This window comes from Dromiciops gliroides, chromosome 4 (genome assembly GCF_019393635.1).
Source record: "Dromiciops gliroides isolate mDroGli1 chromosome 4, mDroGli1.pri, whole genome shotgun sequence".
Taxonomy (NCBI): domain Eukaryota; kingdom Metazoa; phylum Chordata; class Mammalia; order Microbiotheria; family Microbiotheriidae; genus Dromiciops; species Dromiciops gliroides.
This window is the reverse complement of record NC_057864.1, coordinates 477,655,580-477,720,163: the sequence shown is the minus strand read 5'-3', so window position 1 is coordinate 477,720,163 and position 64,584 is coordinate 477,655,580. Positions and strand designations below refer to the sequence as shown.

The 64,584-nt window shown below is 47.8% G+C and overlaps 1 protein-coding gene and 1 long non-coding RNA gene across 3 annotated transcripts; one reads left to right on the top strand and one right to left on the bottom strand.

Moving 5' to 3' along the window:
- Positions 1-3,997: 3,997 nt before the first annotated feature.
- SSC4D (scavenger receptor cysteine rich family member with 4 domains) lies at positions 3,998-34,445 on the top strand. Its single transcript, XM_043999785.1, has 12 exons — positions 3,998-4,051; positions 12,508-12,729; positions 15,750-15,752; positions 19,611-19,642; positions 20,217-20,522; positions 21,895-21,969; positions 23,070-23,384; positions 26,210-26,290; positions 29,130-29,195; positions 29,377-29,688; positions 30,980-31,069; positions 33,100-34,445. Exons 2-12 carry the CDS (start codon positions 12,617-12,619, stop codon positions 33,414-33,416), a joined length of 1,710 nt encoding a protein of 569 aa, XP_043855720.1. The 5' UTR covers positions 3,998-4,051; positions 12,508-12,616; the 3' UTR covers positions 33,417-34,445.
- Positions 29,569-45,384, bottom strand: LOC122752847. Of its 2 annotated transcripts, none has more exons than XR_006356213.1 (3): positions 45,129-45,384; positions 35,924-36,025; positions 29,569-29,680 (listed from the first exon to the last, which is right to left on the bottom strand). It is a non-coding gene; the product is annotated as an uncharacterized LOC122752847 (long non-coding RNA). The 2 variants fall into 2 exon arrangements; XR_006356212.1 differs by lacking the exon at positions 29,569-29,680 and adding an exon at positions 33,468-33,591.
- Positions 45,385-64,584: the final 19,200 nt, after the last annotated feature.

The following is a 64,584-nucleotide window of genomic DNA, read 5'->3' as shown; positions in this document are numbered from 1 at the left end:
AGTGGGGGCTTTTTTTTTTTAGTGGCTGCTGACCCAACACATATCTTGAACCAGAGTAAGGGACCCCACAAGTGAAGAGGCTTAGGCTATAATATCTCATAAGTGTATGTTTTAAAATTTTGGAATATATGTAAACACTGCATATTTATATACATATTAATAAAATATAAGTTCTAAAATGTTACTGAATTCAGATTAATGTTTTATGTTTGTATATTTTCTTAAGCAACTACTTGGCTTGAAATCAGGAGACCTGAGCAAGATATTGCACCTCTCTGCTTCTTCTTTTTTTTTTTTTTAGTGAGGCAATTGGGGTTAAGTGACTTGCCCAGGGTCACACAGCTCGTAAGTGTTAAGTCCCTGAGGCTGGATTTGACCTCAGGTTCTCCTGACTCCAGGGCCGGTGGTGCTCTATCCACTGCACCACCTAGCTGCCCGGCCTCTCTGCTTCTTACAAGCCACATGACATTGGTCAAGGCATTTTTACCTCTAGGCCAGTTTCTGCATATGTAAAATGGGAACAGTAAAACTTAGAGTACTCTCCTCATGAAGTTGGGGTGAGGATCCAATGAGATTGTTCAATTTATGAGAAATGGTCAAAGGATATGACCAGGCAGTTTTCAGACGATGAAATTAAAGTTATCTACAACCATATGAAAAAATGTTCTCAATCACTACTGATTAGAGAAATGTAAATTAAAACTACTCTGAGGTACTACCTCACACCTATCCAATTGGCTAATATGACAAAAAAGGAGAATGACAAATGTTGGAGAAGATGTGGGAAAACTGGAATATCAATGCACCGTTGGTGGAGCTGTGAACTGATCCAACCACTCTGGAGAGCAATTTGGAACCATGACCCAAAGGCTTTAAAACTGTGCATGCCCTGAGGTAGTTAGGTGGTGCAGTGGATAAAGCACCAGCCCCAAATTCAGGAGTACCTAAGTTGACACTTGACACTAGCTGTGTGACCCTGGGCAAGTCACTTAACCCCTCATTGTCCTGCAAAAACAAAACAAAACAAAAAACAAACAAACAAAAAACCACTGTGCATGCCCTTTGACCCAGCAATACCACTACTAGGTCTGTACCCCAAAAAGATCATGGAAAAGGGAAAAGGACCCACATGTACAAAAATATTTATAGCTGCTCTTTCTGTGGTAGCAAAGAATTGAAAATTGAGGGGTTGCCCATCAATCGGGGAATAGCTGAACAAGTTGTGGTATATGAATGTAATGGAATACTATTGTGCTATAAGAAATGATAAGCTAGGTGGTGCAGTGGATAGAGCACCGACCCTGGATTCAGGAGGACCTGAGTTCAAATTTGACCTCAGACACTTGACACTTACTAGCTGTGTGACCCTGGGCAAGGCACTTAACCCCAATTGCCTCACCAAAAATGAAAAATAAAAAAAAGAAAGAAATGATAAGCAGATGGATTTCAGAAAAACCTGGAAAGACTTACATGAATCAATGCTGAGTGAAATGAGCAGAACCAAGAGAATATTGTACACAGTATCAACAACATTTTGTGATGATCAACTGAGATGGACTTGGCTATTCCTAGCAATGCAATGATCCAAGACAATGCCAAAAGACATGGTGGAAAATGCTCTCCATGTTCACAAAAAGAATTATGGAGTCTGATTGCAGATGAAAGCATACTATTTCTACTTTTATTGCTTTTTTTGTTATTGTTCTTGTTTATTTTTTCTTGTGTTTTTTCTTTCCTTTTTTTCTGACTAATGAGGAAATATGTTTAACATGACTGTAATGTATAACTGATATAAAATTGTTTACTAGCTTTGGGAGCAGGGAGGGAAGGGAGGGGGTGGAATTTGGAACTCAAAAAATATCTTTACATGTAATTGAGAAAGGGCCAGTTAGGTGGCACAGTAGATAAAGCACCAGCCCTGGATTCAGGAGGACCTGAGTTCAAATCCAGCCTCCGACAATTGACACTTACTAGCTGTGTGACCTTGGGCAAGTCACTTAACCTTCATTGCCCTGCAAAACAAAAATAACTAAGCACTTTACATGTAATTGAGAAAAATAAAAGTAAATAAATAAATAAATGAAAACAAAACAAACAAAAGAGGAGATTGCTCAATTTAAATCGACAAATATTTATTTAATTCCTACTAAGGGTAACACATTATGCTAGATTCTGGATATACAAAGACCAGAACAAAACAACCCCTATCCTCAAGGAGCCCACATTCTCCTGATGGATGGAGCTACCAATAAGGATGGTTTTTTTTTTTAAAAAGGTCATTGTAATGTTTCTTTGAGTGCACAAAAGAAAGATTTTCAGAAAGAAGTGGACACAAAGAGGACAGCTTTGAAAGTAAATTTGTAGATTTTCTTATATTTATTTTGAAAGCAAGTAGTATGAAATAAATATTCACCATTTATATAAAAATATAGAATGCTTTTTTGGTGTTTTGCTGTATGGAAATATGTGCTCTGTCTCTTTTTCTCTCTCTGTCTCTTTCTTGCTTGATGTTTAAGATCAGAATTACACTTTTGAAAAAAGGCAAGAGAGGGGGCAGCTAGGTGGTGCAGTGGATAAAGCACTGGCCCTGGATTCAGGAGGAACTGAGTTCAAATCCAGCCTCAGACATTTGACACCAACTGTGTGACACTGGGCAAGTTACTTAGCCCTCATGGCCCTGCAAACGAAAAGAAAAGAAAAGAAAAAAGGCAAGAGGCCCAAGTGAATCTTTTTTCTTTCTTTTTTTAATGTTTATTGGCCATTGCCTCTTTTTTTGTGTGTGGGACAATGAGGGTTAAGTGACTTGCCCGGGGTCACACAGCTAGTAAGTGTCAAGTGTCTGAGGCCAGATTTGAACTCAGGTCCTCCTGAATCCAGGGTCAGTGCTTTATCCACTGTGCCACCTAACTGCCCCCTTTGGCCCAAATGTGTCTTACCAGAAGCAACCCAAGCACATGCTCAGTCTCCATCATGGGGACCAAGGGATTACCCAGGAGCCTCTGGTCCCTTTAGCAAGAGACTCAAGCGTGTGTCAGTCCCATGAAGTATGAGAGCAAGTTCCATGGGCTTGCCCCTGTTACATTGGGCATGATGAGGGCCATGAGGTCAGAGGGAAGAAAGATCATTGGGGGCTGGAATGACCTGGGAAAGATAAGAGGATTTCAAGGTGAAAGAGAGCTTAGGCATCATCTCTTTCTGTCTCCTTCCTTTATTGAAACCCGGAAAGGGAGGGGAGGCATTTGCCTTGGGTCACACAAGGAGGAAATGACTTTCTGGAGGAGATGAGACTTGAGCTGGACCTTGAAGGGAGGTTTGAACTTGGACAGAGGAGGAGGGAGAAGAAGTGGAATCAGAAATAAGCACGATGTGATTGGGGGCAGTGGGGAGCCTGACCCAACTGCAGCCAAAGGTCTGTTTTAGAGGAGAAGTGTGAGAGGAGGCTAGAAAGGTAAACAAAAGTGGACTTGAGGGCCTTGCATGCCAGAGCGAAGTTTGGGGCTGATGTGATGAGCCCCATCCTTCCTTCCTTTCACTACGCTGCAGGGGCCAGAGCCAGGGCAGGTCTGCCTCCCTGAAACCTGAGCTGCCTCCCGACCTCAGCCCTCCCGATCTGTTTGAGATGTGCTCCTGCCTTTTGTTATCTCCCTCTCCTCCTTCCCCTTCCGTGTGGGGTCCAGGGTGTCATCCTGGAAGTGAGTGGGGATTTCCAGTTGTTCCAACCCCCCAAACCCTGCTTCCCCCATCTGGAGAGGTGACCACTGGGCAGGGGCCAGATGAGTGATTTCCTTCTTCTCCTCCCTTCCTCTTTTTGTTTTTTTCCTTCCATTTATTTTTTGGGAAAAAAAAACTTTCTGTATCCCTCCCCCCCACGCCCCCCACCCCCAGTCTGGCCCCTCGGCAAAGAGGAAGCAATGACTCCGGTCTTGTATTGATTGATTTTTTAAATCACCAGCTGTTTCTAAGGGGGAGGAAGAGGAGGAGGAGGAGGAGGAGGGAAGAGGGGAAGAAGAAGAAGGCAGAAGACAAATATAACTGAAGAAATCCCAGCCAGGTATGTACACTCTTACTCTCTTTTGGCCAGGGGGAAGTGGGAAGCGGGAAGGTGGAAGGGCACTTACAAAGAGCTAGATTTGATTGAACTCTTGAGGGAACAGGGAAAAAAAACCCAACAAGTTTAAAGGTCTCTCCCCAGAGTTTGGGTGCTCAGGTGTCATTCAGAGCTGGTCTAGAAGGCTTCCACCAAAGTGATTATTTTAGACACTGCCTCAAGGTCCTCCCTGCCTAACTTTGTCCTAGATCAAGTTGTTTCTCAATAATGTCATGGGCACATTATTGCCCAATATGACCATGATGTTCCGAAGTCCCACTGTGGCACCATTGGGCTGGCTGCCCAGGGCATTCCTATAGAACTGTCCTCCCCTTGTGATCTTGTTATGCCTAGGGCTGTGGTTTCTGCCAGAGCCATTTAATAAAATGGGGTTGGAGTGTGCCTGCTTTGTTATCTTCAGGAAGCTGGGCCTGTTAGATCTGGAAACTGAGGCTGCTCTTGGATGAAAATGGTGGGAAGGAGGAGGTAATGTGGTGCTGAATTCAGAATTCCAAGGTCTGGGTTTGAATCTCAGCTCTTCTGCTTACTTTCCGCGTCACCTTAGGCAAGTCACTTCATCCCTCTCTGGGCCTCAGTTTTCTCATCTGTAAAGTGAGAGGGTTGGACTAAATGGCTTCAAATCCCTTCTAGTTCTACATCTAAAATGATAAAGGGAGAGGGGGAGGGGAGGATGAACCAACTTAGCATCCACAGTAAATAGACAAGGACAAGGAGAAGTTACTGACAGACTTTTACAAGGGGCCTCCCAGTCCTTCCTTCTCAAGCCAGTAATTGTCTACATCGCTGAGGTTAAAAGCAGGCGCTATGAGCTTTTAGAGAAGGGAGTTGGGACGGTATAAGGGAGAACAGGGCTAGACTATCTCCAACCAACTACACACACACAGACACACACATAAAGCGGTGGGGAAGGGGGCAGGAGTGAAACCCCTACAAGGCTCTCTGACAGTCTCTCCTCCTCCAAATGTACAGGGGGAAGCGGAGAAGACCTGGGCCAGTCCAAAGATTATCTTTTCCCCAGTGGCTTCTATTCCTATCCTAATTCCCAGCAGGGCCCAGACAACCAGAGGAGGGATGGGGAGGGGGAAGGGCAGGGAGAGAGACAGAGAGACAGAGACAGACAGAGACAGAGATAGAGACAGACAGACACAGACAGACAGACAGGCAGACAGAGGGGCAGAGGGGCAGGCTCACAGAGATGGGGATGCCATGTGGAAATGGGGGCTGGAGGATTCCTGCTCCACTGCTGGAGCTGTGTGCTGGAGAGGCTAGGTTCAGGCAGGAAGAGAATGAGTGGTCCCCACCCCCTCCTCCGGATCTCAGCTCCCATCTTTCAGCTATCCTCAGCTCCTCAGAAAAGAAGGGAGGGCTAACCCCAGAGGACAAAAGGCAATTATTCCAGTGGGTGGGCCTTTCCCTAGGCCAGATGAATGGAGTATTGAGAAACCAGGACTGTGGCTGGGATCCAGCTTTCGGGCTCCCCTGTAACCCAACCCTGTGTGGTATGGGGGGTTGATAATGCCCTGGTGGGATCCTGCCCAGCCTTGGCCTTAGAAACCCTTGTCCTCCCACCAAAATACCTGGGAGAGGTAACTTCCCAACTAGGCAGAGCCAGCCTAGAGTGTTTAGTTGCACTTCTTCCTCTACCTTGCTTTGGGGTGCAAGAGGGAGGGAGGAAGGGAGGGAGGGATTTAGAGAGTAGGTAGTGCCTTCCCAGGGCCCCTGAAATACTACCTAGTAGCCAACCATCCACTCTGTCTCAGGACAAAGCTGGCTATCAGCTGACCTGAGTAGAGGCTAGAGTGAGGAAGCCCACCTCTCTCCCAAGATCCTCTTTGATTGGCATGTAGATTTAAGTCCAGAACAAGAAAGCCAGGAGACAAATTCTCTCCTTTATTATACATTTCACCATCCTCAAAACCATCCAAGTGCTGCTTCTAAACATTCTCTACAACCCTAGGAGGTGTGTCTTTTTCTTCCCCTTTTACAAAGGAGTATATTAAGGCTCAGGGAAAGGAAGGGACTGGAACAAGGTCACAAGGTATTCATTCAAATTCAACCAACATTTATTAAGTGACCACTATGTTCAGGACATTGTATTACATATTGGAACACAAAGAAAAGCAAAAAACCGTGCCTGCCCTCAAGGAGCTTATAGTCAAATGGGGAAGACAACAGGCAAACTATTAACAAGATGGATACATGATAAGTTGGGGATAACCAATTGTGGGAAGGAACTACTAATAAAAGGGACTGGAGGAGACTTCCTATAGAAAGTAGAATTTTAGCTGAGACTAGAAGGAAGCCAGGGAGGCCAGGGAGGCCAGGAGGTGGAGAGGAGGAGGGGCAGAATTCCAGAAATGGGGGCAGCCAATGAAAATGCCTAGAACCGAGAGATGGAGCATCTTCTGTGAGGAACAGCTAAGAGATGGATGTCACTGCATCACAGAGTACTTGGGTGGCAGGAGTAAGGTATCAGAAGACTAGAGAGCTGGGAAGGGTCCAGGTTATTAAGGGTAGAGGCTTTAAAAGTCAAACAGAGGGGCAGCTAGGTGGTGCAGTGGATAAAGAACCAACCCTGGATTCAGGAGGACCTGAGTTCAAATCCGGCCTCAGACACTTGACATTTACTAGTTGTGTGACCCTGGGCAAGTCACTTAACCCTCATTACCCTGCAAAGAAAAATGTCAAACAGAAGATTTTATACTTGCTCCTAGAGGCAATAAGGAGCCACTGGGGTCTCTATGGAGGGGTGGTGATGTGGTTGTGACCTGTGCTTTACGAAGATGGCTTTGACATCTGAGTGGAGGATGGAGTGGAGTGAGGAGAGACTTGAGGCAGGGAGATCAGGCAGCAGCTACTGCAATAGTCCAGGTACAAAGTGTCCCATGCTGGAGTGGTGGTATTCTTGGAGGAGAGAAGGGGGTGTATGAGAGAGACGATTGAAGAGAGAATCAGTGGGACTTGGCAGCAGATTAGACATGGGGGTGAGAGAGATGGAGAAACTGAGGATGATACCTAGGTTGTGAGCCTAGTGACTGGAAGGACGATGGTGCCCTTCACAAGTAATAGGAAAGTTTGGAAGAGGGAAGGGCTTGGCCGGGAAGAGGATGAGTTCAGCTCTGCACATGTTGAATTTTTAAGAGGTCGTTTGCAGCCCATCTGCTTCAAGCCATCCAATAGATAATTGGAGATGTGAGGCTAAAGGTCAGGACAGAAGTTAGAGCTGAATAAGTACATCTGAGAATCCTAAGCATAGAGATGATCAATGAATCTGTGGGAGCTGATGAGGGCATACATCAACAGGTAAATACCAAATATATACAAAGCAATACAATCTAATTTCAAAATGTAGAGAATTCTAATATCTGGGAGAATCAGAAAAGGCTTCATGTAGACCTGAGGTGCTTAATCTGGGGCCCATGAATCCCTTTAGGGGATGCATGGATAGATTTCAGGGGGTCTGCAAACTTTTTGCTGTTGTGTAGTCATTTCAGCTGTGACTGCCTCTTCATGACCCCATTTGGGGTTTCCTTGGCAAAGATACCGAAGTGGTTTGCCATTTCCTTCTCCAGCTCATCTTACAGATGAGGAAACTGAGGCAAACAAGATTAAGTGACTTGCTCAGGGTCACACAGCCAGTAAGCGTCTGAAGCCAGATTTGAACTCAAAAAGAAGAGACTTCCTGACTCCAGTCCCAGCACTCTCTCCAATATGCCCCCTAGATGCCCTGCTCCATGAATTAGGATGGGGGGGAAACTGACCCTTTGTTTTTCCTAGCCTCCAAAATTTTGCACTTTCACACATTTTGATCTGAGGAGTGGTCCACAGGCTTTACCAGCCTGCTAAGGGGAACTAGGACACAAAAACACTTGACGGACCACTTTAAGGATTGCCCCTGATGTGCAAGCCCCCAGTGAACCTTAGGCTTCCTCTTGGGTATTGTCCCAAGGGCAGAAATAGGAAGTAGGATAAATCTGATCTTATTCCTATTCCATGACTTTTGCTTCTGTCTTAGTCCTGGCCATTGCTCTGTGTGGCACAGACTGAAGGTTTGGACACCCATAAAACTCTCTCAGCCTGGGAGGGGATGCCAGTGTTCAGATGGTAATGCAGCACAGACAAGTGGGAGGCACCGTGCGACAGTAGAGAAAGTATTGTCGTGGGGCCAAAGGAGATGGTTTGAAGGCCACCATTGATGCCTACTGCCTGTGTGACCTTGGATGAGTCATTTAATCTCCATCAGCACGTATATAAAATGATACAGGGCAGAGGTCCTGACGTCCCTTCTGCATCTAGGTCTATGATTTCAACCAATACAGCCTCATAGTGCTCAGGAGATGGGCTAAAAGGCTTGAGCTGTTTCTCACAGGGGTGGGGTCATTCATTCATTCATTCATTCATTCATATATATATTTGTATAGCTCATTCATTCCAGGTGGTGCAGTGCCTGGAAGTCCTGGAAGTTTAAATCTGACCTTAGACACTTACTTGCTGTGTGATCCTGGGCAAGTCACTTAACCTCTGTCTGCCTTAATTTCTTCAGCTATAGAATGGGTATATTGATAGTACCTCCCTCCCAGGGTTGTGAGAATCAAATGAGATAATATTTGTGAGAAGCAGTTAGCACAGTGCCTGGCACACAGTAGGCACTATAGAAACGCTTAGGATTCTCTTCCCAGCTTCATTCTTTTTCTTTTGTTTTTCCCTTTCTTTTCTTTCTTTTTCTTTTTTTTTTGAGGGGCAATGAGGGTTAAGTGACTTGCCCAGGGTCACACAGCTAATAAATGTCAAGTGTCTGAGGCCATATTTGAACTCAGGTCCTCCTGAATCCAGGGCCAGTGCTTTATCCACTGTGCCACCTAGCCGCCTCTCTAGCTTCATTCTTTCATCAAACACCTGTGTTACTTTAGGCAGAGCACTAGGGCTGGGCACCAGGGAAAACTTAAGAGGGATGGTCCATAGCCCTGACAGGATAATGCCATGTAACACACCTCTGACCCAAAGTTCAGTTAAGTGCTGTCCCTGTCCTCAGGGAGCTTGTAGTCTTGTAGGGCTCTAATATACAGCACGGCATGATGTGAGAAGTACCTCTGGGAGGTACAAAAACACATTGTGTAAAGGCTGGGGGGTGTTAAAAGATTTAAATCCACAGGAATGAGCATCAGGGAGGACTTCCTGGAGAAGGTGGCATTTAAGCCAGTATTTAAAGGGGTTCAACAGGAAGGGAGGGAGGCAGCATGTTACAGGGGAGATAGTTCTAGAGTAAGAAGAACAGGGTTAAAATCCTAGATCAGATGCTTACTACCCAGATCACTTTGGGCAAGTCATTTCTCTGGGCCTCAGTTTCCTTATCCATAAAATTAAAGGATGAAGGGTGTTTGACTCAGATGGCTTCTTAGAGAACTGTTTCAGCTTTAAATCTATTTTTCTATGAGGTCATCCCAGGCAAAGGTAAAGAGGTGAGTAGGCAGATTTAGGGGAGAAAGAACGGACCAGCTCAGTCGGAACATAAATTAGATGTAACAAGGATTTTCTGTCATTGTCATCCCGACTTTTATGAATGTAGGGAGTACTGAAGGAGGAATTCTCACCAATGGACACCTGCTCCATAGCCTTTAGTGACACAGAAAGGTTACATAATTTGCCCAAGATCACACAGCCAGGATGGGCCAAAGGCAGGACTTAAGAACCGAGGTCTTCCTGAGAGGTTGTTTAATCCAACCCCCTCATTCTATAGCTGGTAATGAGGTCACTAAGGTTGCTCAGGACATAATCAGGCAGCATCCTAGGTATAAAATTAGAAGGGTCCTCAAGGCCAGCTGGACTAACCCTCCCATTTTACAGATGAAGAAACTGAGGCACAGAGAGTCTGAATGACTTTTCCAGGATGGTAAAGGAGGCAAGTTTACAGAACCATACATAACTCTAGTACTTGGCAGGACCTCAGAAGGCATCCTCTCATCCCTTGGCAGGCATATCACTGCCCCCCAAGGACCAGCCACCAGAGATGTGCCTAGATCCACAAAACAAGTAATGTGGAAAGACAGTGAAGTTTCCTTACACACACACACACACACACACACACACACACACACACACACACACACACAAAGGGGCAGCTAGGTGGTGCAGTGGATAAAGCACCGGCCCTGGATTCAGGAGGACTTGAGTTCAAATCTGGCCTCAGACACTTGACACTTACTAGCTCTGTGACCCTGGGCAAGTCACTTAAACCCTCATTGCCCCCACCAAAAAAACCCCACGATCTAGAACACACACACACACACACACACACACACACTAAAAGCAGGTTATTCCAGCAGATAGTGGGAAGGGCCCAGATCAATTAATCAGTCATCCCTTGGGTATTTGCTTTGCTCAAATGATTTGCATGGACAACCAGCCATCTGAAAGAGGGAAGTTCTGAGATTACTGCAGTCAGGGAGGGCTGCATGGAGAAGGGAGAATCTGAACCGGGACTTGAAGGGTCAGTAGGATTTCAATAGGAACTGCTATATGGAATCTAGCTTCTTTCTACTGGCTTTAGGCCTCAATAGCTGAACAGGATTTATTTACCAGTTCTCATCTAGATGGTCCTGGGGGAGGGGGGAGGTAGGACTGGACTGTGCCAGGGGAAGTTGGGGGGGGGGGAGACTGCTCCATGGACTATTTCCCCAGGAGGAGGCAGCAGCAGGGACCTGAGGCAAAGGACACACATCCAGTCAGCTCTAGGAGAAAAATATCCTCTTTCCGGAAGAATAGGACACAATGGACCCTCCCTTTTCTGTTCCTGCCCAAGGGCCTGATGGCTCTAACAGTCAGTTAGTCCACAAACATTTATTAAGCACTTACTGTGTGCCAAGCACTGTGTTTCACCCTGGGAAGACAAACACAGATAGATAGTTCCTGCCCTCAAGGAACTTCCATTCCAATGAAGGGAGAGAAAACATTAAAGGAAGTTGGAGAAGCTTGAAGTAGGGAGGGGGAGATGAAGGAATCAGGGCGAGTCAGGAAAACAGACCAAAGAAGAATGAATGAGGCAGCAGCCATTTATTAAGTGCCTACTAGTATCAGGCAAGGTAAAGCTTAGGGGGCTCAGTGGATAGTGTGCAGGGTCTTGAGTCGGGAAGACCTGAGTTCAAATTTGATCTCAGACACTTAACTAGCCATATGATCCTGGGCAAGTCACTTCACTCTGTTGGCCTCAGTTTCCTCATCTGTTAAATGAGCTGGAGAGGGATATATATGGCAAAAAACCACTCCAGAATCTCTGCCAAGAAAACCCCAAATGGGGTCACAGAGAGTCAGACTTGACTGAACAACAAATGTACCAGGCACTGTCCTTGGTCCTGGGAATATACAGAGTACCTCTCAAGGTACTCACCATATAGTGAGGGGAGATGATACACAAACAACTACATAGCAACAAGATGGTAGCCAGTCATTTTTCAGTCATGTCTGACTCTCTCTCTCTCTCTCTCTCTCTCTCTCTCTCTCTCTCTCTCTCTCTCTCTCTCTCGTTCTCTCTCTGCAGGGCAATGAAGGTTAAGTGACTTGCCCAGGGTCACACAGCTAGTAAGTGTCAAGTGTCTGAGGACAGATTTGAACTCAGGTCCTCCCCAATCCAGGGCCAGTGCTTTATCCACTGTGCCACCTAGCTGCCCCATGTTTGACTCTTTATGACCCCTTTGGGGTCTTCTTGGTAGAGACACTGGAGGGGTTGGCCATTTCCTTCTCTGACTCATTTGAGAGATGAGGAAACTGAGGCAAACAAGGTGAAGTGACTGGCCCAGGGTCACATGGCTAGTGTCAGAGGTCAGATTTGAATTCAGAAAAATGTCTCCCTGGCTCTAGGTCCAGCGCTCTACCCACTGTGCCACCTCAGTGCCTTACAAACAAGATATATACTGGATAAATGGGGAGGAATCTCAGAAGGATGGCATTAGCATCTTGGGGGACTGGGAAAGTTTTGTTACAAAATGTGAGGTTTTAGCTGAGACATTTAAAGATGAGGAGGGAGAACAGCCAGTAGAAAAATGTTAGATTTTTTTTTGCGGAGTGATGAGGGTTAAGTGACTTGCCCAGGGTCACACAGCTAGTAAGTGTCAAGTGTCTGAGGTCAAATTTGAACTCAGGTCCTCCTGAATCCAGGGCCAGTGTTTTATCCACTGCGCCACCTAGCTGCCCTAGCCAGTAGAAAAATGAAGGCAGAAATATGGTCCCTGCCCTCCAGGATATCACATTCTAATGGGTAAGACAACATGAAAAAAATTACATACAAATAGAAGGCAATGGCAGTGGGGTGGGGGAAGGTACTTGGACAGGGCTGGGGCTGGGGACCTGGGAAGATTGGTCACTGGCAGGCAATGACTCTTCCTTCCCTGTCCTCCCCTGGTTAGCTTGGACCCCCACCAAGGCCCTGATCCTGACTTCCAGATGTTCCAGCTGTGACCTCCACTCCCCGGAGAGACCATCTGAAGACCCTCCAAATCCAAAAGAAGAGCAGAAATGAGAATTGGTCCCTGCCCAGTTCAGACAAGCAGAAGGAGGAGACCAGAAGAGAGGAATACCATCTGTCCCATCCTCCTACCTGTCCTGGCCTTTCTCTTCCTGCCATTGGGGTGAGCCACTCCACCATGTCCCCACTTGCAGTTGAGACCCAGCTGTGGCAAGTATTGGATCACAGCTGATTTACAAATGGAGTCAAACAATCTCCAATTGAGTTGGTGTGTGAATATACAAACGCATAAAATATATTTTTATACAAGACACTTATAGATATGGTATATTTATATACAGCAGAGGTTCTTTGGTGGCTCAGTGGATAGAGTGCCACACCTGGAATCAGGAAGACTCATCTTCGTGAGTTCAATCCTGATCTCAAGACCTTTACTCCCTGTCATCATACCATGAGGCATTCTGTTCTTTGCAGGGCACTGGCTGTTCAGACGGCCTTCCCTATATTCACTTATTGCTATTACAGATCTAAAGCTGGAAGGGACCTTAGGAGACCATCGACTTCCACCCCTTCCTTTTATAGAGGAAGAAATTGAGGCTCACCATAATGGTCAGCATTGACATAGCATTTAAAAATATATATTCTCTTATTATCTTCACAACAACCCTGGGAGGGAGGGGCTATTGTTATCCCATTCTACAGATGAGAAAACTGAGGCAAAGGAGACTTGCCTAGGGTCACCTAACTAGCAAGAACCTGAGGCAGAATTTGAAGTCATCTCCAGGTCCAGCAATCTAGCCAACATTGCACAGGTAGTAAGCATCACAATCCTCTGACTCCATAGGCAATGTTCTTTCCTTGGACTGTATTGCCTCCTGACCAAACTTTTATTCATTGCTCCTAGCTCCGTGTAGGACCAAGCACAATAATTCATCCCTCCTTCACATGCTTTTGTTGTTCAGTCGTTTTTCAGGGTGTGTCTGACTCTTTGTGGCCCTATTTGGGGTTTTCTTGGCAAAGATACTGGAGTCGTTTGTCATTTCCTTTAGCTCATTTGACAGATGAGGAAACAGAGGCAAACAGGGTGAAGTGACTTGCTCAGGATCACACAACTAGTACTTTTCTGAGTCTGGATTCAAACCCAGGAAGATGAGTCTTGGGGCACTGAGTTCGGAGCACTGTGGCACCACCTAGTGCCCTTCCATGCCCCTACACTTCAAATTCTCAGACAAGTCCTGAGTCCTACATTCTCCTGTGGATTCGTGAAGGTTCAAAATGGTATATGGTAAATACAAGGTCATTTGAGTAGGGAAAGGGGAGGGACTGGGGAAAACTTAGGATCATTGAAGAATAGATTTAGAGTTGGAAGAGACAAGTCATCCAGTCTAACCATTTCATTTTACAAGCGAGGGAACAGGTCAAGAGAGATTAAATGACAGAGAAGCAGAATGTCAGAGTAGATTGTATGTGCTGCACTGTTCTGTCACTTAGCAGCTGTGGGATGGGGGCCTCAGTCTCCTCATATGTAAAATTCTAATGAGAAAAGTTATACCGAGGCAGCTGATGAATAGTGAAGAACCAGCTGGTCTCTGAGCCAGTAAGACCCTGGATTCAAATCCCACTGCCTCTGTGATTCTGGCCAAGTCCCTTAATAAGGCTTTCATAGCGCCCATTAAATTCTCGAAGATTTGCAGGGCATTCACTGCTTTTGTCTTAGTCAAGTGAATTTCCTCACGCCCAGGAGGCGTGGACTACCAAAAAAATAAATAAATAAAAGCTGTAGTGCCAACCTTCCATCTTGTTCTGGGGCAAAGTGGTTTGAGAACTTTGAAACTTTGCAGTTACTGAAATCAGTGGCAGCTCCCCAGGTCCTCTCCCCAGTGCCATAAAACCTCTCATTCCTCTCATTGGCTGGACAGGGGTCAGGCTTAGAATGCCACCACTGCTGAGAGGGAGACCAAACACTGACCCTCACATGTGTGATGCAAGGAGGAAGGGCTTTGTCTGCCAAGGGAAGGCAGCAGGAAGGTGAAATCCAGGATTGCTTTGTTGTCCCCCCCATCCCAAAACAGTGGCTTTGTTTCTTCTTTAACATCACCAATACTTCCCAATATACCCACCTCTTCCTCCCCCTCTCCAGAGCCATTACCTATAACAACAACAACAAAATTAATGGGGGAAAGAACAGTTCAGTGGAACTAAACCGCCCATAACCAAGTCCAGTATAACATATAGCATCCCATGTTTTCAAAGAGGGTAGGGAGGTGCAGCCTCATAAGTCTTGTTTTTAACAAGGTCTCTCTGCTACTTCCACAGACCATCACCTTCTGTGAAATGTAGGGGGAGGAGATATTTCCCAGACACATTCTTTGGGGAAAGGAGAGTCTAGTCCTAGGGAGGGGCCCTCCTGCAGACAGTGGAGGGTTGGAAGAAGACCCCCTACATCTAATCCATGCCAGCAGGCAGGCCAGGGCTCAGGACCCTGCTGCTCCTTTATCATCCCTTCTGTCCTATCATCCTAGGGATCGAAAGAAGCAGTGATGGAAGAAAATCTCCCACTCCGTGCCCCGCCCTGCTCCCCTCTTCTTTTCCCATCCCTGAGAATGAAACCTGCAGCCCACAGGTCTCTACCACAAGAGGGCGCTTTTGCTCCACAGACCACCCAGGATCCGTCTTGTTGCCGCAGCTGTAGAGACAAAGGGCTGGTTGGGCTGTGGCCAGCCCCTAGTAGCCCTGCTGTCCTTCGGAAGGTGTGGTGTAATACTCTTCCAAAAATAAAATTTTAATTAAAAAGAGAGAAGAAAGCAAACAGACAGACAGACAGACAGACAGAGAAAGACAGAGAGACAGAGAGAGACAGACAGAGAGTGAGGAGGGAGGGGGATAACGCTATCCAACCCAAGTGCTAGACTATCCTTGTTGAATATCTTTTTTATCTTATAATTAAGTAAACCTGCTTTCTTCAACTAGGAAGGAAGGAAGGAAGGAAAGAAAGAGGAAAGGAGGGAGGAAGGGAGGGAGGCAGGGAGGGAGGCAGGAAAGGAGGAAGGAAGGAAGGAAGGAAGGAAGGAAGGAAGGAAGGAAGGAAGGAAGGAAGGAAGGAAGGAAGGAAGGAAGGAAGGAAGGAAGGAAGGTGTGGTATATGTAGTTGGGGTCCTCCAGCTGGGTCAAGTATCGAAAGAGGAGGTATATGACGCAAAGAGGGATCAAGGAAAAAGAAATCCCCTCTCCTTTCCCCTTCCCCAGCAGTGTGGGATTCAGAGTCGGAAGGCTGCCTCCGGGATGGGGGTGGAAGGGAGGTAGATGGATCCAGGAAGTGATTTTGAGCTGGAAGAGACATTTCGAGGTCACCTAATCCCACCCCTCCATTTTACCTGGGTAACCTTGGCTAAGTCACCCCCTGGGCCTCAGTTTCCTCATTTGTAAAATAAGAGTTGAACTGGCTGGCCTTGGAGGTCCTTTGCAGCTCTAAATCGGTAGTCCTGTGAATAGCTGAAAATGTGAGGAAGGATTTCTCCTGACCTCCCAATGAATGCACTGGAGGCATTTGAAGTCACCTAGATAAGAGTGATGTCGTAAGACCCAGGAAGCTATCCTACCCACTGCCATGGCTTCAGAATACCTCCCTTAATATAGTGGAAAGAGCACTTGATTTCTAATCAGAGGACCTGGCTTCATATGCTGTCCTTTTCACTTACTACCTGTGTGACCTTGGGAAATTCCCTTACTTCTAGCCTCAGTTTCCGGATCTATAAAATGGGGTTGAACTAGATGACTTCCAAGGTTCATCTAGCTGTAAGTCTATGATTCTCTAACCTGGGTTTTAATCTGTCTCTGGCCCTTCTAGTTGTGTGACCCTAAATGAATAACTTTTCCTCTCTGGGCCTCAATTTCCTCATCTCTGAAATGAGAGTTTTGGACTAGCTCTGAAATTTATAATCCTCTTATCCTAAATCCCTTCCTCTTTCTGGGCATTAGTTTTTCCTACCAGGAAAAAAAAGGGAGCAAATTAGGTGGTCTCTGAGGTCCCTTCTAGCAGTAGGCAGGAATGATTCCTTTATAATAAGAGGGCAATGCATATTCCTTTGAAAGGCATACCCCCTTCTTCCCTCCTCCTTGCCACCCACCCTCAGGGAATACCTATCAGATCCCAAATCCTTCATTGTGAATATTGGTGTCAGTCATTTTTCTCCCAGACTCAGGAGTGGTGGAGGAGGGAAAAGATCTGGGTTTCAATGGCTTTGCAGTGGAGAGGCTGTGTGACCTTGAGCAAATCTCTTCCTGTCCTGGCTCAGTTTCCTGCTCTGTAAAATAAGGACTTGCCTGGACTAGGTAACCAATAAAGAGCTTCTTGAATCTATGTCTCATGTTCCTAGGACTTGAGACACTGATGAAAAGAGGGGAGTGGGGAGGATGGTGTGGTTTGGATGGAATTGAGGGAGAGGAGTGGTGTGGTGGTTCACATCTCCTGAGCTAGGAGTAGAGTCTGGGAGATTACGGAGCCAGGGGTTGGCACACTCCCACCTTTGGGCCAAACCCAGATGGCAGCTTGTAGTTCCAAGGCCATACAAAAACAGGCACACCCCGAGAGGATCATAGAATGTTAGTGCTGGAAAGAGACTTGGAGAGAGGTCACCTAGTCAAATGCCCTTCACTTTACATTCGAGAAAATGGTAGCCATTCAACAAGGGTGGTGGAAAAAACCCTGGCTTGGGGGTCATGAACTTTGGGTACTAAGACCCAGCTCTAATCTTAACTCACTGTATGACATTGAGCCAGTCATTTCCTCTCTTTGGGCCTTAGTTTCCTCTTCTGTGAAATAAGATGATTTCTAAAGTCACTTCTGGCTCTAATTCCCACCACTGCCATCTCCCTCTCCTGGGCAGGAATGATCTTTCCCTCCTCTGAACCCCTGGCCTTCCAGAAGCTTACATTGTAATAGGGGAAGAGAGCATATAAATGGGGTACTAGAAAAGGGAGGGTGTACAGAGATGGCCTAGAAGTGAGACGGAGGCCTGGATGAGTCCAGGGTGGTTCTGAGGAAGAGTCCAAGCTTTCAATGGGGAGGAGGTGGAGATGAAGGCTAGCGAAGGTCCCATTCTTTGAAGATGTGGATTTTCAATGAACATGATTACGTAGTTCGATTATAAATTAGGTAGAACCTCAAGGGCTAGCAGGGACCTAGAGATCACTTTGTCATTTTGGGAGAACAAGAACCAATGGGGATACAAAGTAACATGCTAGATCTCGAGGAGAAGCGGGCAAAGGACAATGCTGGACCTAGCCCTTGCCCTGCAGAAAGGCTTACGTTCTAACTGAACCATGCAGGGTACCCTCATAAATGGTTGTAATATAACGCAGGGCACAGTGAGGGCAAGAAAAAAATCCAGTCCCAAAACTCTAGGAAAATTCGAGGAGGGAGGAAATGCTTTCAGCTTGGGGCTAAGCAGAGAAGTCTGTGTGAAGGAAGCGATCTATTCCAAAATCAAGTTCATTCATTCAACAAATTGTTTACCGACTTCCTCACCCCAAGCCCTCCTCTCTATAGCTGCCAAAGAGCCAAAGTACATGGCTGCTCATGCTAGGTCTCACCTACTTAATAAACTCCAGTGACTCCCTCTTACCTCATCTTACCTCAGCCTCCAATATAAACTCCTCTGTGTGGAATCCTCAGCCAGTCCTGCTTTCCCAGTCTTATTCCACCTTCCTCCCTTTCTAAAGTTCTATAATCCCAGACAAATTGGCCCATTTACTATTCCCGCCCCCATCTCCCTGCGTTTGCACTTACTCCCCCTCCTCACCTTTGCCTCTTGGAATCTCTGGTTTCCTTTAGGATTCAGCTCAAAGACCTTCTTCTGCATCAGCCCTTTCTTGGTCTCCCTCCCACCCCCATTAATGCCCTTCCCCTCAGGGCTGTAGTTGTTATCGTTCAGTCATTCTCAGTTGTGTCTGACTCCTTCTCCAGCCCATTTGACAGATGAGGAAATTGAGGCAAACAGGGTGAATTGACTTGCCCAAGGTCACACAGCTACTAAGTATCTGAGGCCATGGTTGAACTCAGGTCTCCCTGACTCCAGGTTTGATTCTTTATCCACTGTGCCACCTCTTTTTTGTATATGGTTAGATTTGTGCATGCCATCCTACCAACCCTTCCTCCTTATGGGAAGACTGTAAGTTCATCAAGGCCAGGGACTGTTTCATTTCCATCTCTGTATGGCCAGAACTTAGCTTAGAACCTGATACATAGTAGCTGCTTAATGTGTGTGTCTTTTTTGATAGATGGAGAGGGCAATTGTCTTTGGTTCTGTAGGAGATACAAAGAGGACTGAAGCTGAGTCTCTGGCTTGAGGAAGGGCCGAGCCCAGTAGGGGATATACATGGGGCCAGCGTCTTGAGGATTCTAGCCAAAGGTCATGGAGAATTCAGAGGAGAGAGAACTCTCTTGTTGGGCAAAAGGGGAAATTGGAAAACTTCCTGCAGGAGGTTACTCAAAGCTGATTTTTGGAGGTTTGGGGAGATAATGATTTGGGGGAAGCCTGTCCAGGAAGAAAGTAGGAACAAAGTCTATCAGAACAAAGGGCAGGTTGTGTTTAAGGAGCCCGGAGTACCCTCATCTGGCTAGATCACTCAGGAAATAGTGGAAGATAAGACTGGACAGGTGGGATAAGGGCTGATTTTTGGAAAACCTTGCAAGCTAATGAGGTTGAACCTTATTAAGTAGGAAGTGGGGAGCCACTGAAAGTTTCAGAGTAAGGGAATAATATGATCTCATTTGTGCTTTAGGAAAGTTGTGCTCACGATTGTGTGACCTATGAATTGGAAAGGGGAAAGACTGGAGGTGGGGAATCCAGTCAGGAGGTTGTTGCAATAATCCAGTCATGGTTTGTTGATGCCTTGAATTTGTATGGTTGCAGTGGGAACAGAAAGGAAATGAGTGTGAAAAGCGATGGTTTACCATATACTCAGGGAGCAGCTACATACCTTGGGGACTTTCCCCAACTGGGCAGATCCATCTGATCTTCTTTTCCATTCCATTTCAGGCAGCACCCTGCAACCTACTCCATTACCTTTTCCAGGTAGGACCTTCTGTGGGGTTGGGTGGGGTAATGGGGTTCCCTCCTAGACCAGCCATGGGCGTCCTTTCTCCTATTCCAAACTGGAAGGTCCTTCACCTGGCTTCCCACCCCAGGATCTTAAATAAAAAACCTATGCCCACCCCCATTTTACAGATGAGGTAAACTGGGACCATAGAGAGGGAAAGGCTCACAGTGAGGGAATCAGTGGCACAGAGACCATCTGATGGGACTCTAAGGGCAACCTAAGTCTAAATGAGTTTGACCCTCTTCATTCTCCTTTTTACTTCTCAAACATAAGAAGCCTGGTGGGTGGGGCCGTGCTAAGAATATGGTTAGCTTTCTAATGCCAATGGATCAGATGGCATGGAAGACCAAGCATATGCCTAGGGGTGTGAAACATGAATTTAACATGCCCTTGACGAGGAGTGGGGTGGGATGGGATGGGTAGGGTGGTTCAGGAATCCCACGGTTTGGGGATCTGGGTGCCTCCCAACATTGGCCTGCTCTGAGAACTGCCCTCTGCCCTGCCCCGAAGTAAGCTGCCTCCCCTCCCCTGGCCCCCCTCTGCCCCCAGAGGTGAGGCTGGTGGGGGGACCTAGCCGCTGCCAGGGCCGACTGGAGATCCTGTACAATGGCTCCTGGGGGGCCGTATGCGACGATGACTGGGACGTGGTAGATGCCAATGTAGTCTGCCGCCAGCTGGGCTGCGGGTATGCCCTGCCCGTGCCCTTGCCCCTTGCCTTTGGCCAGGGCCGGGGCCCCATCCACCTGGACAACGTGGACTGCAAGGGACAGGAGGCGGCCTTGAGTGAGTGTGGTAGCCACGGCTGGGGTGTCCACAACTGCTACCACTACGAGGATGTGGCTGTCATGTGCGATGGTGAGAGGGATAAGGATGAGGAGGAACCACAAGGGGGCCTCAGAGCCATGTGGACCCTTCTCACCTAACTGGGGACTGGGGAGCTGGGAACAGAGATGAGTAAGAGTAGGGCATAATGGGAAAATCCTTGAACTGGAAGCCAAGGCTCACTGATGTTCTCAGCCTGGTTCTACTACTACCTTGGGCAAGTCCCTGGACCTTTCCAGGCTTCAGTTTTCCTACCTGTATCATAATCAGCAAGGACATACTGAGCATCTGTTCTATTTAAGGCACTTCACTGGTGCCTGGAGATACCAAGAAAACACCTAAAGATTGCATGCTTGGCCTCAAATAGCTCACGATCTCTAAGTCCCACATCAAAACAAACAAACAAACAAAAACTCTTATTGGATTCCTCTTTTGCCTTGAAAGTCCTTTAAAAATGATAATTCCTCACATTTGAAAAAGACTTTTCATTTGTTCTTCAGCTTACTCTGCCCTCACAATAACTTGGAGGAAAAAAGTGAAGCTTAAAAAAAAAAAGCCCCAAACAAAACCAGATGTGATTTGCCTGTGGTTCAATAATCAATTACTAGCAAGACTGGAATTTGAATTCATGTCTCCTAATTCCAACGGGAGGCTCTGCAGACAACCTGGGAAATTTGGGGTGTTGTCTTGCCCGAGGGCAGGGGGATGGAATAAAAGGTCTCCAGAGGTTCCTTACTACCCTGGGAGTTTATGATTCTCTGGGCAATGAGCTGCCTTTTCCCCAGTTTTTCTATTACTTAAGAACTCTCCCCTCTGTTCAGAGTGTTTGCAGGGGAAAATTTCAAGGAAATCATCAGCAGTTGCTAGCTCTCCTGAGGGATCTTGCTTTTAGAAAATTTCCAAGGCCACCTGGGGCCAAAACATCTCTGTGTATGTTTGTCTTTGTGCATCTCTGCTTCTGTGTCCATGTCTTTATCTCTGTCTCTTTCTGTCTCGGTCTCTCTATGTCTCTTCCTATTTCTATCTCTCTGTCTGGGTCTGCCTGTCTCTCTTTTGTCTCTGTCACTCTCTCCAACTGTCTTTGTCCTCTCTGTTTCTCTCTGTCTCTGTCTTTCCTACACACACACACACACACACACACACACACTTTCACTTTGTGTTTGTAATCATATGGTCCTAGAGAATCTATGAGACTGTCCTTTTGGGGTTTGGGAGCCTGAATACCCCTCCCTGTGATCAATGATTGCCCCATCTTTCTCCCCCATTAATATTCTGAGAAGCTAACATTTCCCATCCAGAATTCCTTGGGGTAGGTAAGACTCACAAGAATAGATGCAAGATTCCCCCAGGACCCAGCACAACTGCTCAGCTATTCTCTTTCCACCCCAATGTTTTCCCTTCTCAGATCTCTTACCTACACTGGCCAGGAAAGTGTTAACAAGCAGAGCCCCCACCACCATCACCCTGAAGAATGGAATAGGTAGGTGGCTGGCCAAGATTCTCCTGGTTCCTAGACTCCAGAGCTGATTTATTTTCTTTTTTCCTTCCTTCCTTCCTTCCTTCCTTCCTTCCTTCCTTCCTTCCTTCCTTCCTTCCTTCCTTCCTTCCTTCCTTCCTTCCTTCCTTCCTTCCTTTCTTCCTCCCTTCCTCTTTCCCTTCCTTCCTTCCTTCCTTCCTTCCTTCCTTCCTTCCTTCCTTCCTTCCTTCCTTCCTTCCTTCCTTCCTTCCTTCCTTCCTTTCTCCCTTCCTGCCTTCCTCCCTCCCTCCCTTCCTTCCTTCCCTCCTTCCTCCCTCCCTTCCTTCCTCCAATAAGCATTCACTAAGTGTATAATATGTGCCATGTTTTTTGCCAAAAAATAAATAAGCTTTGCCCTCAAGGAGTTTACAATTTACTGGAGGCTACAACACTTCCACAAATAAGACCTTGGCAAGGCACTGTACCTCTGTGGGCCTCCCATTTGCTATCCATAAAGGCATTGGACCACATGGTCCTGGGAGTGTCTTCTCCCTCTAGATCTATGATCTTAAGTAAATACAAGGTATTTCTATTTATAAATAGTAAGCATGAAGTAATTTTAGGGAAGAGAACTGACAACTGAGGGGATTTGGAAATGCCTTGTGCAGAGGGTGGGCATCTAAACTGGGCCAGCCGCCAGTATGGGGATTCAAATGATTCTAAGAGATGGAGATTAGGGGGGAGTGCATTTGAGGTATGAAGGCCAGTCAGTGCAAAGACATGGAGAAGAGATGGAATGTTGAGTATGGGGAGAAGCAAGAAAGCTAGTCTGAAACCATTCTAATTCTAGAAAAGGAACAATGAGTAATAAGCCTAGAAATGATGTGATCAGAATGTTCTAGGAAAGGTAATCTTCACTGGGCAGACCTTTTGCCCATGCCCTACCTACTTGACTGGGACAGGAAAGTACCTCAGGAAGTTATGAATGGGAAGGGACCACTAGGCACTGTATAGGCATCATGATATATTGTGGACTGGCAAGACATTGCATGAAACATGGTTGTGGGTTGTAAGGTGCATGGAATTATGCATATAATTCTCCCCTATCCCTTGACCATTCCCAGGTGATGGCAGCATCCGCCTGGTGAGAGGAGCCAACCCCTGTCAAGGCCGAGTAGAGATCCTGCATGGTGGTACATGGGGTACTGTGTGTGATGATGACTGGGGGCTCCCAGATGCCACTGTGGTCTGCCGCCAACTGGACTGCGGCAGTGCTGTGGCTTCTAAGACCAATGCCTACTTTGGGTATGGCACCGGCCACATCTTGCTAGACAATGTCCACTGTGATGGCCGAGAGCTACGCCTGGCAGCATGTCCCAGCCTGGGATGGGGCATCCACAACTGTGGGCACCATGAAGATGCTGGTGTCATCTGCTCAGGTACTGGGAGAGGAGCTCTAATAATGGACAAGCATTTCTCAAGGGCCTCCTATGTGTTAGTGAGAATGCATTCTATTGGGCAGCTAGGTGGCGCAGTGGATAGAGCACTGGCCCTGGAGTCAGGAGGACCTGAATTCAAATCTGACTTCAGACACATGACACTTATTAGCTGTGTGACCTTGGGCAAGTCACTTAACTCTCATTGCCCTGCCCCCCCCCCAAAAAAAAGAGTGGAGGGAGAATGTATTCTATTGCACCAAACCTCCCACAATGTGTTCTACAAGAAAGTCTTAACTCTGCCATCTACTCGTCCTTGGGTGATTCAACTTCTCTCTGGGTCTCAGGAATGGTGATATCTGCCATAGTGTAGTGTGTAGGGTGCTGGTCTTAGAATCAGGAAGACCTGGGTTCAAATCTCACCTTAGACATTTAGTAGCTATATGACTCTGGACAAGTCACTTAAGCTCATTGTGCCTCAGTTTGCTCATCTGTAAAATGAGAGGATTGGACTTGATGGGATCTAAGCTCTAACCATATTATCCTTTGATCCTGCCTCCCCTCCACTGTTGTGAGCATCAAATGAGATCGCAGAATCACAAATCTCCAAGATGCTCGGAGTATTGAGAGCCATCCGGTCCAAAGCCTTCATTCCACAGATCAGGATGATGAGGTCCAAAGAGGTTAATTTACTTGTCTAAGGTCACCTGGCTAAGAAATTGCAAAGCTGGGATTTTCTAGTCTTCTTTAGACCACACAAGAACAAAGCCCTGGTCAATCATAAAGCACCATACAGTAAGAGATTGTAAAATAACCATAGCAATCATCGTCATGACTGTCTTGGTTTCATACCACAGGCTACTCCACCTCCACGTCCCAGTGCCACCCATGCCCCTCGAATGCTTAGTGCTCAGCCCTTTTCCTAAGGCCCCACAGAAAGTCCATTAAGGCTGCTTTTTTTCCAAAGTGGGTTCAAGGTGGGCTTTCAGCATTTGGAGATGTGGTCTGGTCCTCACCCACTTTCATTGCCAGCCAGTACCACTTCTTGTCAGTGTGCTGCCCATTTTCCCATTCCTCTTTCCATTTGCCTTTCCCCCTTCTCTCCTTCCTGCTCCCTCCCAAACCCAATCCAAATTTACCCACCCTTTGATCTGTGCCAACCTTAACCCCCAGGGCTCTGCCAAGGGAGCAGCCAGGTTCCCCTCATAAACTACCTATCCCCAGGCCAGTGTACCGGCATTTCAATAAAGAAGGGATAGCTACCACCTCTACCAGGTTATCTGAACCTGCCCTCTCAGGGACCAAGTTTTCATTATCACAGGAACCTTCAGAAGTTAATTCCTTACCGCAGGAGAGTAAACAACTAATAGATGATTGAAGGCCCTGGGGCGCACTGGTGGAAAAAATTCTTTTCAGCAGGATTTGGTTGGGGAGGAGTGGTTTCTGAATCCTTCTGTCTATGGAAGCGACCAGCTATCCTGCTTAGTGAAGGACCAACCCTATACCCGCTCTCTCTAATAGAGAGAAGGGAAGAAACTGATCCGGGACAACTAGCCACAGAGCATCCCTGAAGAGCGTGTGGGTGCTGTGGGCACTGGCTCCGTGTGGAAAGGAAGTGGCTCTGAATGGCCATGATTTTGCCGACAGGAAGGAGCTGATGTGTGCCTGCCTATCTCCTCCCTCCCCATGCACATTCTGCATTTCTGCGGATCTGCTGATTACTGTCTCTAATGTTAATCATCCCCTGGCATCCCTTATTAGCCAGCTGGGCACTGTCTATTTTGGGGGCTCTGCCAATGAGGGGACGCATTGAGTTTCTCTTCTTTCCTCTTTCCATGCTCTACTGCTGTAGACATGTGTATGCACATGGGCTGATGGGAAGGGTATAAAGCAAACTGGGACTATTGGGCTACTAAGAGGATTGAATTTGACCCCAAGGGTGAATCATAGCTGAAATATTGCTTCCCAGAGTTCCCAAGTAATAATTCTTGCCACTAAGCTAGAGGCATGAACCTACCCCCCAAAGGTCCCAGGTTTACCCAGAAGACAGTGTGAGGAAGACCTCTGTCTGCATGCATGGGCTGTGTGCTAGAGCTAGAGCTAGAAAGGACTTTGGAGGTCACTTAGTCCAACCTCCTTGTTTTACAGAGGAGGAAACTGAGGCTCAGGGATTTCAAGTAACTTGCCCAAGGTGATACAGGTACAAAATGTCAGAGGTAGGATTTGAACCCAGGTCCTCTGACTGCCCAGCCAGGGTTACTTCCTGTGAATTATTCTGCTCTGAAGTTCCTTACCTTTTCATGCCCCAGGCAGCCCCTTGAGATTGTAAATTACAGGGAATGTGCTGATCTGTATTGGCAGAGGGAGTTTCCTCACTGGAAGCTTCCAACATGGATAAGGGGGGCAGCTAGATGGTGCAGTTGATAGAGCACTGGCCCTGAAATCAGGAGTTCTAATCCAGCCTCAGACACTCAGCACTTACTAGCTGTGTGACCCTGGTCAAGTCCCTTAACTCCATTGCCTCTGAGCCATATCTGGGGCCATCTCCAGCCTTCTTGATGTGTATATCTTGCCACTGGACCCAGATGGCTCTGGAGGAGAGAGTGAGGCTGGTGACTTTGTACAGCCCTCCCTCACTTAAATCCAATTCACTGCAAGTCATGATATCACCTCCTGATGTCATGGTCCTCTTCCAGAAAGAAGGACAAACAACAATAACATGGATAAAGTCCCTGGCCTGGGCAGGGCATCCATAGCTTAGTGGTTACTTTACTGCCTAGTGCTCCTTGAAGGAACTCAGACCCTATTTTCTCCTATTCTTTTTACAGGACGCAGTGTGCCCACAGTTATGTCCTCACCATCCCTAATCACCCATGATGGCAAAGTCAGGCTCACTGAACCAGCCACAGGTAAGGGGGAAGAAGACAGCCTCCCTAAACCCTCAGTGCTGGACAGCTCCTGGGCAGTTTCTGGGTCAGCAGATTCCCAAGCTGCCAAGCCTCTGGACAGGGAATCCATAGTTTAGCGGCTTCTTGGTCACTTGGGTGATCTCAGTATGTGTGTGTGTGTGGGGGGGCTGTCAGAATTAAGGGAAAGTCTGGTTATTTGGGGGAGGACATGATTAACCTCCCCTAACCTAAGGAATTTATCATTTAGTGAGTCAGGTAAATGGCATATACATAGAAAGGTAGCTAGCCATATAGGACAGGTTCTGATAAATTCCCATACCTGGAAGAACTCAGCTGAGAAAGGGGAGAATAGGATTAAAGATCATTTGGGCTGGGGCAGCTAGGTGGCACAGTAGATAGAGCACCAGCCCTGGAGTCAGGAGGACTTGAGTTCAAATCTAGCCTCAGACACTTGATACCAGCTGCGTGACCTTGGGCAAATCATTTAACCCCAATTGCCTCACCAAAAAAAGAAAGAAAGAAAGAAAGAAAGAAAGAAAGAAAGAAAGAAAGAAAGAAAGAAAGAAAGAAAGAAAGAAAGAAAGAAAGAAAGAAGGGGAAAAAAGATCATTTGGGCTGCCACAAAGGAATTCATAGGTAGGTAGGATCCAGACAGGAAAGAGTAATAGCTAGAGCCCCCAAACCTGAAGGTAGAAATCTTCATAGGGATGGAAGGGAAACTGAGGAAAGGGGACAACTGGGAAATATCAAGAAGACAACTGTAAAGTGAGGGAGTCTTATTAGATGAACTCTGAGGTTTCTTCTAGCATTGGGTTAAGTAATTGGGTTATTAAGTAGGACTATAATTCTAAATTGAGTGGATTGGAGGGATCATGGAGGAGAGAAGTAGGGGGCAGGGCTAGGCTGTAGGAGACCTTGAATGCCCCAGTGTGAGATGGGGGTTGGGATTTTGTGGATACATGCTCACCCCTGACGATATGCCACAGCTACCAGCAAAATTTGTTTTTGTTTTTGTTTTTGAGGCAATCAGGGTTAATCGACTTGCCCACACAGCAAGTGAATGTCTGAGGCTGAACTTTAACTCAGGTCCTCCTGATTCCAGGACCAGTGTTCTATGCAGTGTGCCATTCGGCTGCCTTTCTAAAGTTTTTTAAATGGTCCCTAACCCTGGAGGGAGGGGCTAGGAGTGCCTACCTCACAGGATTAGTGTGAGGATGGAATGGAATAATCTCCTATTATTGGGATAATTATCCCATCATCCCTTTGGGATAACCCTGATGGGTTGTACAAATGTGAGCTAACCTCACTAAATTATAATAATTATAACTGTAACAGGATTGGAGCAAAGATAGGGGACTAAGGTTGGAGTTTGCATTTGGTTAAATGAGGGCCCATCTTGGGATGGGATTAGAATCAGAAGCTAAAATTAGTATTTCACATGGGCTTGGAACAAGATGCAGAGTAGGGTTGGGAGCACAGTGGGATTTGGGGGCTGGTTTTGGACAGCATCAAAGTGGGCATTTAGAGTAAAGTGTGAGGTGGGGGTCAAGATAGGCATCAGAATGAGGCCAAATTTGAGGGTGGGATTAGGGTTGATTTAAAATAATAATAATAACAATACTAATTTCAACCACAAAAATGATGATTTTATCCACTTGTACAATAGTCTGTAAAAAAAAATGAGTATAAAAGGATAAAGGATGGAAACTTGTCCTAGGACAATTTCTATGTAACAACAACAACAATAATAATAGCTAACATTTATATAGTGCTTATTATATACCAGGCATTGTGCTAAGCACCGATTATGATTATTATCTCCTTGGATCCTCATAACAACCCTAGGAGGTATGTAGTGTTTTTATCCCCACTTTACAGATGAGGAAACTGAGGCAAAACAGAGGTTAAGTGACTTGCCCAGGGTCACACAGCTGGTGTCTGAGGTCCTATTGGAATGCGGGTCTTCCTGATTCCAGGCCTATCCACTACATCCCCTAGCTGCCTTTATTTGGGATGTAGCATTTCAGAGAACCCACCTGGGCATTGCTTCCTGGCTTGGTCCTCATGGGGCCAGGACTGAGAGATGTCTGCCAAAGTGTTAGGATGAGACCTCAGACTCAAGGAGGCTGAGCAGGAGATGAACAGATTAGAGATTTAGAGCTAGAAGGCACTTCATAGACTAGTCTAACTTTCTGGTTTTAAGACGATGAAATTAGAGGGTTAATTGGTTTGCCCCCGGGTCATGGGGGGGGGTGTGAAACTGAACCCAGGACCTCTGCCTCCAAAGTTGGAACCCTTTCCACCACCATGACTGCCTCTGGATCATAATGATAATGACTAATAAGGCAGCTGGGTATGGTAGTGAAGGGAGCCCTGAATGGGGGAGTCAGGAACATGGGAGTTTAACTCCTTCAGTACTAGCTGTGTGATGTTGAGGGTTGGGAGATAAAGATGGGGTTGGATGAGGAGAGAGGGCTGAACGCCTAGACTTCACCAGAGATGGTTTTGGGGGCTCTTTGTGGGTAGTTATGTCCTTCCGATCCTTCCCCTGCTAAGTCCTCATTCTAGGCCCATGATCCTGATTAGCCCCCAGCAGGAAGCCAAGGGGCCTCTTGCGTTCAGAATCTTCTCAGGCCTGGGGCAGCTAGGTGGCGAAGTGGAGAAAGCACCGGCCCTGGGTTCAGGAGCACCTGAGTTCAAATCTGGCCTCGGACACTTAACACTTACTAGCTGTGTGACCTTGGGCAAGTCATTTAACCCTCATTGCCCTGCAAAAACCAAAAACAAACAAAACCCCCCAGAAACAAACAGAATCTTCTCGGACCTGTTGTCTTCACAGTAACAGAAGCTGCTGCTGAGCCCACCAGGGAAGCAACTGTTCTAACCAGAGCCCCAGGAAGGAAAAGTAAGTGGACCCTCCCGGGCGGGATCAAAACCTAAAAGGAGGCAGTTTCTACTTGGAGGAGCTTGGAATCCTCTTCTGCCCCAGCCTTGGAAATCCTTACAAAGTCAAGTCCCAGCTGGGAAGATTTGGGTGGGGGTGGGAGTCTCTGTCTCCTCCAGCCCCACCCTACCCCTGATCACAGGTGGCCGCCTCCGCCTGGTGAGCGGGAATGGCTCCTGCCAGGGTCGAGTGGAGGTTCTCCATGAAAACCGCTGGGGCACGGTGTGTGATGACGACTGGGACTTTGCCGATGCCCAGGTGGCATGCCGGGAGGCAGGCTGCGGGCGAGCCGTGGGGGCCACTGTTCTGGCCTACTTCGGCTATGGGAAGGGGCCCGTCTTGTTGGATAACGTGGACTGCACGGGCATGGAGACCCATCTGGCCGACTGCTTCCACTTGGGCTGGGGCCAGCACAACTGCGGACACCATGAAGACGCTGGTGCCATCTGTAGGGGTAAGTGGTGAGTGGGGTGGGGGTCAGGCCCCGAAAGGAGGGAGGAGAGGATGTGGGGAAGGGAGGGTTTGGGGGAGGAAGGAGAGGAGGAAGAGGAGGGAGGCCAAAGCTCAGGCATCTGGGAGTGGGAGGGAGGAAACAGGTTGGAGGCCAGTCCCAGGACCACCAAGCCTGGAGATTCCTCTGTGGCTGACCATCCTCAGCATTTATTCTCTCTCCTGTCCTGCTCAACCAGCTCCCCGACTTCAGTTCCTGGAGCTCAGGTTACTCTGTTCCCACCTCGCTTTCAAACTCTTCTCCTGCCTAATTGACACCTAATCGTGAACACTCATCCTCATGACCCTCAATGCCCAGTTCTCCTCCTTCCCCCTTCCAGTTCACCCATAACCAAAGCATCCACTTAAACCTGTGATATAATGGCAGGGGTCTATGCCTATCCCCCTTTTACAGGTGGGGAAACTGAGGCCCAGAGAGGTCACATAACAGGATTACAGGATCATTAATCTAGAGTTGGAATGGACCTCAGAGGCCAGCTAAGCCCACCTCCCTTTTTGAGATGGGGAAACTGAGGCCCAGGGACCTGGACTACTCATCCCTAGCACTTCCCCATCCTTGGGCCTTACTTTCTTCATCTAATCAACAAAAGGTCTGGCCCAGATGATCTCTGGGGTGCCTGTTAACCCTAAATCCTAGGATCTCATATACTGTGGACATGACCTCTCTGTTCCAGTCCTTCATCATGGCTCAGCTCCCCCAGGCACAGGACTGAGAGACATCCCCTGGGGTTCAAATTGGGGCTCAAGGGGAGTAAGGACGGAGGCAGCTCCTGCCTCATTAGCAAGAAGAAGGATTTCCCGGACTCCTTATCAGGAAAAATGGTGGCCTTGGGAAAACATCACCACCCACTATGACTCAGGGGTATATTGGGCTGTAAGGGGATGCCTAAGCCAGAGAGGATTCTTCTGTTGGAATAAGAGTTAGAAGCAGCAGGGTATAGAGCTCTGGGCCTAGAGTTAGAAAGATCTGAGTTCAAATCCAGCCTCAGACACTTATTAGCTGTGAGCCCCTGGGCAAATCACTTAACCTCGGTCTGCCTCAGTTTCCTCAATGTAAAATGGGGATACTATTTTTAAAGCACTTAGCACAGGGCCTGGCACACAGTGGGCACTCAATACACCCTTATTCTCTTCCCTTCCCCCTTCCTGAATGCTGTGACTTCCTGTTCTGCTCCAAATGCCCCAAGTTCCTCCCCTGGTCCGGCCCCCTCGGTCTCTCTCTCTCTCTCTTACAGAGCCAGGGACAGAGGAGCCAGGCCAACAGGTCTGGCAGGATGTTCCTGAGACTACAACCAAGGTGGTAGCCAGCGCACCTCCCAGGGATGGTAAGTGGGTACCCTGACCTACCCCGCCTCCGCCTAGACTAGAGAGGGTAGTGTAATGAATAGTGCATTGGGCTGGGAGTCAGAAGATTTGGGTTCGAATCCTTCAGACCCTGGGTAGGGTCTGTTTCCTCATCTGTAAAATGGACCAGTTGGACTTCTGAGGTCTCATCCAGCTCTCAGTCTATAACTTTCATGGAGTCCTAGAGCAGGAAAGGGTATAGGGATGGAATACAGATAATAGATTAAACCTGAGGCTTCCTTTCCCCTAAGAAAATACAGCCCTTGGGGGCTTATGCTGACCACAAGCTCAAGGAAAAAGTGAAAGGTGTTAGGCAAGGAGAAGTGTGGGTGTTCTCAAATGTGGAGAATGAGAGGGGTAGCTAGGTGGCGCAGTGGATAGAGCACCGGCCCTGGATTCAGGAGGACCTGAGTTCAAATCCAGCCCCAGACACTTGACACTTACTAGCTGTGTGACCCTGGGGAAGTCACTTAACCCCAATTGCCTCACTAAAAAAAAAAAATTAAAATTAAATAAATAGGAAAAAAAGAGAGAGAGAGAGAGAGAGAGAATGAGAGGTGAAGAGTCTCAGTGGATCCAGCCCTGGGCAGACCACACTGGGAATCTTATGAAGGATTTCTGTTCAGTTGTTTCAGTCGTGTCCAACACTTCCGGTCTCCTTTTGGTTTTTTTTTTTTTTTTTTTGGCAAAGATACTGGAATGGTCTGCCGTTTCCTTCTCCAGCTCATTTAACAGATGAGGGAACTGAGGCAAACAGGGTGAAGTGACTTGCCCAGGGTCACACACCTAGGAAGTGTCTGAGGCTAGATTTGAACTCTGGCCTGGCACTCTATCCACTGCACCATCATTGTACCCCCTTGAAGAAGGATATTGACCATGTATCTACCATTGATCTATCAAAAGAACTAAAGACTGATTCTGAAAAAGAAAAGGTATAGGGGGAACTTGGTATTTGTCTCAAAGTCTGAAAGACTGTCATGTGGAAAAGGGATCAGGCTTCATCTGTTTGCCCCTCAGGACAGAACCAGAGATGTTCTAGAATCAACCAATCCCAAAGCCTGCCTTTCTTTCTTTCTTTCTTTCTTTCTTTCTTTCTTTCTTTCTTTCTTTCTTTCTTTTAAAATGGGACAACAAGGGTTAAGTGACTTGCCCAGGGTCACACAGCTAGTAAGTGTTAAGTGTCTGAGGTCGGATTTGAACTCAGGTCCTCCTGAATCCAGGACCGGCGCTTCATCCACTGCACCACCTAGCTGCCCCCCAAAGCCTTTCTTAAGCACCTACTATGCACCAGGCACAATGCCAAGGGCTGGGCAGGGCTTGGACTCAGCAGCTTCTACAGTTTCTTCCGCCTCTAAGGTTCTGAACTGACAGTGCTGGTTTTTCCTCTCTGTTCATTTGCACTTGTTGGTAGATTTTTTTCAAACTTCTGTCATGTCTTTTCCACATAGTTCCTCCATCATACCAGAGGCTCCCTGAGGACATGAGCTGTGTCTCTCCCATCAAAGCAGGGGCTCCCTGAGGGCAAGGACTGTGTCTTCCCATAGACCAGTGGTCATCTGAGGATAGGAACTGCCCCTCCCCCTCAGAGCAGGGACTTTCTAAGGGCAGAAAATGCATTTCCTTGCCTCAGGCCAAGGCTTGGAGGGCAGGGATGATGTCTCCCTTAATCCTTGGTGTGTCTCAAATGATGGTGTCCTGGAGCTTGGTTCCTGGGATGCAGACTGAGGGTAGGGGTGGGGGGATATTTGTGCTTTGTCCCCATCCATCCTTGGATGCCTCATCTTGTCTCTCCTCCTCCTCCTCCTCCTCCTCCTCCTCTTCCTCCCTCCTCCTCCTCTTCCTTCCTTCCCCATCTTCCTCCTTCTCCTTTCCCTCCTTCTACTCCTCCTCCCTCCTCTTCCTCCCTCCTCCTCCATCTCCTTCCTCCTCCTCCCTCCTCCTCCCCCCTTCTCCTCCTCCCTCCTCTTGCTCCCTCCTCCTCCCCCTCTTCCCCCCCCCACCCCGGATCCAGGCCATCTCCGCCTGGCAAACGGCAGCCACCGGTGTGAGGGTCGGGTGGAGCTATACCTTCTGCGTCAGTGGGGCACCATTTGCGATGACGCCTGGGACTTGCGGGCTGCGGGTGTAGTGTGTCGCCAGCTGGGCTGTGGGGAGGCCCTGGCAGCCCCTGGAGAGGCTCGGTACGGCCCAGGCCGGGGCCTCATCCTCTTGGACAATGTCAAATGTCGGGGCAGTGAGGCCTCCCTGCTTCGCTGCTCTCACATTCGCTGGGATGCACACAACTGTGACCACGCCGAGGATGCTGGCGCCCAGTGCCAGCCACGGTGATCCTTCTCACCCCTGCCCTCTGACTCTCCTCCCATCAGCCCCTGTGACCCTGGGTGTGAGAGCAAGGCTCCCCCAGCTCTCTGGCACCTCTCCATGGGGAAGGGCCCTCACTGATGCTGGGAGTCCCCTCCTGTGGAATGGGGATGGGGACCCACATGCATCCAGACAGCACCACCTGGGAAAAATTACCCTGGGTTAGCACTTTCATCCCTTCTCCATCACAAACTCATTTAACATCTCTGGGCCTGAGTTTCCCCATGTGTATCATAGGGGAGGAAACATCCCCACCCTTCCCTAAATTATTGAAGGGTCCTGGTGGGGCTACAATGAACTCAAAGTCAAGATGCCTACAGAAATGAGAGAGATGCCTTGGATCAGCAATGCTTCACCCTACCTGGGATCACTGGGGCACACGGCATGGCCAGATTCCCCCACCCCTTCCCAGGTCTGAGAGCCAAAGACCACCAGGGATCCTGACCATCACTGGGGGAAGGAGTGAGCTCCTTGGAGGGGGGGGGTGGGGGCTTCCAACTGGACCTCACAGCCTCAACTTAGACACCTTTAGGTGCATCTTGGGGAAAGACACTCCCACCTCAGGACTCTGCTTGTCTTTCTCTGAGAAGGGGCAGGCTAGACATACTCGTCCTCCCCACTTCCTGCCCAGGTCTTTGCCCTCCTCCCCACCCCAGAAAGGGCCCTTACAAATGGTGCTTGGAGTATGGTGGATGTGGAGCACAGTGCCTTCGTTTGCAGGACAAGGGTATCAAAGGCAGCGATCATCGCTGCATATCCCTCCCTGTATCTGCCTCAAAGACTCCCTCATTAGGTAGAGGACTGGAAAATCCTCTTGGCCCCAAGAGGAAGGGGAAACTCAGGAGCAGGGGCATGAGATCTCCATCCCTTGGCATCCTTTCCTCCAACAGGGCACAGCACCCACCTCCCCACTGGGCAAGTCAGTAGTCAGGGGGCCCTGAGCCTCCACACCAGGTAGGGAATCTGTGTAGTCACCAAGTTATAGTTGCCAAGTAAATAAAGGACTTTGTACTCATTCTTTTAAGTGAAATCAATGGTTTATCATAAATGGGATATTCTGTGTAGCATCTGATTAAAAGCCAGAGAAAATACGTTAATGGAGGCTAACCACTGTCTGAAAGAGGTGAGATGTATGGCCAAAGCCAGCAGTCAGCAGAAGGGCTGCCCCTCTGGAGGGGCAAGGTCCCCACGCCCCCTTGCTTCCTAACTCTGATTTTCTGTGAATCAGCTTCCCTGGAAGTTTCTAAGACCCTACACACACACACACACACACACACACACACACACACACACACACACACACACACACACACACGCACACGCACACGCACACACACGCTCATGCTCACACTCACACTCACACTCTGCCCATTTGCCCATCTGGCCTCGGTACTTGGAGGCAAAAGGCTGATGACTTGCATTCTGGGGATTTCCAGGAATATGGCTTCTGCCTCCCACTGAATCAAGGAGCACACTGTCTACATCTTTTGCTGAGGAAAAATCTTGAAGGTTAAGGCAAACTGGGCACACAGGCAAAGCAGTGGGCTAGGAGCCCAGAGAGCCTTGCAACTGCATCCTTTATCCTGAACCCCCATCTCTGCTACCTCCCCACAAATTCTGACCCTGTATCTTATACTGTTTTTATCTCATATTTTATTCTTTCTGTTTCTATTCTTATTCTAATCATCCCAATTCTGCCCACCCTCCATGACTCAGTTTACATACTATCTCCTCCCAGAATTTTTCCCTACCCACTCCAATTTTTGGGGAGGGGTGAGGCAATTGGGGTTAAGTGACTTGCCCAGGGTCACACAGCCAGTAAGTGTCAAGGGTCTAAGGCCAGATTTGAACTCAGGTCCTCCTGAATCCAGGGCCAGTGCTCTATCCACTGTGATACCTAGATGCCCCTGACCACCCCAGTTTTTATACTGCCTCCTCTCTATCTCTCCATCCTTGTGAACTCTCTCAAGACTGGTGGGAGGAAAGCCCTGTGTAAACTGCTAAAGCACTATCAAGTTAGGAGGGATGGTTACTGCATGTCTTGTTTGGAAGACAAAATGAGGTGATGACTTTAAACTGCTTTGTCAGCCAGATAAATGTCCAATTCTGTTGTTACATTACTATTGTCATCCTTGACTCTGAGCCCCCATCTCCAGGCTGAGTTGCATCCTTCCCTGGTCTGAAATGATCTCCCATTAAGTGGTAGAAGGCATGGAAGAAATCCTTATTCACATTATCAAAGCTTTGTGGCTCTCTCCCTTCACCAGGTACCTGACTGTATCCCTCTTCCTCTTGGTCCCTCAGGGAAGCTCTATTCATTCTGATGAGGTTGTAGGGACAGTTGGGTTTTCTCTGCAATTGGAACTCCCCACACCAAATACCTACCCCTTTGGGGGCTATATGGACCTCTCACCTCTCCCCACCCCCAGCGTACACACTCTCCCAGTCAAGTGTGTCAGGTCTTCTGAACAAACCTGTGCTCCACTGGGCAGCTCTGAGGTTCTTCCCAAATCAGCCAACTGCAGATGTGTGACCTTAAGAAATCCATGAACCTCTCTGGGTCCCTGTTTCCTCATCTGTAAAAATCAAGGGTTGGATTCAATGCCCCCCATTGCTAAAATGATGACACCCAAGCTCAGGACATCCATCCATCCTTCCCCTCCCTCCTCTACAGCCCTTGCTCTCAGAAGCACAGCCTGCCCAGCCAGCTGGGTCAGCCCAGGCCAGACCAGCCCACTTTCTACCCCAGCTCTGACTAGAATCTAGCTTTGCTCAACACCAGGGAAAGTGAGAGGAAAGAAGGGAGGGGGGAAGATAAAAAATCTGATTTTATATCTTCCCTCTCCTTGTTCCCCACAGTAACTTGCAATCTGGAGAGAGATCTCATTTTCCCATGGAAACAATTAGGCTGAGAGAACCTGCTTCTACTTCTACCCCAACCCCCCACCTTGGGAGAGGGAGTAAGCCCCTCCTAGTCTGTGCTCAGGTGCAAACCCTTCTCCTCTCTTCTCTTTCTCCTCCAAAGAGAAGGAAGCATGGCATGTGTTCAGGTGTCAGGAAAGCCTGTATTTACATTCTGCCTGTGTGGCAGCTTGGACCAAATTAGCGGTGTGACCTTGGTCAAGTCAGATAATGGCTCCGTGCCTCAGTTTCCTCATCTGTAAAATGTTGGGTTCTATGAGCTCAGAGAGCCTTCCAGCCCTTAATCTCCAATACTACGATTCTGGTCCAAGAATATTGTATCTGCCTCCAGAGATTCCTCTGACAAACCTTCTGAGGTCAGCCAAGATTCTGTTCTCATTCTTCCAGGGCAGGGGTCTCACCAGACAATCCCCAGGCCTTTGGAAAACTAGAGAATCCAGAGGTCCTCCATCCCAGTCCCATAAAACTTCCCCCACCATAAGGGGCAACCCAAGGGCTCCAGTCAGGGGTGTGGCCTCCTGACTGAGGACACTGACAGGCCCTCTGTCCCTTCTCTCCACTGTCTCCTACTCCTTCTGGGCCGGGGGTGGGTGGGGGGGGTGGGGGGGGGAAGACAGAGAGGCAGGAGCCCACCCAACCGAGCTCGGGGCCAGATGGGGAAATGGAAGAGATGGAGGCTTTCTTTGTCTGAGAACCAAGCCCCTGGCATTAATTGCTCTTTATTCCATATGCCACCCTATGTGGTGGAACTTCGAAGGCTTCCAAGACGCAATGCATCAAACGAGGGAGGGGGAGGGGGCTAACAGGATGAGGCTGGAGGGAGGGATGAGCGCCAGGTCCTTGCTCAGTCCTTCTGGCTTAAAAGACAGGAAGAAGCTAGGAAAGCAAAGTCAGAGATGACCTCTGCCTTTCTCCTTGTGCTCCACACTCTGCAGTCAGGGGATCTGGGTTCAAATCCTGCCCTCAGACGCTTGCTGTGTGACCACAGGCAAGTCACTTAACCTCAGTCTCCCCATTTGTAAAATAAATAAAAATTAGAGTTTTGTGTTTTCTTGGACATGGGATTTCATCGGCATAGGGGGAGTTCTCTCAGTGTGGATGAATACCTCTCATACACTTTATGGTGTTAGTTATCTGTAACATTCACTGAGAAGTTAAGTGACCTGTCCATGCAGGTCTCCCTGCCCTTCAGCTTAGCTCTCTAGCTAAAACTGCCTCTCAGTAATAAAAAGTAGCTCTCCTTTACATCATGCTTTCAGTACATGATTTCATTTGACCTCTGTAACAACCCTATGAGGTGCAGGGATTATCTCTGTTGTTGTTGTTGTTGTTGTTGTTTTATGAGGAAGTTGAGGACAAGGAAGTACAGAGATTTGTCCAAGGTCACTTAGCAAGGAAGAATGTAAACAGTGCTAGAATAATAACTGACATGATTACAGTGCTTTACAGACACAATTTTATAACAACCCTGTGAGACAGGCATGGCTTCCTCAATTTACAGCTGGGGAAACTGAGGCTTAGGGAGGTGAAGGGACCTACATGAAGTAGGTCCAAGATGTACAACACTCTCAATCTCATAGATATTCTACTGACATTCTCTTCACCCGTCTGACCTCCCTTTTCCTGCCCTCCATTCACTGGAAGTCAATCCACAAACCAAGCAATCAATTAGTATCAAGTGCCCACTGTATATCTGTCCCACCCCCATCTATACTCACACTGAAACACCAAAAAAAGGATTCTGCCTTGACTCTTGGGCCTTGCCAGAGACAAAACTAGGGTGGGGTGGTCGAGGCTTTGTCTCACGGTGCCCACATCTTGTGGGGGTCATGCTTCCTCCCCAGGGTGATCCACTGGCCACCATACTTGTGTTTGTACCATGCAGCTCAATTGCCCCCACTCCCCCTTGGCCATATACGGCCACCTCTAGGGTCTCATCTCTGTGGTGTTCCTCTCCTGGGGCCTACCTGCCCTACTGCTGCACCTCTCCTTCAGCCTCCTCACCCACCCACCCACCTAGACTCTTCCTACAAATTAAGGAGCGGCCAACCATGGACCATATTACAGGAGCATAAGCCAGTCCCTCTGGGGAATAGGTGACCCCTTCCCTCCAGTGTGGCTATACCTGGGGCATTATCTCACTGGGGACAGACCACATTCTTCCACAAGTGGACTTGCCCTGGGTGCAAGAATTCCTACCTATGGCTCTGGGCCTTATTCATCTCATCAGATGTCCAGGGTCTTCATAGCTTCTCAGATCCAATCTAGGGGCTTTGCCTTTATCTCAAGGCTTTTTCCTTTCTCTCCTTCCTAAGCATTACTGATCACCGAACCCAAAGTTAAGGCACTAAAGAGGCCTCTAGGACATGACATAGCATCCCATCCTCCAATCCCCACCTTGAGGTGAAAGACCTCATTTTAAAATCATTGTTTGCCTAACACCTTGCATACAACAACTGCTTAGTAAAGACCCACTGGATTATGAATCTGGTCCCAAACTCTAGAAATGTGTAGTGTGGGGGTAGGGTGGATTGTCAAATTCATGGATCCCCAACCTAAGACAAAACTCCCAATGAGTGAGGCTCGACCAGATTAAAACTTAAGTGGGAAAGGCTTAACAAAATAAATAAAAATATAACACAACACAGATAATGTTAATTTGTGGTTTTACAAGTCAATATGTGGCCTACTGATTGAACCTGGATTTGAATCTTGCCTCAGAAACTTAGCAGCTGTGAGTTTCTGAACAAAGATATTTCCCCTCTTTGGGGCTCAGTTTCCTTACCTATAAAATGAGGCAATTGAACTTGGCCTATAAAAGTCCTTTCTACCTCTAAATCTGGAATCCTATGGATCTCTCTGGCCCTCAGTTTTTTTATTTGTAAAATAAGGGAATGTGACTTAATGACCTCTGAATTCCCTTCTACTCCTAGATAAATGACCCCATGCCCTAGATCCTTAATTGTCCCTCCTCTTCCTTTCTTCCTTCCTTCCTTTCTGCTCTCATATCTTGCCTCCCAGTCCTAGCCCTCACTTCCTCTTTCCCTTTATTATCCCTCCCACTATGGGCCTCAGACCCCCCGGGGTGCCTTTATTCTCTGCTCCGATTTCTATAGAAGTTTGAGGGTTGGTGCAACATTTCCTCCTTCCCCCTCAGAACCGTGCTGAGAGACTGGTCGCTGGAGCATCATTATCTCCACTTTAGAGGGAAGAAAGTTGAGCTGATATTCTTCAGGGAAAAGGGAATTTTACAAGAAATAACAGACCTTGGGGCCGGGAGTAGTGGAGAACCTGCCCAGAGCAGCCTGAATGGTACTTACTTTTTTCTAAGTTATCTTATTTATTTATTTAATTATTTTGGTGAGGCAATTGGGGTTAAGTGACTAGCCCAGGGTCACACAGCTAGTAAGTGTCAAATGTCTGAGGCTGGATTTGAACTTAGGTCCTCCTGAATCCACAGCCAGTGTTCTATCCACTGCGCCACCTAGCTGCCCCTAAGCTGTTTTATGTAGCTATAGCTACCTGAGCTTCAACCATTCTACCTTCTCAGGCTTATTTCCACATAAACTCCCCTTTACACACAACTTTCCAGGGCAACTGGACTCATAATTTGTCCCATTAGATACTAGCAATGGGCAGGTTTGAAGGGGGTTCCTACTGATGCCTGAGGCTTCAGGCCTTTATTATGTAGTATTTGGATTCACAGGGAAGACCCAAGGTGTAAAATGAAACAATCCCATGGGGGGGGGTGCAGGGAGGGAAGAGGGATTTAGGACCAAGGATAAACTGCCCTGCTCAGTTGCCAAAGGGGAGGGGGGGTGATTACGAGTGGGTCTCAGTTGCCAGAGATATTAGCCACCCGAACCTTGGATTTGGATGCTCTTCAGACCACAGCAGAAGGAGGGAGGGGAGTAATCAATGGTTCTTCGGAGAAGCTTGTCCCACCCACTTCTGAACCTGAGTTCTTGTCTACCCTAAGACAGGGTAACCTATGAAGAAATGTGGAAAGAATACTGGAATTAGATAGATCAGGGCTCACACCTTAAGTCCTGCCCTTTGCTACCTGTGTGACCTTTGGCAAATCATTTCAACTCTCTAGGCCTCAGTTTCCTCATCTGTAAAATGAGGGGGCTGGACTCCATGGCCTCTGGAGTCTCTTCCAGCTCAGTTCTATGATATGATTCCATGAGCTCCTCAAAGCCAGCGATAGTCATAGTGAGGGGGTGGGTCCTTGCCCAGGCACAGATGGTCGGGTTCCCATCTCTGATGTCAATGGTGGGGAGTTGTTAACTACTGGAGGGGGGAGGCCTTGTTGAATAACATATAGGAGGGGCAGCTAGGTGGTGCAGTGGATAGACCACTGGCCCCGGATTCAGAAGGACTTGAGTTCAAATCCGACCTCAGACACAACACTTACTAGCTGTGTGACCCTGGGTGAGTCATTTAACCCCAATTGCCTCAAAAGAAATTTTTTTTAATAAAAAAAATAATATATAGAAAACAATCACAGGGTACAGAAATTTCCAGAAAAGGTCAGGAAGAAAGGGGCATGATCAGTGACCAGCAGTGGTTTCTCAGAGAGATGCTCCTAAAACAAGACGTGGTCCTTGAGTTATCGCATTGCTTTCCCTTGAATGTTGCAGGTCCTCTCTAGCTCAGGGTACCTAACCAGGCTGCTCCCCCTGCCTAGAGTGCTCTCTGGCCTCATCTCAGCCTTACTGAACCCTGAGTGTCCTTCAAGGCTTCACTTTGGTGTCACCTCCTCCATGAAGCTTTCCCTGATCCCCACAATGGAAAGTGTCCTCTTCGTTTTCACACTATCCTGGAGTGCCTTGGCTCTGTCTTTTGCCCCCATCATCCCATGTACTTATTTAATATAATAGTAACAATAGCTAACATTTTTATAATGCATTATGGTTTGTAAAGCACTTTACAGGTGTTATTTCATTTGAGCCTTATAACAACTTTGGGGGGGGTGGTAGGTACTAATATTATCCCTGTTTTACAGATGAGAAAGCTGAGACAAACGGAGGTTAAGTGATATACCCAGGGTCACACAGCTAGTAAGTGTCAAAAGTATGATTTGAACTCTGGTCGTCCTGACTCCCAAGTCTAATGTTCTGTATATTGGGCCATCTAATTAACCATACTCATGAGTATACTCATCTGTGTATCACTCAGGCCTGCCTTGACATCTGCAACTGTTTTTCTTTTGTCTTTGTAAGCCCATACCCAGCATAGTTCCTAGGGTGCTTAATAATTGTTTGCTGATGGATACTTTCCAAATGATACTTACTAACAGGGACAATAAAAGCACCTCCCTCCAAGGGCTGTTGTGAGCATGAGAGGAAATAATATTTGTAAAGTTCTTGACACATAGTAGGGGGTTAATCAATCTTTCCTTCTTCCTTCCCTTTCCCCCTTTCCTTCTTCCCTCCCTCCCTTCCTTCTTTCATCCCTCTCTCCCCCTCCCTCTTTTCCTCCCTCCCTCCCTCCCTTCCTTCCTTCCTTTCTTCTTTCCAAGCCTGTAGTGCCCTCTTTGGGCCCAGCTACTTTTCAGCCTCTGCTCTCTGGTGATGTTTATCCCAGAATTCCATTCACTGATTTCTAAAATACAGACTTAGCAATGATCTAACTCTGATTGTGGATGGATTAAATTTCCCAGTGAAAAGAAAGAGAATGGAGATACGGTTAACAAAAGCAAACCCCAACAACTGGAGCACAGAAAACACATTTCAGATGTATAGATACATATAGAACGAAAGGGAGGAGATGAGTTGTGTAAAATGGGGGGGGGGGGAGGTGTGCAAAGTTTGGCCTGGGAAGATGAGAGGCATCATGAAGCCCCCAATTGGAGTCAGAGAAGCGGGCTCAGATCCTGGCTTTACTCTGATTAAGTCCCTTAATCTCTTTGGGCCTTGGTTCCCTCATATGTAAAATGATGGGATTGAACTCTATGAGCTCAGAGAGCTGCCCTAACTCAAAATCAACGATGCTGTGACCGCCCTCTCTCCTCCAGGCCAGGAGTGATCTCTCCTGCCTCTGAAAGCTTCCATGATCCATTGATGGCTCTTATCACATTGCTCTCTTCCATTCTGCCTTATGCTATGGATCCCTGAGGACTTGTGTCTCCTGTAAAGCTCTATAAAGAGAGGAAATTAGGGAATCACATTTTCTTTCTTTTTTGGATCCCTCCCATACCTAGCAAATTTTGCACATGGTAGGAATTTGTTGAATGAATAAATGAACCCAAGCCTGCTTTGAAAGGAACAAAGGCAGGCTGAAGGAAGGGGTGAAAGGACAGGAGGACTTTTAGAAGTTCTTCTTTCTCTTGGTGCGTCATCGGCCAGATACGGGAAAGGCTTGTGTGCATAATCTGTGGATTTGGCTGAAACACTGGGGTCTCCCTTGGTGAAACCAATTTAGAAAATGAGATGAACCAGTGCCCAGTGAGACAGCATTTGTGAATACTGCTGATGCATTAGGGTGAGGTGGAGCATCAGTGCAGAGGGTCAAAGGGGCTCCCTGTGGATCACAGAAGGTGAATTTTGAGCAGAGTTAGAAACTAAAGAAGGGAAGGGAATAGCAGACAGACAGGAGGCAGAGGGGACATCATGAGGTACTTTTGGGTGGGCAAGGGTACTGTGGGAACCAGGAATGGGTATAGCCTGAGTGAAAGACAAGAATGTATAGGCAGGAAGTTTATCATTTCTATGATTCTATGATTCCATGAGCTCCTCAAAGCCACCGATGGTCATAGGGAGGGGGTGGGTCCTTGCCCAGGCACAGATGGTCAGGTTCCCATCTCTGATGTCAATGGTGGGGAGTTGTTAACTACTGGAGGGGGGAGGCCTTGTTGAATAACATATAGCCTTTAGAGTGATGTGGCTGCTAATGGGGCTGACCTAAAGCCAAATGAAAGCAGGGAAATAGCTATCAGTGAACCCCTACCCCCACTCTGCCCCCAGTGGCTATGCTAGATCAAGGTCACCCATACTGCCCCTCTGTGACTTTGGGCATATGACTTCCCTTCCTCAGAGGAGACAAATCACTCAAATGCCACTTCCTCCATGAAGTCCTCCCAGCTAATTACCAAGGACTCCCCCAATGAGCGCCTATAGCTTTGACTAGCAGCTAGAAAGGCAGTGAGTGAATAGCACTGTGGACCAGGAGTCAGGAAGACCAAAGTTCAAACCAGGCTTCAGACACTTACTAGCTGTGTGACCCTGGGCAAGTCATTTAATCTCAGTTTGTCTCAGTTCTCTCATCTAGAAAATACAAATAATAATAGCACCCACCTCTCAGAGTCATCGTGAGGATTAAAAAACAACAACAACAAAAAACCCTGAAGTGCTTTGTAAACCTTTAAGCATTTTGTTGTTGTTCAGTCTCTTCATTACCCCATTTAGTTTTGACTCTTCCTTACCCCATTTAGGGTTTTCTCAGCAAAGATACTGGAGTGGTTTGCCATTTCCTTTTCCAGGAAACTGAGGCAAATAGGGTGAAGTGACTTACCCAGCATTACACAGCTAGTAAGTGCCTGATGCCAGATTTGAACTCTGCCAGAGAAGTATTCCTGACTTGGGCCCAGTGCTCTATCCACTGCACCATCCAGGCGCCCCAGGACCTGCATTTTAGAGGCAGGGAACAGATTCTCTGGGAAGTGAAGTTAGATCTGCCTCCTGGCTTCCTTCAGTTCTCAACTCAAGAAGCTTCACCCTTTTCCAATCCTTAATCTTCGAGCCCCTCCTCTGAGACAACCCTCCATTCCTCCTCTATGTGTCTCTTGTAGTTATGTAAACATTAGTCTGAGAGGCCCTGGAGCTCAGGGATTGTCTTTTGCCTTTCTTTGTATCCCTAAAGTTTAGCAGCGTGCCTAGCCCATGGTAGAAGTTTAACAAAGCTTGTTGACTGACTAGTACAAGGGAATGAACAGCGACTCGCAAGTCCCAGGACCTGGGTTCTCTCATTTAATTGTGTGACCTTGGGCAAGTCTGGGCTTCTTGCAGCCTTTGTTTCCAACTTGGATAATAAAAGGAGGGAGTGGGACAGATGGCTTTTTCTAAGGTCCCTTCCAGTTCTATAAGCCTATATTCCAGAACAATAGTCCTACGTAGCTAGTGAGGACAGCCGAGCCAGAAGTGCAGATCAGTACTAGACTAGACTTCCGAGGACACTGGTCGTCGAACTCTGACCCCGTCTCTGCCTTGTGTTCCCATGGCTCTTTGTTCACCCAGGCCTGTCTCCTGCCTGGGTCCTGGGCACGAACAAACCCCAGCCAGTAAACCCAGATCTAAGCGAAGAGTGGACCCGACCCATTCCCGGGTAGGTTTAGATTTAAAATAAAATAAAATGAAATAAAACAATGACCACAAATCTGCCGGGTCCCTTCTAGGAGGGGCCGTGCCGGTGTTGGGTAATGACTGAGATGGGGACAGCAGTGACCCATGGTGGGGAGGAGCGCAGGGAGCCAGACCAGACGTTCACAGGCTAAGCCTACTACTTCGAGGAGCGGGAAGGGACTGGGGGAGGGAGCCAGAGTCCACACTGTCTCCCCAGCAACGCCCCTGAAGGAAGGTGGTTTCTTCCTCCTAAGAGGGGGGCGGGGTGGAAGGGAGGATGGGGGACAGACTATCTGTCCCAGGGCCCCAGTAACCCGACTAGGTAAGGAGATTTGAACCTCCCTCCTTTCCCCTCCCCCCCTCCCCGGGCGCAGGCTGAGATGGGGGCGGGGGAGGGGGGGGAGCAGATCCCTACCCTCTCCTCCCTTCTCTCTCCCGTCGGGTGGGGCCGACTTCATTGCTGAGTCACAGTGCGGATGGGCTGGGGCCGGGCCGGGCTTGGGGGCTGGGTTTAGGGCCGGGCGAGCTGCAGTAAGCAGAGAGGATGAGGGGAAAGGGCCCCCCGGGAGAGGCCACCAGATCCTCCGCCGCAGCCTTGTCTTCCTGCCTCCTGACGCTGGTCCCATCCTGCTCTCCAGCTGCCAGCCGATTGGAAGAGACGAGGGCAAGGTGGAGCCATCGTCAGCCAGCCAGGCTGGGGGCTGGTAGGGACCAGATGCAGGGAGAGGATGGGGGTTGGGGTGGTGAGCTAGGGTGCGGTTAGGAGGAATGGACAAATGGACGCTGGGGACAGAAAAAATTGACAAGCCTCCCCCCCCCCCTTTCAAAAAGCAGCAGCATCCAATTCATACACACGACCGCAGGCTGAATTCCTGCTTTCTGGGATGGCTAGGGTGGGGCACCGGAAATTAATAATCTCTTTAAGGATCAGAGAAGGTGCTATTTGCAAACTGCTTAGCATAGTGCCTCTCTCTTCCGAGGTGCTTAATAAATGCTTATTTCCTTCCTTTTAGCCCCCCCCCCAATCCCCCCAAGTATCAGCAATCCCACACACATACTTGCTCCTGGATAGGCTGAATCCCTGCTTGCAGGGTTGGTTCAGAAAGCTCTAGACGAGGGAGAAGGGATAGGAGGAAAGCCCAACAGGGAAGCAGGATGGGCAGTTGGAAGGCAGGTCTTAGGTGGGCTGCGGCCCTTTGAGAAGACAGAGCGGAAGGAGGGAGGCCTGGACCTGAATGCCGAGTCCCCCTCTTAGGGTGAGAGGGGAGGATTGATTGTAACAGCTGCTTGCAGAGGCAGCGTTAGGGACCAATGGGCATGAGGCAGTCTCGCGTTACACAATGAGAGGTTTTTAACACGGGAGACAGGCCCAACCTTTCAAAAATCCCCAGTGTAGTGGAGATAACAAAGGCTGCGGGCACACAAGCGTCTCAGGCAGGGGATGGATTTGAAGTAAAGGATGTGAGCTGGGAAAGTCTGCCCTCCATGAGTCGGGGAAGGCCAGTGTTTGCCCGGAGGAGGGGGGAAGCAAGGTTGAAACTTTGCTGGGGCTGAGGAAAAGCCTCCTCCCGGCCCAGGCTGCCCGGATGGGAATGTGCAAGTTGAAGGAAGGCAGATTTCCCTTAAGTCTCATGAAGGGCTTTCTAACAATTAGAACGGGAAGGAGGTGCTTCCTGAGGTTATGGAGTAGTGTCAAGAGGTCTGGGTTCATATCCCACCTTCTGATGCTCATTACCTGTATGACCTTGACGAAGTCATCACCTCTCTGAGACTCAGTCTCTTCATCTGTTAAATGAAAGGGTTGGACCAGATGACCTCTGAGGCCCCCTTCAGCCCCACCTATGATCCTAGCAGGTCTGGAGGGCCTGAGGATGTGCTGGCTGATGGAGGTGGTAGGCAGGCATTCAGCTATGGGAGAGATGCCCACTGGGGACCAGCACTGGCAGCACTTCCCATAGCACCATGATCACGCGCCCAGGCCTGGGCAGCTGCTTGGAGCCACAATGGAGATAGCGGTGCAGGAGGAACACTGGGGGGCGGGGGAGGAAGGAGGGAGAAGAACCCTCTTCTCCATCCTGGTCATGCTCCATATCCCTCAACCCTTTCCCCACTTGCTGGCTGCCCTGATTTGTTTTGTTTTTGTTTTTTCGGGGGCAATGGGGGTTAAGTGACTTGCCCAAGGTCACACAGCTAGTGTCAAGTGTCTGAGGTTGGATTTGAACTCAGGTCCTCCTGAATCCAGGGCCAGTGCTTTATCCACTGCGCCACCTAGCTGCCCCCAGGCTGCCCTGATTTGGGAAGAGGCAAATCCATAGGCCCAGCTTGATCAAAGACCTCCTATCTTGTTCTTGGAGCCTAAATGGACCAGGGGAGGGTGGGATCCAGTTTGGTCTGACTCAAGGGTCTCAAGGGTCTAGCCTCCTGGTCCCTCCATCCAGGAGTCCCCTGGCCTAGCTCAGGTGGGCACAGGTGTTGGGCGGATTGAACTCATTTCTTTATGGGACATCTTGGTTCAGTGGAATGAACACTGGTTTTAAAATGGGAGGACTGGGTTCCCATCCCACCTCCTATACTTACTACCCATGTGACCTTGATTGGCAAGTGATTTTACTCCTCTTGGCCTCAGTTTTCTCCTCTGTCAAAATGAGGATTAAAGGGCCTCTGAAGTCCCTTTCAACTCCCAGTTTATGATGCTGTAGTCCCTCGGAGGGAAAAGAAAAACTGTCTGAGATGGAGTACAGGGATCCTGCAGGGTTCTAGACCAAGCTCTTCTGGGTAGTAGGTTCCCTGGGCTGGGAGGAGATAGAGAAAGGAGAGAAAGGGGCCTTTGAAGGGCCTCGAAGGGAAAACATGGGAATGGGGAGGGGAGACTAGCAGGGAAGAGGGAGAAGAAGTCAAATTGGGCCAGTAAAGGGTATTCCTTTCCCCCCTTATAGGGCTGGGTGGCAAATGCTCCACCACCCCAGCTGCAACCCTCCCTTCCACTCTCAGCCTGACCCAGGGCTCTGGGGAGTCAGAAGAGCACAATGCAGGACATTGACTCTGGAAGCATCTGTATTTTCCAGACTACAAAGCTCCAAACAATGCTTGGGGGGAGGGGGGAAGGGGAAGGCTGGAGGAGAAGGATCAGAGAAGGGAGGAGAGTGGAGGGGAGGGAAGAGGAGCAGAGGGAAGAAGAGGAGAGAGGAGGGAAGGGAAGAGAAAGAGAAGAATTGGGCAGGAAGAAAAAGGAAAAGGCAAGGGAGAAAAGCAGGGTGAGAAGAGAGATTAGAGATTGGGGATCAGTGAAGAGGGAGAAGAGGAAGCTGAAAGGACAGAAGAAAAATCAGGATCAGGGGAGGAGATGGTCAAATAGAGAGAGATCCACTCCCCAGCAGCTCCGAGGTGCTGGTTAGTACTTGTTCCCAAACTCAGCCACCTTCCTCCTGCTTCCACCCCCAACTCCCTGCCCAGGGGATTCAGATGCAGATGCAACCACAGAAGGTGTCAAAGAACTGGGAGCATCTTGTTCCTATCCTCTCCCTGAACAGGAGTCTCTGTTACAGCATCCCAGAAAAATGGTCACCCAGATTTTTTTTTTCATTGAAGACCTCATTTACCTCTTGAAACAGCAACTTTCTGCTTTTGTCAGCACTGGTAGGAAATATTTCCTTTCTCTGAAGCCAGATCTTGCTTCTGAGTTGCCTTGGAATCATTTCCTCCATATATCCATCACCAAGCAGCCTAAGTGCTGACTAAATGCTGGACCCTGAAACAATCTCTGCCTTCCAAGGGGATGCATTGGTTCTATTGGTGTGTGACCTCTCTTCCCAGCTGGCCAGTTCACTTGGCCATTTGTTGAGCCTGAAACAAGGGAAAAAAGAGTTTGGGGAGCCATTTTCCTATGCCATGCTGTAGACATATTGCTGAGCCCTAGAATGTAACTGAATTCTATTTGATTAGATTTTACTCTACTTTTTCCCACCCAACCCAATTCCATTCCATTCTATTGGGCAAAAGAATCAGCATGGTGTAGTAGAGAAACCAGGAAGACTTGAGTTTAAGTCCAACCCAAGTCATTTAACTTCTCAATGATTTAGGCAACTGGCCAAAATGATAATCTCCTGAGAAAGTTCGAATTTACATTGGTAAAGGCAGTTTCCCTGCTAAATTCCAATGAAATCACATGTGTAATCCCCATCCCTATCAATTCAGCATGGCCTATGCCCAGGTAGTGGGGGTACAAAGACAAAAAGGAAGAAAGAAAGAAAGAAAGAAAGAAAGAAAGAAAGAAAGAAAGAAAGAAAGAAAGAAAGAAAGAAAGAAAGAAAGAATGAGTTCCAGTCCTTGAGGAGTTTATACTCTAGTGGGGATTACTACAGATCAACAAATGGGTACATAGAAAATGAAGGTGGGACACACATTTCAGGTTAGCTAACATGACAGAAAAAGAATGTTGGAAGGGGTGTGGAAAAATTGGGATACTAATATATTGTTGGTGGAATTGTGAACTGGTCCAACTATTCTACAGGACATGCCCAAAGGGCTATAAAACTGTACATAGTAGGTATACTCCTACTAGGTCTGTATGCCAAAGAGATCAAAGAAAAAAAATTTTTTTAAAGGTTATAGCAGTTTTTTATGTGGTGGCAAAGAATTGGAAACTGAGAGGTACCCATCAATTGGGGAATGGCTGAACAAGTTATGGTATATGATTATGATGGAATACTGTTGTGCTATGAGAAATGATGAGCAGGATGTTTCAGAAGAACCTGGGAAGAACTAGATAAACTGATGCAAAGTGAAATGAGCAGAACCAGGAGAACATTGTACACAGTAATAGCAACATTGTAACAGTGATCAACTGTGAATGACTTAGCTCTTCTCAGCACTGAAATGATTCAAAGCAATTCCAAAGGACCCATGATGAAAAATGCCTTCTACCTCTAGAGAGAGAACTAATGAATTCTGAGCACAGATTGAAGCAGACTTTTTAAAACTTCATTTTTATTGTTTTATTTTGTTTGTGTTTTCTTTTGCAACATGGTGAATGTAGACATATACTTTGCATGTTCCCATGCACATAATCCATATATCACTTAACTTCTCAAGGAGGGCAAGGGACAAGAGGGAGGGAGAGAATTTGGAACTCATAATGTTTTAAACAATTGTAAAAAAATTTTTTTACATATAATTGGATAATATTTAATGAAACAAATAAAAATGAATTTTTAAAAGAGAAAAGAAAATGGAGGTGGGAGGATGGAGCACTCATACCTCTGGGTGGGGCAGGATCAGGGAATTCTACTATTCCATACTTTGCCTACAAGACCAACTGTGCCTCACCCAGAGCTTGGCAACAGTCCATATGGTGATCATAGATTTAAAATTTGAAGAGACCTCAGATCTTGTACTGTTGGCTCATCCCACCCTCCATTTATTGAGGAGGAAACTGAGGACTGGGGAGGTGGAATAACTTCCCCAATGTTACACAGGTGATAAATAGAAGAGCCAGGGATTGAACCCACATTCAAATGACCGGGCTTTTATTTTTGTGCAGGGCTAAGGGCAGGTCTGCCCCTGGAAGGACTGTGTGCCTGTGGTAAGGTGGTCTACAGGGCTTCCTGATGGTCTGACTCTATATGCTCTGAGCATTTAGGACACCATTCATTTTCTCTCTCTCTCTCTCTCTCTCTCTCTCTCTCTCTCTCTCTCTCTCTCTCTCTCTCTCTCTCTCTCTCCCCCTCTCCCTCTCTCTCTCTCTTTCCCTCCCTCCCCTCTCCCTCTCTTTCCACCCTTCCCCCCCTCCCCCAGCCTGGAAGGCTCCTATCTGAAGGGCCCAACTCAAGCTGGCCACGGGTGAGAAGCGGGTCTTTTTTTAGCCCTGCTCTCAGTGAGGCCTCTTTAGAGCATGGGCTCCTTAAATAAGAGCTGACGTGGGCCCTGACAAATCAGCTGGGTTATTCAAGCTCTTTTCCCTTCCAGGGGTGGAGGGAGAGGCCCGAGATGCTATAAGGATGGCAGCTGCTCATTCTCCCCTTCCCCCTCTTCTACCTCACCTCCCTCTCCCCAAGTCTCTTCTTTCCTTGGCTAGAACTGAAGGTTAAAGGTGGGCCCACTGGGGGCTACAGAGATGACAGACAGGGCTTCTGTTCTCTAGGAGTTCTGAGCCTTATTGGACACACACACACACACACACACACACACACACACACACACACACACACACATACATGCCAGAACCCATTAGTGTGACACTATTGTTGAGGGGAGTTGGCATTACTGAGTCCTAGAGGCATTCTGTAAGCCTAGCCCAGGAAGGCTTCATGGAGGAGATGGAAGAGCAAGAAAAGGTGTTGCCAAGATGCATTTAGTGCACAGTGGATAGCGCTCCAGATCTGGAGTCCGGAAGACTCATCTTCCTCAGATACAGCCTCAGACACTTACTAGCTGTGTGACCCTGGGCAAGTCCCTTCACCCTGTTTGCCTCAGTTTCCCCATCTGTCAAATGAGCTGGAGAAAGAAATAGGAAACCACTCCAGTATCACGGCCAAGAAAACCCCCAAAGGGGTCACCCAGAGTCGAGGAACTAAAGAACAAAAGAAGCTTTTAGAAGGAAGAAGAGCATCCCCGAGGGGAGGAGGAGCTGGGCTTCAGGATTAGCTAATCAACCATTATTAAACACTTGTTCAGTGGAAACAAAAAGAAAGAAGGAAATACTTCCATTTGAAAGGGAAAGTAGATGGATGGGTTAGAGAGACTGGGGCAGAGTGGGTCCAATTGATAGGTTTCTAGGTCTGGGCTAGCCAGGATCTCAGAGTCCACTGAAATGAGGCCCAAGGAGATGAATCGAGCTGCTAAAAGTCATCAGCTGGCATCAGTGAACTTCTGCAAAGGGAAAGGACTTGGGGTGGAAGAGGCTCAGCGCACCTCCCCCAGACCAGGGAGCTTTTTTTCTGGCTGTGGCAGATTCTACCACTAACTAGCTGTGTGACCTTTCACAGCTTGATTCTCCTCTCTGGGCTCCAGTGTCCTCTGTAAAGCAAAGAGGCTGGACTAGTGGGTTTCAAGGTCCTTGATATTCTAGGGGGACATTGAGACTGCAGAATGAGGCTCCTTTGGATAGACAAGGCCTCACTAGGGTTTCTCCTGCCCCTAGAGGCAGCTTTGTCCAGCCAGCTGTCCATATGCCTCCACCTGGGCCACGTACCTGGTGGGATACCAGAGAGTGGTGCTGATGACACCCTTCCTAGAGCCCTCTAACCTGAGATTGTCCCAATGGGGAGGAATTTTTTTGCTGAAGGCTTTATCCTGGGTTACAGCAAATGTACCCATAGGAACATAGCATCTGGTCTTTACCATGAATGGATTTCCTGAGCCTTTCCTGAGAATACCTTCCAAAGGTAGATGCCCTCCATTCAATCAATGAGTACCTATTAAGGGCCCAACATATTCCAGGAATGGTGCTAGGCCCTGAGGATACAAGCACAAAGAATGTACAACCAGGCTCTCAAGGAGCCTATCATAATAACCTCCTACCTGATGTCCTTGCCCCCTCCATGTCTGCCCTGCTAAGTCCATCTTGCAGAATCAGTTTTCCTGATGCACACAGCGGACCCTGTCATGACCTTGCCCAGAAACCTTTCAAGGCTTCCCACTGTTTGTAGACTCAGGTCCATACTCCTCAGCTTCGTATTCGAGGCCCTTTCCAATCTCCACCCTCCTCACTCTGGGCCCTGCCTCCAGCATGTGACCTCGGACACAAGTCACTCAGTACCCTGGGCAATTTCATAGCTGGGTGACCCTGGGCAAGTCACTGAGTCCCTGTCAGCCTCTGTAAAATGAGGAGGTTGGACTTAGTGGTTTCTGAGTTTTCTTTTAGTTCTAAACCCATTGATTGGCCTTCAAGATTCAGGTCAGGAGGCACCTCCTCTGGAAAGTCTTCCTTGATCTCTCAACAGAAAGTAGTCTCTTGGGGCAGCTAGGTGGTACAGTGGATAAAGCACTGGCCCTGGATTCAGGAGGACCTGAGTTCAAATCCGGCCTCAGACACTTGACATTTACTGTGTGACCCTGGGCACATTGCTCCACCCCCCTCCATCTCTTGAAGACTACACATTGCAGAAAAGGTGTTAAACTATATTGATAGAGGGCTCTCCTCCCTGGGAACTCCTTACAATGATGAAATCACAGGTCTGGTATTTTTTTTTGGGGGGGGGGGTTAAGTGACTTGCCCAGGGTCACACAGCTAGTAAGTATTAAGTGTCTGAGGCCGGATTTGAACTCAGGTCCTCCTGACTCCAGGGCCGGTGCTCTATCCACTATGCCACCTAGCTGCTCCTCTGGTATTTTTTTTTAAATCCAGGACACCATTTTGGCTACTCTGAGATTTTGCCAAAGATACAAGTTCCCCTCCCAACTAGAATGGGCCACAGGCCCGGGGAACCTTCTCCTTGGGAGAACCCTATCCAATGGGCCCCCTTCAGGATGGGACGCAATAGAAAAGTGCTTAGGAGTTTAGGGTTTGCTGAGCACTGGGAATATAACTAGAAAGTCCAAAGGATGCTTGTTCTCAAGGAGCTCACATTCACTTTAGGGGAGATAACACATCAAGAAGGGTTGACCTTAGGTTTCGGTTGAGTTCACTGCGGATAGAAGATGTTGATTGTTCTTAGGCCGGGAAAGTAGAAGGGAAAATGGCAAGGCCCAGAGGATCTTGGGGAGTCACAGCAGGGGGGATAGTTGGTCTGTTACCAAGTGGGACACAAAGGAAGGTACAGAGGGGGCTGGACACTCACTCTACAATCTTGCTTTGCTTCCAAGGGATTGTAGCTTTAGAGTTGGGAGGGACCTCAGAGATAGAACCATCTCCTTTTACAGACAAAGAAGGAAGTGATTTGTTCAAGGTCACACAGGTAACTGGACAGAACTGGGGCTGTAACCCCAAATCTGGCCTACTTTTCTCCCCTCAAGCAGTTACTTTCTGGATGGCTTTCAAAAAGTGACTTGGCCTCTCTTGTCCACTATTTCTTCACTTCCTTCTCTGTCCATCCCCATCTCCCACCCCCTCCCCCTCTCCCGACTTTCCAGGGGATGTGGAGAGAATGAAGAGGGTGAAGCCTGTTGGGATGAGTCCTAATATGATTATGGCATCTGTGACCGGGTAACCCCTGTGGAAGACCATAGAGGTTCATGAAAAGTCTTGCATCACTAGGGCAATCTCTGGAGATGGTGAGGCTGCCCTGGGGAAATCTGAGCATGGGATTACTCAGGATTGGAGACTTGGAGCTGGCTGAGGTGGGGGGGAGTAGAACCTACCTGAGTGGTCATCTAGTCCACCCCCTCATTTTTCAGAAGAGGAAACAGAAACCCAGGGAGAAGAAGTAGCTTTTACAAGGTCACAAAGGCAATAAGTAGAAAAGCCAGGATTCAAACCAGGTCTTCTGGTTCAAAATCCTGAGTCTATTCTACCACTGCAGGTCAGATCTCCTAAGGAGAGAGAAAAGCACAGGATGGAAATATTCAGATAGGGAGCAGTGTGACCTTGGCCTTCCTCTGCCAGCTGGCTTGCCCATCTTGATCAATGGGAGATCGATGGCTAGAGCAGGCCAGGCTGGAGAATGGAGACAAGCAGGGATGGGCTGTCTCTTCTTTCTGCACAACCAGCTGGAGAAATCCCAGGGCCAACCACCCTGTGTCTGCAATGGCTTTCTGGATGAATCCTTCAAAGGGGTTGTGATTATTCTCATCCTCAAAGATCTCTTTAGGAACAGGAGAGTTCCTGGAACAGCGGACAAACTCAGTGGCCCTTGAGTCAAAAGACCTGGCCACAAATCTCACCCCTGCCACTTATTATCTGGGTTACCATGGGCAAGCCACAACCTTCATGAACTGGTTTCTTGTTCTGTAAACTGAGGGGGTCAGACTTGATGCCTTCTGAGGTCCCTCTAAGCTGTAGGTCTGTAATCAGTCAATAAGCAAGCCTTAATTAAGCACTTACTGTGTGTGAAGCATTGTGCCTAAGGTCTGTAAACATGGAAAGGCAAAAACAGCCCCTGACCTCAAGGAGCTCAATTCTTTTTTATTTTATTTTATTTTATTTTATTTTTTTTGCGGGGCAATGGGGGTTAAGTGACTTGCCCAGGGTCACACAGCTAGTAAGTGTCAAGTGTCTGAGGTCAGATTTGAACTCAGGTACTCCTGAATCCAGGGCCAGTGCTCTATCTACTGTGCCACCTAGCTGCCCCCCAAGGAGCTCAATTCTAAATGAGAGAGACAGACAACATGCGGTAAACAATATGTAATAGTTAGCATGTAATGGACAAAATGTAAGAGACAACTTGTAATAGACAGCATGTAAGACAATGTGTAATAGACAGCATGTAATAGGCAGCATGTAATAGACAACACATAAACAGCCAGGTTTATACCAAGTAGAGTAGACAAAAAGTAACCTGAGAAGGAAAAGCAACAATGTGTTGGGGGGCTAATGTGCTGGGAAAGACCCTCTGTAGAAAGGGGGTTCCATTTGAACCTTGAAGGAAGCCAGAGGAATTAAAAGCCAAAAGTGAGGAGGGAGGCCATTCCTGGCATGAATGATAACCTTGCAAATAGGCCAATGTAACTATTGAAGAAAGAGCGTGTGGTCCAAGCCCCTCATTCTACAGAGGAGAAAACTGAGGGTCTTGGAGGTCAAGTAACTGTGTAAGATCACACAACTAGTAAGTATCAGAGCTGGCACTTGAAAACCTCATTCTTCCAACTCCAAAGCCAGGGCTTTCCCCACTATACTGTGGCACCCTCCTCCCCATCACTGAGCCTCATTTATGACACTCCACCTGCATACTCTTTTCCCTACCTCTAGGACCAAGATGCTTTAAAAAGCCAAGCCTTTCAAAGCCTATAGCCATGGCGACTACATAATCAGCATGGCCCTAATGTGATGCTTGACTCTCTGAGGGCTCTCTGCTCCCTAGATAGAGAAGTTTTCTGGGAGTAGTTAGCCTTAGAGTCAGGGGGACCTTACTAGCTACATGACCTGGTCAAGCCTTAGTTTCCTGTTCTGCAAAATGGGGATAATAATAGTACCTACTTCCCAGGATTGCTGTGAGGGCTTAATGAGATAACCCGTCAGTGTTAGCTATTAATAATGATAATAATAACAACAACAGAAATCTCCAGCCATCTGCAACCTTGGTTGTTCCTTGAAAGTCTGAAGGTTCCCTGGACACAAATCTGTCTTACTAACAGATAGACAGGATCTCCTTTCTGGTTTTACTGCCCTGGGGGGTGTCCTCTGGAACCTGGGAATGCCCATCCATGAGAAGGAATTTGTCCAGGAAATCTTTCCATACCCTCCATATGGCAATGCATTCTTACTCGTTAAGCCTTTGAAAGACTCCTCTCTTCTCAGCCCTCCTTAAGACTCAAGAAAATTCCTCTGAGGAAAGAAGGAGCTAAGGAAATTACAAATGAGCTCCCCTGACTAATCAACCCCGCTGATCCTAACCAACTAAGGAGCCATTCTGAGGACCTGGGCCAGCTGTGTAGAGCTAGGAACAATGCCATTGGCCCTTAAAAAGCTGTATTAGTTTGAACTGTTATTGTTCAATTAATCTGACAAGTACCAATCTCCTATCATATGCCAGGCACTGTGCTAAAAAAACAAAAACAAGAACTTGAATTCTACAGAGTTGAAGTGGAGATGGGAGGGCAAGGCAATAGGATTTGAACACAGGTAAGTGTTCATAGTGATAGGGTAAATCATGGCTTCTTGATCCTTTCTTTAGAAGAGACCCTAAGTCTATGAACCTATGAAAAATCCAGACACAGTGCTCTGGGAATATTTGAGGAGGAAGAAATCCCATCTGCTAGAGGGATTGGGGAAAGTTTTGTTAAAGAGCTAACTCCTGAAATTTAATCTTCTCAGGATTCTAGAATCCTAATCCAAGAGCTGGAAGGGATTTTTGAAGTCATTGAGTGACTTGCCTAAGGTCTCTGGGTAGGATCATAAGATCATAGATTTAGAAGTGAAAGGAACCTTAGAAGTCAAGCCATCTAACTGCCTCATCTTACAGATGGGGAAACTGAGACTGAGGTGATGTGGTTTGCCTATGATTGCAGGATTTTGAGAGGCAGAGATGAGGAAGAAACCCATTTCAGCAAGGGGGAACAGCCTCTGCAGGTTAACAGGAAGATGAAAGGTGAAAGGTGAAGGAGAAGGTTGAGAAGTGCTCCTTTGTGACTAGAACTTAGAGTGTGGGAAGGGAAGGGGAGCAATATAAAGGAAGGCAGGAAAGATAGACTGGAGTCAGATTGTGAAAGACTGAATGCCAAACTGAGGAGTTTGTATTTTCTCATGGAGGCAATAGGAAGCCATGGAAGGTTTTGGAGCAGGGGAATGATCCAGTCAATCCCTGTACATTACTGTTATTCATAGAATCATAGAATCTCTCCTTTTCACATGCTACTCATCTCTCTTCCGAGTCCTACTGCTCATTCAACACCCTCATTGTTCAATTGTCTCAGTGTCTGATTCTCTGTGATTCTAGCTGGGGTTTTCCTTGGCAAAGATACTGGAGTGATCTGCCTTTTCCTTCTTCATCTTATTTAACACATGAGGAAACTGAAGCAAATAGGGGGAAGTGACTTGCCCAGGGGTCAAACAGTTAGTGTTTGAGGCTGGATTTGAACTCAGGTCCTCCTGACTCTAAGCCCTGCACTCTATCCACTGTGCCACCTAGCTGCCCTAACACTGATTACATGAACCTAAATCAATAGTTAGGCTTTGAAAAGTCCCTGGGCCTAGAAGAAAGGACCGGGGTCTCTTTGCACCACATGGTATCACTGAACAAAAAGAGCCCAGACTGGGAGTCAGGAGATGAGCCCAAATCCCAGCTCTGCCTCTTATTAGTGTGTGTGTGTGTGTGTGTGTGTGTGTGTGTGTATGTGTGTAGGGGGTGGTGTATGTGTGTGGTGGGTGTGTATGTGTGTGTACGTGTGAGACACCTTAAGCTCCGGTTCTTTCCACCTCGAAAGATGGCCTCTCCCTTGCAAGCCCTAACTCTTCACAAAGAATCTTCTTTGCATAAAAATCCCTCTCACCAAATGCTTTGTTCTGTCCTCGGAGCTAATGAGCTGGCCGTGGAGGAGAGAATCTCCTGGTTTGATTCACTTTTTATCCTTCTAAGGCAGCAAAGGAAAAGCCTCCTACTTCTCCATTTGGATATTTTCCAGACACCTAGACAGACACGTGTTCCTTCCTGGCTGGGCTGATGTCACTGCCTTTCAGCCTCAGAACAGGGAAAGGGAGAAGACGTGCAGATCAGGTGTGTGTGAATCAGATCGGAACAGCACCTGGCTCGGTCTCAGACAATTTACCTGGAAACATCAGACTCCCTCCCTGTTCTGTGCCCCTCCCCAACCCCCTCCCCCCACCCCATCATCCAGAAATTTTGTTTCTCAGGTAATCTCCTCTCTCTCCTTCCATGCCCCTCCCATCTGTCTCTTGCACCTTTCTCTTGTTAGATTCACAGATTTAGAGCTGGGAGGGAACTTGGAGGCCACCTAATCGAACCCCCTCATTTTACAGATAAGGAAACTTCAGTCCAGAGAAGTCATGTGGCTTCTCCAAGGTCACACAGGTATTAGGTGTCAGAGGCAAGATTTGAACCCAGATCTTTGGGCTGTAGATCTACTACCTTGTCTTGGTTGCCAGCTCCTGGGTTTACTATGAACACTGGATCTTTAGCCTCAAGATGGGTCAGGCTTACACTGCTGCTTCTACTCACTTCCCTTCCTTCCTCTCACCTCACTGACCAAACACGGAGCCCCCACTGGGTCCCCCAACTTGGGCCTCCACATCTTAGTTGAGGTGCCCACTTCCTAACCCCTTTACCTGGTCAGGGCTCACTGCTGCCACACTTTCCTCCTCCTTCCACTCCTTCCTCTTGTCCCATCCCTTATTACTGTCTATTTTAGGCTTCTTCTGTCTTCCCAAGTGACAGTTAATGAATCTGAAACTTTCATTGTGCTAAGGGACATTGTGATAGAAGGCAGTTTTTGGAGAGCCTGCCCTCCAGGTAATAAGCCATTCCAGATCTCCAGTGGGTCACCTCATCCAACCATTCTGGTTGTTGTTGGTTTTTTTTTTTTGGTGGGGCAATGGGGATTAAGTGACTTGCCCAGGGTCACACAGCTAGTAAGTGTCAAGTGGCTGAGGCTGGGTTTGAACTCAGGTCTTCCTAATTCCAGGTCCAGTGCTCTATTGCCCCATTTAGCTGCTATCTCAAATAAAATAAATTTATCTGTATATATTCATACAGCTGTGTATATGTGTGTATACCTGAAGAGCTGTATTGTATATGTTTGTGTATACTTATGTGATGGGAGTGATCCGTGAACTCCCTGAGCTGCTGGTCTAAAGCACCTCCCCCAGAGAGGAGCATATGCTCTGGCTCCTTGCTGAAGAGCACAAGGCCGGTAAGGCTTGTTGATATGACACAGGGACTCCTATCAGGAGCTATCTGGGTCATCTCAACATGGACCCCCAGAAAAGAACTCGAGATCATGTGTAGCTCTATGGGAGGTATCTCAGTCCACCGGATCAGCGACTTTCCTGGATCATGCCTATTGCATAAACACACATACAATTCAGCTCTTAAAAAAAAGGCTAAGTATCACCCAAAATGATTCTTTTCCCTTAAAAAGGTTGTTGACTCCTGGGGGAGAGTACCTAGGGAAACTTCCCACCAGATACATGGCACGCTCGAGTTCCCGAGCTCGCTCTCTCTCTCTCTCTCTCTCTCTCTCTCTCTCTCTCTCTCTCTCTCTCTCTCTCTCTCTTTCTCTCTCTCTCTCTCTCTCTCTCTCTCTCTCTCTCTCTCTCTCTCTCTCTCTCTCTCTCTCTCTCTCTCTCTCTTGTCCTCTCTCCTTCCTGCCTTCTCTCCCTTCCTCTTCTCTCTCTTCCTCCCTCCCCAACCTTCATATTTTCCTGTTCTCTCCCTCTCTCCTGTTCCTCTCTTCCTTCTCCCATGGTCATACTTTCTTTCTCTTTTTAATATACCCATTGTCATTGCTATCAGCTGATATTTCAAGAACATCCCCGCTGTGCTGGGCACTATGGTTGAAGAAGAGAATCTTTCCAAAAATCTTATCTTCTGCTTTAAAAATGTCTGCTGTCGGGGGTGGCTAGGTGGCGAAGTGGATAAAGCACCGGCCCTGGATTCAGGAGTACCTGAGTTCAGATCTGGCCTCGGACACTTGACACTTACTAGCTGTGTGACCCTGGGCAAGTCACTTAACCCCCACTGCCCTGCAAAAACCCCCCCCAAAAAACAAAACAAAATGTATGCTGTCTGGAGACAAAAGAAAAATAGAATAATAACATCTTACAACTGAGGGAGACTTCAGAGGTCATCCAGCCTAATTCCCTCATTTTAAGATAAGAAAACAAATATGCAGAGGACGATGACTTATCCAAGGTCATATAGTCATCGTCCAAGGTAGGACCAGAACCCTGGACTCCTAACTCTTTCCTGAGTTCTCTGCTCTCTTCACTACATATACTGCCTCTTGAGAAGAAGACTTGGGTGGGGGGGGGGGGACAGCTAGTTGGCACAGTGGATAAAGCACTGGCCCTGAATTCAGGAGGACCTGAGTTCAAATGCGGCCTCAGACACTTGACACTTACTAGCTGTGTGACCCTGGGCAAGTGACTTAACCTTCATTGCCCCACAAAAAAAGAAGAGCACTGGGGGGCAGCTAGGGGGTTCAATGAATAGAGCACCAGCCCTGGAGTCAGGAAGACCTGAATTCAAATCCAGCTTCAGATACTTACTAGCTGTATGACCCTGGGCCAAGTCACTTAATCCCGATTTGCCTTCAAAGGAAGAGGAAAATAACAGACTGTCTTTGTGGTCAGAAGACCCAGATTTAATCTTGACTGTATGACTTTGGACAGGTCACTTAACTATTCTAGGCTTCATTGATCAAATGAGAGCTTGGACAAGATGACCCTTCCTGCTCTTAATCTACAATCCTGTGAACACCCCACCCCAGTCTCTCATTTTCACTACTGTCATAAACTCCTAATTGTTTCCTTGCTTTACAACCTTCCTAACTCCAATGGATCCTCCACAGGCAGCTAGATGGTCCTCCACAGGCCCAGGTCTGCCCGGGGCACCCTGCTGCCCATTGCTCTAGGAGGAGATGCAAGGTCCTCTGTGGTGCCGTCCTCTTCCTCCTCTCCTCAAGACTCCCTGTTCTGACTTCCAGAGTGGAGGCTCCTCCTCCTCCCTTTTGGCCTGGCCCCAGGCAGCTTAGAATCTGAGGCTCAGGGTAGTTAGGTGGTGCAGTGGATAGAGCACCAGCCCTGGAGTCAGGAGTACCTGAGTTCAAATCCAGCCTCGGACACTTAACACTTACTAGCTGTGACCCTGGGCAAGTCACTTAACCCCAATTGCCTCACCAAAAAAAAAAAAAAAAAAGAATCTGAGGTCAGCACTTCTTCCTCCTACATTCCCTGTTCTCCCCACCCTGAAGAAAGTATGAGATCTTTGAGGCTTGTCTGTATCTGTGGACTGCAGCGCCCAGCATCTCTATGTTATTTAATTGTTTCAGTAGTGTCTGACTCTCCGTGGCAAAGATACTGGAGTGGTTTGCCATTTCCTTCTCCAGCTCATGTGACAGATGAGGAAACTGAGGCAAACAGGGTGAAGTGACTTGCCCAGGGTCACACAGCTGGTAAGTCTCTGCAGTCACATTTGAATTCAGGTCTTCCTGACTCTATGCCAAGCACTCTATAAACTAAGTCACTTAGTTGCTGAACGTGGCACATAGTAGGTGCTTAATAAACATTTATTGATTGAGTGATAGATCCTTCTGACTCCAGGGCCAGGGCTCAGCTGACTTCCAACTGAGAGGTCAGTAGTGTCTCTGTGCCTGTGAATCATTGGATCCTCTTTTTTTTTTTTTTTAAACGAGTAGGTGGGTGGGTAAGAACAAGCACAAAGAGAAAGACATCAGAGATTGTTGGAAGCATTGGCCTGCAGGGTTTAGTAGTTATCAGGGAAAATTCTTGGATGCATGTCATGCCTTACCCATCATGGTGATTGAGGGGAAGGGCTGATACAGTGGGAAGCACACTGGAGTCTGGAGGGCCCAAGTAGCAATCCCAATTCTGATTTTAACTTCCTGTGTGACCTTAGTCAAGCCCTTTCCCCTCCCTGGGCCTCACCCTCCTCCTCTATAACATGAGGGGGTTGGGCTAGACAGCTTCCGAGGCCCCTTCCAGCTCTAGATTTGGGATCCTGTGACTTTCTGACTCGTCTGCCCATCCTGCCTCCAATGCAGGCAAGGGTTTCCCATCTCACTGTGTCAGCATCAACATTCCCGTTCGATGACCATGAGGGATTTGAACTCTCCAAGTGAGCATTAGCGTTCTTGGCTGACTCGGCAAAATAGTCTGGGATCACACAGCTCTCTTCCTGTCTCCTGCCTCCTGCTTCTCTCACCCCAGGAAGCCCACAAGACCTGCTTCTTATCCCCTGCCCCAGGGCTTGACCCAACTGTCTTGAGTGGGTAAAAGTTAAGATGCCTTTGTCTTCTCTTAGTTATAACAGAGTCTGTCACAGGTCTGTGGACATACACAGGATAGACGGCATTGTTTCCATCTATCCTTTCCCACTGTTATTAGTTATTCAATTCACAGTGTAAGGTGGAAAGGTAGTGAGAAATTCTTCTCGTTTTCCCAGATTGAAATGGGAGGCGTGGAGATGTACAACACCTCGCCCGAGGCCACACAGAGGGAGCTAGACTCCAATCTGGGCTTCTTTTCACCCGATACTGTTGCTCAGAGTAAATCATTTATTTCCTGGCTTTGGTCAATGGTTCTCCTCCCCCTGCATTCTTTTCTAGGCAGCAATACCAACCCTCCCCTCCCCCAATTTCTGGTGGGGTGTCTGCCATTCTTTGGGTTGCATCTACCCTAAGAGTGAAGGAATTTCTGTTTGAATGGATTGCTTTTTAAACTATTCTCCCCTCCATCCACCTTCCCTCACTCCCATGTCCTAGAAAGTGAGTCACTTGGCTCAGCACCCTGGTGGTACCCAGAAAGAAATGGAGCCCACAGGGCGATTTCTTTCTGATCACTTATTCAGGCTCACAGAGTTGGGTCCACAGCTGAGTCAGGGACCCTGGCAAGGGGCCAGGAGGGACAGGCCAGGCTCCAAGTCTGCTTTTGCTCACAGTTGCCCACTGCCGACAGTTCTGCTGGAGCAGGCATGGGGCCATGTCCCCACAGAACCACAGGGAGTATCTCTGATGACTTCTCCCCTCCAACCCTGCCTGAGCCACAGGAGAGGATGCTGATGAGCCAATTAAAGAACCTTGCAACCACTGGAGGAAGCCAGGGACTGAGTAGATGGGGAAGGGAGAAATTTATGACTGCAAAGGAACGGCAAGACTGTAATGCACCTCAGACATCAATAAGAGAGAATGCATTAAAGGTCACTTAGAAGATAGGAGGAAGGAAAGTGAGAGCTCTCCAAAGTGTCCAGCTGCATGAGCCAGAACCGGGTCAAGGTTTAGCTCTCAGAACATTACCCATCTCCTGGGTAGCTGCCAGAAAACCAGTCTGGGCAAGGGGACACTAAGATTCTGAAGGTCACAGGTCATGGGAACAGAGAAAGCTGTTGGAGCCAGGTGGGGAAGAAGGTTGGGTAGAGACTTCAAGGAGGAGGAGCAAGGGTTGGAAGAACTGGAGTCATGTTACTGGGGAAGGGGCTCATGGATTCCCACCACCCTCTGACTCTATCAAGAGATGGAAGAATTGAGGCTCAGAGATGTGAAGGGACTTACCCAAGGTCACACATACTGAGTGAAAGAGAACCACTAGCTTTGGAGCTATCGGACTTGGGTTCAAATCTTACCGATGAAGTTTTTAAAGCTGTGTCACCTTGTTTAAGTGAAAAAGATCAATTAGTCATCCTGATGCTTCTCAGATGGGTCCTAAACCACTCTGCTTCCCATTTAATTGAGTGACCGCTTCCCTGGGCCTCAGTTTCCTTATCTGTAAAATGATGGGGTTGGCCTAGATGACTTCTCCATCTCCTACAAATTCAGCCTCTGGATCCATATTTCCCAATTGAGAGGCTCATGATAGTGGAGATTTATACAACCCTTAAAGGTTAACATGGTGCTACAAATATATCTTGAGCCTCAGAACACCTGTGACAGTTAATCATTGTTATCGCCACTTGCTATTGTTATTCAGTACTTTCAGTCGTAGCTGATTCTTCTTGACCCCATTTGGGGTTTCCTTGGCAAAGATACTGGAGTCGGCATAAATGACTTGACCAAGACCACCAAGGTATGAAAGGTAGAATTCAAAACCAAGCCCCTCCTGCCTCCAAGTCCAGTCCTCTCTTTTTCCATCCCACCACAATGCCTATTTTTAGACCTTAAGGATGACATAATTCCAGACATAAGGATGAGATGCCTCCCTTCTCCCAGAAAGACAAAAGAGGGGAGCAACCTCGACATCCGTCCCTGTTTAGGATATTGAACAAGAATTTGTAAAGAACTGTCAGGCTGAGGAGATGGATGGCCTTTGGGGAGGATGAAAGGGAACGTTACAGATGGAGGCAGGAAGCAAATGGATGACCAGACAGCCCAGCTTCTCAGACCAGAAGAAGAGTTAATGAAGCTGGGAGTTACCATAATCCTGTGGGTGGGATCCAGGTATCCACATATTACAAAGGGTACTCACTGATTGGAATCACAGGACAATAAATGTAGCTAGTCATCCCAAATGACTGAGCTAGGAAAAATGAAAAGAACTAGGAAAGGTGAAAGGAAGAAGGGAAGAAGTAAAGGAGAAAGAAAGGAAGGAA

Bases quoted from the DNA above. Each gene is read 5' to 3' on its own strand.
- SSC4D (XM_043999785.1), top strand. From the start codon at position 12,617: ATGAGAATTGGTCCCTGCCCAGTTCAGACAAGCAGAAGGAGGAGACCA. The intron at 19,643-20,216 runs GTAGGACCTTCT...CTCTGCCCCCAG, and splicing joins TACTCCATTACCTTTTCCAG to AGGTGAGGCTGGTGGGGGGA. The intron at 20,523-21,894 runs GTGAGAGGGATA...TTCCCTTCTCAG, and splicing joins TGTGGCTGTCATGTGCGATG to ATCTCTTACCTACACTGGCC.